This window comes from Mus musculus, chromosome 2 (assembly GCF_000001635.26).
Source record: "Mus musculus strain C57BL/6J chromosome 2, GRCm38.p6 C57BL/6J".
NCBI lineage: Eukaryota > Metazoa > Chordata > Mammalia > Rodentia > Muridae > Mus > Mus musculus.
Window position 1 is genome coordinate 19,366,638 of NC_000068.7, and position 71,461 is coordinate 19,438,098.

General features: G+C 45.0%; 1 protein-coding gene and 2 long non-coding RNA genes across 5 annotated transcripts; 2 read left to right on the forward strand and 1 right to left on the reverse strand.

Moving 5' to 3' along the window:
* The first annotated feature begins 4,798 nt into the window (after nt 1-4,798).
* On the forward strand, nt 4,799-28,339 carry Msrb2 (methionine sulfoxide reductase B2). Of its 3 annotated transcripts, none has more exons than NM_029619.2 (5): nt 4,999-5,142; nt 11,525-11,625; nt 16,604-16,680; nt 26,571-26,718; nt 27,614-28,333. In NM_029619.2, exons 1-5 carry the CDS (start codon nt 5,046-5,048, stop codon nt 27,716-27,718), a joined length of 528 nt encoding a protein of 175 aa, NP_083895.1. In that variant the 5' UTR covers nt 4,999-5,045; the 3' UTR covers nt 27,719-28,333. The 3 variants fall into 3 exon arrangements, with proteins under 3 accessions (XP_017174809.1, NP_083895.1, XP_006497626.1); XM_006497563.2 differs by lacking the exon at nt 4,999-5,142 and adding an exon at nt 5,158-5,672 and having other exon boundaries at nt 27,614-28,339; XM_017319320.2 differs by lacking the exons at nt 16,604-16,680; nt 26,571-26,718; nt 27,614-28,333 and adding an exon at nt 13,082-14,177 and having other exon boundaries at nt 4,799-5,142.
* A 19,184-nt stretch (nt 28,340-47,523) lies between these two features.
* Nucleotides 47,524-63,648, forward strand: Gm33940. The gene is made up of 3 exons (XR_374043.4): nt 47,524-49,084; nt 56,868-56,971; nt 61,723-63,648. It is a non-coding gene; the product is annotated as a predicted gene, 33940 (long non-coding RNA).
* Gm13344 lies at nt 62,467-65,781 on the reverse strand. The gene is made up of 3 exons (XR_003953767.1): nt 65,614-65,781; nt 65,100-65,253; nt 62,467-63,776 (listed from the first exon to the last, which is right to left on the reverse strand). It is a non-coding gene; the product is annotated as a predicted gene 13344 (long non-coding RNA).
* Between the last annotated feature and the right edge of the window lie 5,680 nt (nt 65,782-71,461).

A 71,461-nucleotide genomic window follows, 5' to 3' on the forward strand; every position in this document is an offset into this window, starting at 1 on the left:
TGTTTGGACTCTCCCTCTCCCCCTCCCCTCCTCCTCTCCCTCTACCCTCTCCTCTCCCCTCTTCTCCTGTCCTTTCCCCTCCCACTCCCCTCCCTCTTCTCTCCCTCTCCCCTCTCCTCCCTCTTCTCTCCCTCTCCCTCTCCCCTCCCCCTCCCTCCTCTCTTTTCCCTCTCCCCTTTCCTCTCCCTCTCCCTATCTATCCCCCCCCTCCCTCCCTCTTTGATCCCCCCATGTATCCCCAGTGGCTTCTTCTTTTCTCTCCTTTCTCTTGTTTTGTCCCTCTCTGTCCCCTTTCTTTCCCACACCCTTTTCTTACCTTCTTTCTCATGCCTCTAAATACACTTCATTTTATACTAGACCCGTTGTATGGCTGGTACCTCAGGGTGGGGATGCCTCAGCACAGCCATGCTGCCGAACCAGGCCACCACATTACAAAACATACCACTAAAGCCTTGGAAAGCCAAAATCCACACTAGGTGCAGATAACCACAACTTAGTCCCCTCTCCTCCCATCTGTGCATGCACTAATGTCCACAGTGCTGAAACGGAGAAGCCCACCTGAAGGGGTGAGAAAATGGCGCATGCCTCAGACAAGGCTGACTCAGTAGAGGACTGAAATCGGATTCCTAAAGCCATGTTAAGGTCTTGAGTGCTGCTTGAGCAGCTCACTTCAATTCCAGGCATGGAAGGTGGAGTCAGGGATCCGGGAGCAAACCGCCTAGTGAGCCTTGTGTAGGTGGACCTCTGAGTTTGATTGAGAGAGTCTGCCTCAAAAAGCGGTAAACAACTGAGAAAGATTCTCTATATAAGCCAAGAGTCTTTACGTGCATGCGCGCGCGGACACACACACACACACCACATGAAAATAAAAATAAAAATATGTTAATAATCTTTTTTTCAAGAATATTTTATGCATGCCTCTGTTTCATAATTTATCTATAACAAATCTGAAGCCTGAGAAATCATTTAATAAAATTGTCCTCTCTCATCAAACAGTACTAGCATCTTGCATGCGTTTATTCCTGAGCAGGTAACTCTCATTACGCATGTTTTCTATGTTGTCATGGAACTATTTTCTGTCCTGTTTGCTTCCTTTTGACATCATTTTCCATAAACCCAAGTCATCTTCACTTTTGGCATTTTAGGAGCTATATACTTTTTCACTAAATTATCATGTCAAGATTTGCTTAGTCATTGTCTGCTGATGAGTTTTAAAAATTAATTGGCCATTATGAAAAGCATAACTGTAAATCCTTCTGTAAAAATAATGTTCCCCTTCATATCACGGCTTCCCCGAGGATCTGTGCCTTTAAACTAATGTTGCAAAATGAGGAATATAATGAGTTCTATAGTCTACATATGTTTCTTTTCAGAAAGAAAGGTGCCACTCTTTTTACAGGAAATGTATGAATACAACTCAGACCCCAAGCTTTGCTAGCAATGGGTTCTTTAAAAAAAAATCTATCATTATTTGATACATGTGAGGAAATACATGGAGATATTTTAATTAAAAATTCTGTAATGATTATGGAAGTTAAACATTTTTCCAAGGATTTGTTCACTATTTATATTTTCTCTGGTGCAAACCATCTGCTCACATCTTTGAAGCCATCTGTCCAGTGTGGCCTGACTGTGGCCCACCCAGATATTATCTTGTCTTATATGCATAATACTAAATGTTTATCTGTCATGTGTACTGTAGGGCTCTTATTAGCCTATTGATTTTTCCAATTTGGGATGAGTACTTTTTTGTGCTTTAATGGATGTGTGGCTGATGTATGTATATGTAGAAAACCTTAACATGACTTTAACTGTCAGTATTTCAGGTCTTTGTTCACCAGAAGAGCATATTTTTATGTTTGTTACCAAAAACTGTATAAGAATAGACATAAAAGAACTTGAACGGTGTGTGACATCTACTTCCTCTCTTCACTGGTATATTTTCAGTTGTCTGATCCAAGCCCAAAGGCTGACTTGTCCAAATATCTGTACCATCCATGGCAAGTAGCTGAAAACAGAAGCTAGCACCTGTGCCGGGCTACCCCTTTTCTACTAAGCCATTCGTTCATACCCTTCACAGATATGAGAGTTGGCCCAGAAGGAGAGTTTCCAGGAAATCTCTAGATTTCAGAGGGAACAGTCTGATCATCAATATTGGACTCTCAATAGATGAAAAGAGATTACGCGTCCTGGAGGAAGAGAATGGCTCAGAGGTGACCTTGCTCATTCCTTCTTTCCAAATAGTTTTAAGTAGCAAAAAGTCTATTGACTTTTGCCCTGGTATCCACTTTAGTGGTCAGTCCCTCTTATTCCTCTGTAGATTCAATGATCATTTTGGTAGATCCTCCATCTTTTTCTTTTAGGGACTTATTTAGCATTACTTTCTCCCCCCTCCTCCCCTTGTGTGTATAGCTTGCAGAGAACTGTGGGAGATACACAGAGATGATGCTGTAGAGCTTAGCCTTTATTGAAGTTTCTCACAACCAATAGAGGACCAGCTGAGTATTGTATCATCCTCACAAAAACACAACCACAGTTTAAACAACACATGAATGTGTTTGTCTCTCTTACCATAGGGGTACAACTCAGGGCTTGACTATTGCCTTGCATCCCTGACACCCAGGCTCCATGCATCTCCTGCTCAGCACCAGGGTGCAAATCTTATCTTCATGCATACCAGAAAACTGCCAGTGCTTCAGCCATCACAACTTATTCCCAAGTGGAAAGGAAAGGCAAAAACAGCTGGTGCAGAGTCTCTGACTGGTTTTCCTAGCAGTCTTCCAGTGGTGTTTGCTTTTGTCGTTTTCCAGAGAGACGTCATGTGATCACCAAGAGCAAGAGAGTGAGCACACTGTGACTCTCCAAAAAACTGAGAGATCTCTATAAGTAAACCAGGAACTGAAAGACCTCTTTTAAATAGACCAGGAAGAGTGTGGTTGGTCGGGCATTTCAGAGACTAAACCATGGAGTATATAAAATCAAGAGTAAACTGTTAAGTGGGTTTTATCAGGTTAAAGCCTTATGGCCAGGAATTCGAAGATTGGCCCATGATATCTCTCTCTCTCTCTCTCTCTCTCTATTTATTATTATATGTAAGTACACCACCCGGCTCAAGAATATTTCTTTGCGTTTTTGTGTTCTTTTAAAAAACCTATTTATATTATGTATATGAGAACATTGTAGCTGTCTTCAGACACACCACAAGAGGGTGTCAGATCTCATTACAGATGGTCGTGAAGCACCATGTGGTTGCTGGGATTTGAACTCAGGACCTTTGGAAGAGCATTCAGTACTCTTGACTGATGAGCCATCTCTCCATCCCATCCCATGATCTTTCTTGATAGGTGGGCATGGGAGTGGGGGCAGAAAGCCCTGTGCCAGGATGAGATGAAAGTTCTCAAAGCAGTGGATAGAGGAAACAGGGAGAGGGAAGGATCCAGGAAGGCTTCCCTCTGTTTTCTGGGAGTGTGAAGATCTGCAGAGATCTGCAAATACTAGCTGACTCCACCTCCAGGGATGCAGATGTTACAGTACTCTGTATACTCACTGACATGTTGATTAATCGGAAAGAACAGAAAGTCCAGAAACAGATCCCTGTATTGATAAAAACAAACAAACGAACCAACCAACCAACCAACCAACCTGGGGTTTCTCCCCAGTGGGTGTGTGCGACCCTGAGGCCGTGAATGCTAGCCATTGCTCTACTACAGAGCTGCATTCTCAGCCATACACTGATTTTGACAAGAACTCAAATGCAGGCAGTAGAGAACAAAAAAAAAAAAATTACCTTATTTTAAAAAATGAATAAATAAATAAAAATTAACTCAGATAGATAATAGACCTAAATGTAAAACTTAAAACTATAAAATTAGCAGAAGAAAACACATAAAATATTTTGTAATATTGGACTAGCTCCATTTGTTAAATATGTTACCCCTAAGCCGCCACAAACTATAAAAAACAAAAACAAACCATCAAACCGATAAAATGAAGTTTAACAAAATGTAAAACTTCCCATCCCAAGACACAATTAGGAAACAGAAAAACACAGCCCACAGTCTCGGGAAGGGAAATTTGTGAGGAAACGATTTGATAATGGCTTTGTGCCCAGAGAATATATGGAAGAACCTTGAAAAAAATCCACAACAAGTAAATCTAATAATAAATGGGCAAAACCATGTATGATTTAGCAATGGCTAATTGTCAGTTACTGAAAGATAACACAAGAGAAGCCTATTACTGTAAGAAGTTTAAGTCTAACTTTGTAGTGATGCATGTCTATAAACTCAGTCCCGAGGCAGGAAGATTCCAAGTTTGAGGACGCTTGGACAACATAGAGAGATTAGATCTCAAAAACCGAAGCAAAACAAACGAACGAACAAAAAACCCAACCAACCAACCAACAACAAAAAAACAGGCCTGAGTAATCAAGTGTAGGAAGGGGATGATGACAGGAGCTTTCATACATTGCTAGTGAAGCAGCCGTTGCCCTTGAGACCTGGCTATTCCTCTTCCAGGTATCCAAAAAAAAGGCATGTACAGGAACGCTCCTGGCAGCTTTGTTTTTGATGTGCAAAAATTAGAACAGCCTAAACTAATGAGTAACAGTTTAGTATAATGGAATATTATTCAGAACAACAACAACAACAAAAAAAAGATTTGTGCATAATGTAACGCAAAAAACCAAGCAGCAATGTCCAGATAATTATGTTGAGTAAGGGAAGCCAGAAATAACCAACTGCAATTAGTATGACTTCTGGAAAACCTAAACAAACTGAAACACAGCAAGTTTTAGACTAGTCATGATTCCAATCGGAGTAAGGTACTGCGGGAGGAGGAGGCAGTGGAGTCCCGGGATATTCCACACACTCCGCGAAGATCAAGGTCAAGAGGAGCAAGAGGATAAGTTAAGTGGTGGGGGTAGGGTGGAGCACCAGAAGAAAAGGAGAGCCTGGAGGAGGGGAAGAGACCTGGGCAGAGGGGAGGGATCCGGCGGAGGGTGGGGGTTGGGTAGGCTTGGGAGGAAACCCGTTGGTGGCAGCGTCATGGCGCGACTGCTGCGAGCGCTGCGGGGTCTGCCTTTGCTGCAGGCGCCTGGACGGCTGGCTCGGGGTTGCGCGGGATCGGGAAGCAAGGACACAGGTAGGTCCTCAATCGCTGCCGTCTCTCGTGGCTTTCGGTTTCACAGTCCTGGCTGACCCTGGGCGGCCTCCTGTGAGGTCCTGAGAGACTGGTCCCAGCGGCCCGCTGCCTGAGTTGCGGAGCAGAGCAACGCGTTTGGTAAACTTGGTGTGCTGGGGGAGCACTGATGCCGGAGAGGATCGAATCTTCTCCTATGCTTGCATACAGTTCGTTTATATGTTACATTTTGGTGTACAAAGTCGTGTTAGGAGCCATGGTGTTGTCAGGGACCCAGTGGCGGTCAACAGCCGTACCTTGTGCGCCCTCTCCTGGGCGGGAGTTAATCCTTGCCCTCCCCCCCCCCCCCCCCACTTCCTTCGGGAGGACTGCTAGTTGCCTCCTGTCCTGTGAGACTGGCCCACTGCACCATCACGGGTGCTGCTGCAACACTATCTTGGTTTTGTGTGACTCTAGGTTTTGAGATGTGTGGGTGAATTATTCTCGTGTTCCAACAGGTTGTTAGTGGCTAAGAGACAGGATGGGGTGGAATGGTAAGTGCTTTTTGCCCTCATTTGTGAATCCGGACACTTTTGCATCTTCCCTGGGAGGAGTAGGAGTCTTTGAGGAGTCCCAGGTGTAATTCTCTGTAATTTCGTGGCCCTGTGGTTTAGCACTGGGCAGCTGCTCTCCTGACCTCCTTTCCAACCCAGTTTTATATCTTATGCTGCTTAGGAAAAGTCTTGGAAAGATCAGGAATTCAAGGCCCATACCTAAACATGATAAAAGCAATCTACAGCAAACCAGTAGTCAACATCAAAGTAAATGGTGAGAAACTGGAAGCATTCCCACTAAAATCAGGGACTAGACAAGGCTGCCCACTTTCTCCCTACCTATTCAACATTGTACTTGAAGTCCTAGCCACAGCAATTAGACAACAAAAGGAGATAAGGGGGATACAAATTGGAAAGGAAGAAGTCAAAATATCACTTTTTTGCAGATGATATGATAGTATATATAAGTGACCCTAAAAATTCCACCAGAGAACTCCTAAACCTGATAAACAGCTTCAATGAAGTAGCTGGATATAAAATTAACTCAAACAAGTCAATGGCCTTTCTCTACACAAAGGATAAACAGGCTGAGAAAGAAATTAGGGAAACAACACCCTTCACAATAGTCACAAATCATATAAAATACCTTGGCGTGACTCTAACTAAGGAAGTGAAAGATCTGTATAAAAAGAACTTCAAGTCTCTGAAGAAAGAAATTAAAGAAGATCTCAGAAGATGGAAAGATCTCCCATGCTCATGGATCGGCAGGGTCAATATAGTAAAAATGGCTATCTTGCCAAAAGCAATCTACAGATTCAATGCAATCCCCATCAAAATTCCAACTCAATTCTTCAACGAATTAGAAAGGGCAATCTGCAAATTCATCTGGAATAACAAAAAACCTATGGTAGCAAAAACTCTTCACATGGCAGCTTATAACTCACTCTAGTTCCAGGGGATCCATGGCACCAGGCATGCACATGGTGCACAGGTATATACGTGATGCAGGTAAAATACCCATACAAGTAAAGTAAGTCTTACAAGGAGAATAAGAACAGAAGCAGGGGATGGTTCTGTGGTTAAGATCTCGATTGTCAGTGGGCATGAGTTCGGATCCTAGCTCCCCCACAGAACTTTACTGGCATGTGTGAGCATGAGCATCCATAACAAATGCTAAGCAGTGGGCATAAACGGCATGTGTTTCTCACCATGTGAGAGGCTGATAGATCAAATATCAAGCAGATAGCTTTGGTTCCAATGGAGACCCACCATCTGGGTCCCCTGTCCTGTGTGTGTTCACATGGGCTTTCTGCAGTGCAAGTGCAGTGGAGACAGAAGCTCACAGTTCCTCTCCACTGTCTCTCCTGACCCTGCCTCTGGTATGAAGATAAAGCCTAGAAGCTGGCATACACAGGGCGATCACACTCTACTGAATTACACCTTCTGCTTTTCCAATATCTTTACTAAGACGCTAATTGAGGGAGCTGACGTGGCTGTTCAGCAGTTAAGTGCAAGTTTTGCTTTTGCAGAGGACCTGAGTTCAGGTGTAGACACGCGCATCAGGGGGCTCACATCCATTTGAAACTCCAGTTGCAGGGGAGCTACTGCCCTCTTCTGGCCTTCCCTGGCAACCACACACATGACATACATTCCCAAAGACGTGTGCACAGCAACATAAATAATAAATGAATAAAAATAAATACATTTAAAATTAACATAATAAGATCCTTGCTTCTCATGACCTAATCTACTTTGAAGATAAGGACACGCATAATGTAAAGTAACTGGGAGGAGAATGATAAGTCATGTTGGTGTTTAACAAAAAAGAGAGAGAGAGAAACAGCACTTGCTGATGTCTGCCTGTAATCCCTGGGTCTCAAGGCCAACTTGGGCTCTATAGTGAGTTCCGGGCCCACTGTGACTGTATAGGGAGGCTTCCCAAAACAAAACACAAAGGCAGAATCAGCTCTGTTAATTTAAGATAAAGCAGACATCAGAGTAGAGCTGTCAGGGATAAAAAGAGAATTGTAGTACTTCACAGTGATAAAGAAATCCGTTCTTCAAGAAGATATGACCGTCTTTAATGTGTATGAACTTAACAGCATAGTGTCAAATTGTGACCTGAGAGCAAATGCTGGGAGATTTAACATCCTCTGTTAGAAGTGGAGATATCAGCAGGCAGGCAGACAGACAGCGATGGCAAGAGCTGAATTCAACAGCATCACCAACCCACCAGGTATAATTGGCATCTATGAATGGTTCCATCCAGGGAGACGGGGAGTTAGAACGGAAAAGAAAAGGCGGAAGGAGATTGCCAATGTCAGGGCAGGACAAACAGGGACATGTTTTTTGGGAACTCCAAGGTTGTGGCTCAGAGTTACTGGAACATCACAGAATGTACTACTTCCAAGTGGCGCCTGTGACCAAGGCACAGATGGCTTCAGAAGTCATGTTTGGGAACCATTCTGAGGGTATCATGTCACACTGAACTGTTTGGAGCCGTGACAGAGTCAAATCAGAAGTGGCCCAATAAGAGAAAGGCTCGTGAGGAAGCTGCAATCCTCTGTGCTGGAGGTGGCCGGAAGACGATGGCAACTTGATCTTAGGCGGTAATGGAAATGAATTGAGATTTGCAGGCTGCAGAGGATGCCGAACCACAGAACTTGGTTAGGGACAAAAAGGAAAGGTTCTGGTTTGTGTGGCTGCTGAGCACACAAGTCCAGATGTGGGTTGAGATGGGGGGGGGGGGGAATGTGTGTAGTTCAGATGGACATGAGTACAGACTTCCAGATTGTGATTATAAATGGAGGTGGACAGCCCATCTGTCTATAATGGAGGAAAACCAAGGTTTGGGGGTCTGTATTAGGGGCTGGGATTTGGAGATATTAAAGTGATCAAATCTCCCAAGGCTGCAGTATGAAGACAAAAGGAAGCCTAGGACAGACATACCTTCCCCTCCCTGAGGCCTGTTTAATAAGCATTTGAGCCTGTCTTTGTTTATTGGTAGGTTGAAGAGCTGAACAATTATAAACTCCTTTCACTGTTGAACAATAAAACATTTATTATCTGTATTAGGCTTTTGTTCTGGTTGGGTTTTACTTGTTTGTTTGCTATTATTGTTGTTAACTAGACACAAGCTGGAGTTATTTGAGAAGAGGAGTCTTAATTGAAAAACTACCACTATCCAGTAGGCAAATCCGGCAGAGCATTTTGTTGATTGACAATTGCTGTGGGAGGACCCAGCCCCACTCTAGGCCTTGGCTTCCCTGGGTAAGGTGGTCCTGGCTGAAAGAAAGCACACTGAGGGTGCAAGTCTTGAGGAGCAAGCCTGTAAGCAGCCGTTCTCCATCATGTCTGCTACAGTACTGCCTCCAGATTTTGTACCTCCTGAGTTCCTGTCCTGGCTTCCCTCAGTGATGGAGTCTGAGCTCAGTGAGAGCTATGAGATGGAATTAACCTCTTTACTCCCAAGCTGTTGGCCATGCTGTTTTATTACTGCAATAGAAGCCCTAAGTAAGACAGCTTTCTGCCCACCTTAACTAAATAGAACCTTCTCCTAGATGCTTTGGGTACATGTGTCTATATAAAAATAAGGCAGGCCAGATGGGAGAAGCACATGCCTTTGATCCCAGCACTCTGGAGGCAGAGGCAGGAGGATTTCTGTGAGTTCAAGGCCAGCCTGGTCTACAGAGCAAGTTCCAGGACAGCCAGGGTTACATAAAGAAACCCTGTCTCCAAAAAGAAAAAGAAAGGAAAAAAAGTAATAATAATACAGAAGTCATGAGGAACAGAAGGAAGGGGAACAAAATATGTTTTTGTTTGTTTGTTTCAAGAAATTGTGAAGCACAGTAATATTTCAGCCAGGACTGTGAGGAGGTCAAGGCTGACCAGGCCACATTAGTGATGAGGCAGGCTGAACTTTTCAAGACCTTATCTCGAACCAAACAGACAAGCAAACAAATAACAGATTAGGTTAGACCACAGAGTCACTTTCAGGCTATATACAATACAATCTCTGTGCGAGAGAATATTTAGTAGAGAGCGTTTAATAGCTCCTTCCTCAAAGACCATCTCTGTCCAATCCTCTCCTTACTCCCGGCTGGCCCTGATGGAAACTACTTTTCAGAACTAGCATGTAGCCCATCTGCAGCACTCCTGGTTACATACCTAAGGGATTCTAAGTCCTACCTCAGGGATACCTGCACATTCAAGTTTATTGCTGCACTACTCACAACAGCTAGAAGTGGGACCTGGCGAGATATACTGTCAGTGAATGGATAAGGAGACCAGGCGAGATATACTGTCAGTGAATGGATAAGGAGACCATAGCACTGTTGTGGAGTTCAAGACCACCAGAAAAAGACTTAATTCAGATAATAATTAACCGACTTTATTAAAACAGATAGCAGGGCCACAGTCTCTAACCCACATCAGAGACACACAGTAGGGGAAGGAAACCTTTGGCTTTTAAACCACAAGAATTCCTTGAATATCTACAAAAGCAAGGTAGAGAAGCTGATGAGCTGCTCTGCTCTGCTAAGATTAGACTGTCATGGTGACCTCTAAGTAGTTCTTGAACACCTGCACAAGCAAGTACCAAAAGCCAAAGCCAGGAGTCAGTCATGTCACAACAAGCAGACAGTCACTGTGCACAGTTTTGAGGGGTAGGGGGTCAAGGAATTGGGGTTGTCAGGAATTTATCTTTTTAGGAACTTGAATCAGAGACAAATGGCTGTTAGGTACCAAAATGAATGCCCATCACAAAATGGAATTTGTTAGCCGTCACAGTTCACACACACACACACAGGATGGATTTTATTCAACACTAAGAACATGAAATCATGGTATTTGCAGGAAATCAACAGGACGTGGAGTCATTATTATGACCAGAAAGACAAATACCTCATATTTTCTCTCGTGTGCAGAGCCTCTATTTTAAATTATATTTTTAATATATTTATATGTGGGGATCAGGATACAGTCCATAAACATAGAAGAAAGACATGGAGCTGGGGGGAGGTCTTAGAGGAAAGGTGTGTGTGTGTGTGGTGGGGGATAACAGAATATGCACACCAGCAAAAGGAGGGGAGCAGAGGGAGGGCAGAGGAATGGGAGAGGAGAAAGAGAGAAGAGCAGTAAAAGAAATATGGGTATAGAAATACCATCATGGAACCAGTTACTCTGCATGCTGGTTCTTAAGGTAACTTTTTAAATTGCAAAAAAAGAAACTGAAGGCCAAAAATCTTTTCTGAAGTCATGTAACTGATCAGCAGGTCCCAGACACAAAAGGGGTCAAAGCTATGGCTGATGTGCCCTGCTGCGGAAGGGCTAGTACACGCTCTATGACAACAGTTAAACCAGGAAGAACTTTACAGTTTTTAAAGCAGAAATTCAGGGGATGGGGGGGGGCGGAATCTATTTTCAGGTGGGCAGTGATGGTATACACCTTTAATCCCAGTACTAAGGAGGCCCAGGCAGGAGAATATGTGAGTTTGAGACCAGCCTGGTTTACAGGGGGAGTTGAGAAACTCTGTCTCCAAAACAACAACAATCCATTTTCACTGTGCAGTGAAAGTTTGTTTGGTAGTATTTCCTATTGGAGCCACTTCTTGGAGGTTTGTCCCGCACGAAGACCAGAGAGAGCACACTGGCTCTCTACTTATTACTGATTTCTTGCTAATGAAACGGGTGCGGCGCATTGCCAACGAGCCTCCCGCTCCCCGTGAAGAGTGAAGTCATGGGAGAGAGAAGGGTCTGGGATTACTTCTCCAGGTGATAGGGCAAAGCAAAATTTGGGAATTCTTTTTTTTTTTTTTTTTTTAATAAAAAACATTTCCTACTTAACAACGCAGGGTCTCTTACAAAGTCCAAGCGCTCTCTAAGCGAAGCAGACTGGCAGAAGAAACTGACCCCGGAACAGTTCTATGTCACCAGAGAGAAAGGAACTGAAGCGGTAAGCAGTGTTCCCAGCTTAGTGTTCTCAGAAGATGCTGCTGAGAAGGGGAGGTAGAGTACAGATGCCTACGACGCTCACACGTGCACTGTGAGTGTCTGGCGGGCCACCAGCAGTCTCTGTACTGGGCCATTGGTTTCCATCCACCTGTAGAAACCAGAGTCCTGCTCCATCCTTCAGAGAGCCACACATGCTCTCCAAGCTCCACTATCTATCCGAGCCACTATCCACTCCCATCCCTGCTGACAAGGCCAATACTTTCAATCCACCTCTATCCACTCCTCTCATCTCCCCACTTTCTCTCTCCCTTCCCAAAAGGAGCCTTAGGAGAACACAGTGGACCAGGCTACTTCCCAGATCAGGATCACTCAGAAGTTTACCATTGCTCCTCAAATGCATAGCATTTAAACATTAACCCGGTCCTCTCTGCAGTGGGCCCTACCTGCACTCCATCCTCAGATGCAGCCCTGTCTCTTCTGGCTTCCTACCCAACGGCCACACTGTCCTCTCACAAGCCATGGCTCTGGTTTCTTCCCTGTAGGCCCCTGTATCTCGGGTTCCTTTCCCTCATCCATTTGCTCTAATAATTAATTCAGACCACTCTTTTTACTTGTAAGATTTACTATTATGTATGTATGTATGTATGTATGTATGTATGTATAATGTATATATAACATGTATATACATATGTGTATATATGTATATACGTGTGTGTGTGTGTGTGTGTGTCACATGTATATGTGCCCTCAGAGTCCTGGAATCCCTTGGAGATGGAGTTACAGACTATTGTAAACTACCACTAATGTGGGTTCTGGGAACCAAACTTGAGTCCTCTGAAAGAGCAAGCAAATACTTTTAACAGTTGCAGTGTGTTTCCAGCCCCGCCAGACCATACTTCTAACTCAACCCAAATCACTTTCCCCAGGAACCCTTCTCTCAACCCTAGCTTAGGTTGCACCTTCCTGTGTTTTCCCCCACACCAATGCCCACTCCCTGCAACTAGAGTTCTGTTTGCTGGGACTTCCTGTAGTGCCTGACTATGGTAGATGTTCAGCGTAGAAGTCTTGCTGGAAGTTTGCATGCCAGAAGTGGAAACAGTGTGCCGGACAGCCTGAACTTTTGATCGTTCCCTTAGGCGATGGCACTGCTGGATTCCAGGCATAAACACAGCCACTGCAGTGTTACTACTGGGCTGTTCCTGTGAGGTGCTTTCTCTTTTGAACTAGATCCCTGGACAGGTCCCAGTGTAATGGTCCTTCCATCTTGTGTGACCAATGTATTTGCCTGTTGGTACCCATGCAAAGTGCTCCACGGTCACAGGCTTAGTTTCTATGATGCCACAACCATAAGACAGGCTGGCAGGTCCCTGCAGAGTCTTGTGAAAGTTTTTTGAAGTTATGGTTTTCTCCATCTTCTTGTGGGCAGGGGAATGATACTTTCTCATTGTTGTCAACAGCACACGGGGACCACAGAGAAAGCTCTGAGCAGTTGGATGTGTTTAATGTCATGATGTTCTAAGACGAGCCTAATTCTCAACTAACTAGCCAGGCCGGATTTGGTGTGTACAGGAGATGGTATGCCAGATGTTTAGGAGAATAAATCTGAGGGACTTCCGAAGCAGATGGCTGTGCCGTATCCTTTGTGCTTGGCCCTTTTACAAGATGAGCACCATCCATTATTTTAACTGATGTTGTAAATCCCTTCTAGTTGCTCCATTTCCATGTTTAACTCTTTAGAACTGTGCAGAAGTGTAAGCATCAGCCTGCTTCATTAGTCTAAGGGAAAGACACTTCCAAAGCCTCCTGATTGGTGACTCTTAATTAAAATTCAGTTACATTTGTTTTTTCTGTTGTTCTAAATCAGGAAGTAGTGCTATGTTGTCTGTACATATAGCCAGTGAAAGAATTTTCACCCTGACTGAGTAATAGCCAAGAGTCAGGTGTCAACAGAAGGGGACTCTCGCAGCTCCCTCTCCGAATCTGGTCTCCCTGCTTTGAGTTCCAGGAGGAGGGCCAGATTTCTTGCCCTGTGGCTTCTCATTGAGGCTACAGAAGACACCAAGAGCCCAGAAAGCAGGATAGAGACATCAGTCAGGACCCAGCATCCTCTGTGTGAGACAGCCCACGTGTGCCTTCCTGGCAGCCACAGCCTCACCACGGTCTGGTGATCTTCTCTTCCCCTTTCCCACAAGCCTCACTCAGTCCAGTGGCTCCTCACCTCCCTTTGTTGACTTCCATCTGTCCCAACCCTTCCTCTAGAAATGGTCTTGTGTGAGATTACTTGCCATCCTCTTCCAAGCATGTCCTCTGCCTCCAGTGTGTGAGAACCAACAGGATCAAAGAAGTGGGAACTGCTGCTGGTCCAGACAGACCTGAAATCTCAGGGTGACCTTGAAATCTCAGGGTGACCTTGAAGTTCATTCTGCCTCTGACCCCTGGTCCCCTCTCCCCTGTGCAGGCAATCATTTCACTTGTGCCTTCTGAGTCATCTTCCGATCCCTTCAATCTCTTCCTTCCTTCTTCTCTTCTTCCTTCCTCCTTTCTTTCCTCCCTTCCTCCTCCCATGTCCCTCTCTCCTCCCTCCCACCTCTCACCCTTCTCCATCCCTCCTCCCTCTTTTCTTTTGTACTTTCCAGCTGGAGCAGCAGCAGCAGCTGGGCCTGAATCAATGATTGACTTCCCCACGACCTCCCCTTCTCTTTTGCCAATGATATCTCTTTGCCCTTCCAGTCATCTTTTAATTTTATCGTGTATGGTTTTGCTTCTCCTTCCTCCTCCTCCTCTCTTCCCTCTTTCTCCCCCCTCTCCCCCACCAAGCCCCACCCTCGGGCCCCCTCCTAGGGCTGGGAGTAAGCACAACCACTGTGATTGAACATGAGCACAGTCCCTGCAGAGCAGGAGCTGGCCTCTCCTGCCTTCCCATTGTCATTATTATTAGAATGTCCTCCCTGTCTGAAACACATTGTTTCTCCCTCAGCTGGGTTCTTACCCATTCTTCCAAACTCAGTAGTGATTGGTATTTTCCTACAATCATCATTTATCAGCTCTGCATATTAATAATGAAAGGTTTGAAGAATAAGGACACCTCCCTCCTCCCACACTGACTGCTCACAAAGTCTTCATGGCCGCTGCTTCCAAGGGAGGGTCCTGTGTTCATCTTTCACGTCTGTCATCATGACTATGACTGTCTTCTCAGTGTCTTGTCACCAGGGCAGAACAACAACTTTGGCTTTAATTTGAGGAAGGTAACTAACTTTTGAGTATTTTCCCTTCTGCAATATTAGTACGCGCAGCTCAGCTCTGATTATATACTAGATTATCAGTAAACACCAGAACAGACTGGTGAAAAATGGAAGCTGAGTCTGTTCCTAATGAAAGGGCTTTGCTACATCAGCGAGTGGATGAGGAGACATTGGGTGTCAGGCCGGCGGCGGCAGGTAATTGTCATGGCATAAGTTAGGTAATTGTCCTGTTCATTTGGATTATGTATTTTCTCTCCTGTTATAGCGACTCCCCGACTCTTAGGATAATGAAGTTGTATTTGGCATTTTGTAGGCTCTCTGGTTTCTGTGGACAGGGGCTTTCTAATCAGCCTCCAAGACAGGGATGTCCACACTGTTCATGAGGCACTGTGAAAGAGTGGCTCACTAGACATAGGCAGACATTTGTGGATAAATGTGCTATCAATTTATTTATTTATTTATTTATTTATTTATTTATTTGCTTGCTTGCTTGCTTTTTAGACAGAGTCTGGATATGTAGTTCAAGCTGGTTTTGAACTCATGATCCTCCTGCCTCAGCCGTACCCAGTGCTATGATTGCAGCCATGTGCTACCAGGTCAGACTTTTAAGTTTTGAAGAGAAAAGGCATCCAAGTGGGATGCCTTCAAGTCTCCATCTGGGAGACGTAGCAAGTGGATTTAAACATTGTCCCCAGGAAGCTTTTAAATGCAGTTATCACTGTGAGGAGTTTTGAGTGGTTAAATTGGAGAGACAGGAAAGTCTACTCCCTGGCAGATTGTGTGTGTGTGTGTGTGTGTGTGTGTGTGTGTGTGTGCATGGACTTATGTGCACCATGTGTGCAGGTACCTGAGGAGACCAGAAGGGGGTGTCAGAGATGGCCTGTACTCACTTCTCCTCCTACTCCTCTCAGCAGTTGAAAACCCACAGTCCTTAAGCTCCTCTGTGTGTAGTGATGTCATCTACATGATGACCTAGCACTGGGGCCCTGGGCTCATCATTCCAAGCTGATTGACTCTACACAGTGTTGACATGGCATGATGTGTTAAAGGCACAACCCCAAAGTTATTGAACGATGCTTTTGATGTGTTTGTGCTTTCTCTCCCCTTCCCTTTCTCTCCCTTACCCTCTTCCCCACCCCCACCCCATGAGGGATCAATCTCAGGGCCTATGCATGCAAGGGAAGTACTCTACCACTGAGCTGTACTCCAGCCCTTTACATCCCATCTTTAATTAGAGAGTTCAAAGTATCTTTGACAAGTGTTTAGACTCCTGTTGTTTTAGCTCTTTTGAAATGAGAGAGTGAAGTCTTCCAGGACAGCAGAGGATGGGACCTGGTGCTCATGCTTTCTTGTGGACTTTGATGTTTTTGGATGAAAGGTGGTCCATAAACACAGCGCATTATTAATGTCACAATTTGAATATTTGGCATGATAAAGGCCAGGCTATCAAGAAGCTTGCAGGCTGCTTCCTTAGCTGACTGCAGTTTTTTCCTGTTGATACTTGCACTTGGTCAAATTAATATAATTCCTCGATTGGGTCTTCATTGTTTGTTTTTGGTTGATTACTTATTTATTTGTCATGGTGGGGATTGAACCTACAGCCTTACGCATGCTAAAACGCTAGGCAAACACTAGCACTGAGCCAACCACACCCTCTGCCTCACAGTTGGGGTTAGACTTGCTCTATCAACCCTCTCACCCCCTGTGTGATGATGTTTCTTCCTTGTTTACTTCCAGCCTTTCAGTGGAATGTATTTGAACAACAAGGAGACAGGGATGTACCATTGTGTGTGCTGTGATAGCCCACTCTTCAGGTAAGATGAAGAATACAAAGAGATCTTAGATAAATAACTACTATTGAAGTTTCTTATTCTCAGTGCTGACGATTGAACCCAAGGACCTCCTGTCTGCTACCACTAACTCCCCCAGCCCTCAGGGGACCATTAATTGCCTTTGTCCTCTGTTATTACTGCTGGAGGGAGAGCTGTTCATGGAGGATATTTATCTATCTTGCTTTTTCTCTGACATTGAATGCAGCTGACAAGATTTCTCAGCTTATGTTTTTGCTTTATGTATCTCTAGGAGAGAGCAAACGATTTCTGATGGGGACTTCATGATAAAGCCATTAGAATTTTTTAGAGGAAAAAGTATTTAAAAAAAATCAAAACCCTAATAGTATTTACTTGGCCATATGATTAAAACTATCCCTCTCCCAGGGAAAATGGGTTTATAATTTAATTTAGCAAAGCAGACTTTTATGAGGCTTGATGCCCACAGTGCTTGACAGAAGCGAATACCGTGCCCTCGTCTATGTAGCTAAAAGTAAATTTAATTGTCCCTTGATTTCAAAGCCTCTTTTAAGTCAATCAGCATCTAAAATCTTTCAACAAAGGCTTTTTTTGTTTAGATATGCAGGAAATAGTCTTTAAAAAGTAGATTCGAGAAAGAAGAAAGGAAAACATCTTTTGAAGTCTTGTTTTTCAGAACTTCAAAGATGTTTTCCTTTCTTTTGCATCAACCTTAAATTGGTTTAGAATAAAATATAAATCAAGCCAGCTCTGCGAATCTTCCATTAGGCAGAGCCTCCGCTGTCCTTTGGGCTTTCAGCAGCCTGGCTTTTTGGCCAGCTGGCTGCTAATGTGGGCTGCGTTAGGAAACCAGACCTTCCTTAGAGGACAGGTGTGAGTAAGCTCAATTTCCCTTCATGCTCAGGAGGCCAGGCTGTGGCCCAGGTACATCCAAGATGGTAAGAAACTAGCTGGAAGAGCCCACTGCCAGCCACCAACCCAGGAGTGCCAAGGAAAACCAGAATGAAGTCAGTTCTTACACAGCAATGGTAGAAGAACACACGATTTCCCCTGCCTCATCATAGCGGTGGATGCAAACTTCTGTAATCTCAAGAGCGTGGTGTATGTGCTTGTACATGCATATGTGTGTGCATTTGTGAGTCTCTGTGAGTACAGGAGCCCAAAAAAACCAGAAATGCCCCTGAAGCTGAAGTTACAGGCTATTGTGAGCTGTCTGACATGGTTGCTGCCAACCAAACCTGTGCCCTCTACAAGAGCATCATGTGCTCTTAACCACCAAGCCATCTCTGTATCTCTGAAATCAGGAGATGTGAAGCCTTTTGTCCACCAGCAAGAAGTCAGTTCTCCAGCAGATGGAGGCTGGGGGCATCCTCCATTTTAGTTCAGTACTGACCTTGTCTACTTGGTGACAGAGGCAGATCCCACAGGTGGACAGCTCAGTCCCCATGTCCTATGCTCTACTTCTGATGCAAGCACACTCTCCTGGTTGTGACCCGTGCTTCTGACCAATTAGCTCTTAAACTGGGCTTCCTACACTCTCCTGTGTCCCCTGTTGCTCTTTGAGTAATACACGGAGCTCAGGGAAGCACATTTGCTGGTTTTCTGGAAGGTATCACTATTATTGAAAGATATAGTTGAAGAGAAAAATAGAACAGGTTCAAGGGAAGAATATAGGGTTCCATGCCGTCTCTGGGAAAATTCTAGAAACTCCAGCAGTTCAGTTTCTCAGAAACTCACTAGCTCTGCCCTTTTGGGTCTTATGGAGGCTTCATTCCAAAATCATGAGCTTTCAGCTCCCTTCCCTGAATGTTGGGGCTGGGGCTGGGGCTGGGGCTGGGGCTGGGGCTGGGGCTGGGGCTGGAAGTCCCAACATTCTAATTACACTTTGGTTACAAGGTCCCTTCCTGCATCTAACCAGAGGGCTGCCACCCATCAGTTAAGATATACTACAAATAGATACTGTCCTTTCTAAGATTATAAGAATTTTAGGAGTTGTATGTGACAGAAAATAGCAGAAAGAACCAAACATGCGGTTCACAGAATCGCAGCAGTAAAATGTGAGACTTGGGTTTTAGAACAATTAGCTATTTCTTCACCATCATTTCTGTCACAATGTTAGGAAGACAAGCTTACTTTTGACAGAAGGATGTTGTAATTGTGTAAGACTGCATTCTTACTATGTGGCCCCTGGGCAGGTGTCTTGTTTCTCAAAGTGGAAGATGAGAAGTTGTCCTTGTAAGAAAGCACTCCTAATCTAATCTAATCTAATCTAATCTAATCTAATCTAATCTAATCTAATCTCCAAGGTTCTGTTGACTCAGGATTAGTGTCCTGCTTTCTGTGCATTTCCAGAAGAGGTCTTTCTACTGCCCAGTGGCTCCTCTCCCCTCACCATACAGGCTTACTACTCATAGCATCAAAACTTAGGGGGCCAGAGAGAGCAGTGTGAAGGGGTCTGGATAGCACGGGACTTGCTGTGGTGAAGGACACACTCTTCCTCTACAGATCTCCATAGAAGCTCCAGGTAATAGGCATCCGGAGTACAGTCAGTGTGGCTGAGAAGCTGGACCTGTTATGATTACAGTTTTGGCAAATTGAAGCTCAAGGGGCCACGTGTAGCCAGTGGCTTCTGCATTAACACATGTTAGTTCAAATTAGGAAAGTTATGTGACCAAACCTGAGTCATAGTGAAAGAGCCCAGATCCACAGGCAATCCGAGCAACATCCTGAAAGCGGGTAGTTCACCAAACTGGTAGTTAGTTCAGGAGCCTCCATTATTGCTTCTCTGCTCTTTTAGTTTTCAATATAAGGTTCTCTCTCTCTCTCTCTCTCTCTCTCTCTCTCTCTCTCTCTCTCTCTCTCCTGCCTTTTTAAGAACTTTCGAGTTTTTGCTCCATTTTCTTGCTGATGAAGAAAATAAAAATGTCTCTACCTTCTTGTCTCTACCTACTATAATATGAATATATCCATTTAGATTCCTGTTACTATAATAAGCACAGGAACTAGTTAATTGATAAATAAGTTATTTGACTTACAGCTTTGAAGGTCTCATTTTTTATCGTGGTAAAGCAAAGCCCCAACCGCATGGCGAGGAGCAAAGGAGAGGAAGGGGAAAGAGGCAGACTCCACGGTCTCCGTCAGGCCCACTGACTTATGACTGTGCACTAGGCTCCATGTTTTAATAGTTCCTCTCTTGCCAGTAACACCGAGCCTTTAACACACAGGCTTTAGGGGGCAGTTAACACCAAGTCAAACAAACCACAATAATCATTTCCTTTCTAGAACACACTCTCCTTAAAGAACATTCATTTATAAGAGTGTAGTAAAGGCTGTCTAGGTGTCTGTATGTGTTCCATTGTTGGGTAACTTTGGGTAAGTTTCTTAACACCTCTCTGGCTTGATTTCCTCATTTACCTGTAAAATGAGAATACGATGCACCCAGTTTATAGGGCTGATGGGAGGATTAATTGAGTTATGACTTAATAAATATTAATACGACAGAACGAGGTGTAAAACCTACTAAATACTTAGGACATACTAACAGTGGTATATTTTTAGAGATAACCCCTTACCATTTAAGAGGATAGTGTTAGGAGTATATTCTTGTTTTCTCACCCATATTACCTCTTCATTTCTAGACCTGAGCTGCTTTTGTAGGAAGCAGGGGTGCACAAATGCCATCCCTGCAAACATTTGCATAGCGTCAGGATGAAGTGTTAGAGAAAGCTACCTGTGGACTGGTGGTCATGTTGTTCATGCGCTGGGAGGTGCTCACCCCTACTGTGTGCTGACTTAAGTTCCTTAGGCCTGGATTTCTCCATGAAGCCTCCTTGAGAACATGGACTGCATTTGGCTTTGTTTTCTCTTATAAGTTACTGTGTCAGCACAGAGTTTAGCACGTGGGTGCTTCCTATTGGCCCAAACATTTTATTCAGAGAAGGAGATAAAGCTGATAGGCTGTTTGAGTCCCTTAGCCAATTTTATCTACATACTTCCTGGGATGAATCTGGTTAGTTTTTTTACTGTTGATTTGACATAACCAAGAGCCACCTGGGAAGGAGTTTTAATCACCAGGATCAGATTGACCTGTGGGCATAGTTGTGGAAACTGTCTTGGCTGATGATTGATGTGGGAGGGCCCAGCCCTCTGTTGTCTGTGGGCAGCAGCAGCCTTGGGCAGGTGGTCCTGGGTCGGGTAAGAATAGAGTGTGAGCACAGACAGAACAAGCCATGATCGTTAGTTATCCTTACTCCATAGCGCTGGTTCCAACTTCCTTCAGTGATGGATTGTGACGTGGGAGCTGTAAGATGAAATGAACCTTTTTACTCCCTCTGGTGCTTTTGGTCAGAGACTTTTATCACAGCAACAGAAAAGCCAGATAGAGCGCTATCTCTGAGGAGGACATGTTGAGGCCTTCACGTGCAGAAGCTGTGTCCTGAGGTAGAGGTAGGGTCACTACAGAAAGAATTTGTTAACAGTTGGGTCACAAGGAAATTGAATGTTCCTTTAATCCAATACAACTGGTGTTCTAATAGGAGGAAGGCAAACAAGGCCAAAGAGGAGACCGCCACATGAAACAGACACAAAGGCTGGAGCAATGTCGAGGTTTGCCAGCCATTTCCAGAAGCTAGGCAGAGGAACAGAGCACTTCCTAGGGTCTTCTAGGGGACATGGCGCTGCTGAGATCTTGATTTTGGACTTCAGCCTTCAGAACCATAGAAGCATCCCACCACTTTGTTTTAATGTGTTAGCACCACCCTAGAAAGCTAATGTGATGTGCTCAAAACGTGCTTCTTGACTCGTTAATCCAGAGCATCTTCCCTGCCCTGAGCAGCTCTAGACATGAAGTGAATATCCATGCAGACATCCGTGCAGCCCCGTGGATATGTATAGAATTTAGGATTTTTAGAACTCATCTTTTCTAGAAAAGATTTTCTAATTTTATATTTTAAAATTACTTGTTTATGTATTTGTGTGAGCACGTGAGTACAGAGACCAGAAGAGTGTGTCAAACACCCTGGAGTTCCAGCAGGTTATGAGTGTCTCAGTGAAGGTGCTCTGAGAGACAAGTATGTGTATTAAATCTTGCCCTATGCCCCAGGTTCAGTCCAGCAGAAGCTGTCACCTGCGATGAGGAGCTAAATGTGTCTGTGTGGGAGATGTGGAAACTGACGTTTAGAGTCTGTAAGAAAGTTGCTCAACCTCCTTATGTCAATTTTCTTCCTGTTGCTGAGACAGAACACCAGATATTTTGGGCCAGGCCTCAGGAGGCTGAGAAGTCCGAGGAGATGGTGCCACAACCTCTTGTGTTGGAATGAGGGCTTGGTGCTATTCAAAACAGTGAGAAGGCCAAAGGGTGAGCAAGCACAGTGGAAATAAAACACAAGACCAAAGAGCTTATTTAACAACCAGCTCACTTGTTAGGTAACTCAGCCCTGTGAGAAAGAACTTGAGTATTTCTGCTTAGGACCCGGTCACCTCTCAGCACTGCCTTGTGGCAGTGAACTTTCAACCTGAACTGAAACTACGTTCAGACCCCAAGAGTCACCCTTCTAGTAAGTGCCAGCGCTGAGCGCCAGTGGCAACAGGAAGCAGAAATGCATCTGCACTAAGGCACTGCCTGCCAGACAAGGTTTGCTGTGCGCCCCTCACTTCCGCAGGCCTCTCGGGCTGTCCGTAGTGATATCATTTCCTGGGAGGTACTGAGGCGCAGCAAGGTTAGATGATTTACCCAGGCTCTCACTGCTACCAGCCTTACACTAAGTCACACTTTACTCTCCAGGTCTCTGTACGCCACGCAGACATTGCTTTTTTTTTTTATTTTTTTGTTTTTGTTTTTCTTAAGGCATTTTTTATTAGATATTTTCTTCATTTACATTTCAAATGCTATCCCCAAAGCCCCCTATACCCTCCTCCGCCCTGCTCCCCAACCCACCCACTCCCGCTTCCTGGCCCTGGCATTCCCCTGTACTGGGGCATATGATCTTCGAAAGACCAAGGGCCTCTCCTCCCAATGATGGCTGACTAGGCCATCCTCTAATATATATGCAACTAGAGACACAAGCTCTGGGGGGTACTGGTTAGTTCATATTGTTGTTCCTCCTATAGGGTTGCCGACCCCTTTAGCTTTACCTTAGTGTCTTCACTGTCTGGTGCCAGCGTTCCAAATCCCAGCCCTAGGCAGACACTATCAGACTCCAGGTTCCTCCACAAGCTCCCTTTACAGAGCCTGGTCCCCAGCCATGTCTGAGAGAACTCCCCTTGCCCCCTCATGGTTCTTCTTTGGTGCAGTGAGTGGTACCTGCCTCTTCGCGGAGTGCTCCCCCAGTAGGCTGAGAACTTGAGTGAGGGTTACCAAGTCAACACCACTTTCCAGCTTGCCTGTGCTTTCCTACAAATCCAGACCTAGGATTTTGTTAACCTGAGACTCTGGTGGCACTGGTCTGCCTCCTGCAGTTTCTACTTTTCTTTTTCCCTCCCTCAAGCTGTTTCTGGAAGGGTTTATTAAATTGTGTCGATGCTGGGGTGATGGGGCATATCTACAATCCCAGTGACTGGTATGCTGAGGCAGGAGGATTGAGTTGCCAGACTGGGCCTTACATAAAGAAAAACTATTTCAAGATTATGTATTTTATGGTCATAAGTCTTCTTAAAATAGTAGCATTTGGGAACCCGATATTAGTTTTTTTTTTCTATATTGTGCCCTGATGCCCTGCATGTTCCAAGAAACAAGGTAATGTTCTTTAAAACCTCGTGCATCCTTGTTCGGAAATGAATGCTTCTACAGTTCCATTTAGAATTATCAGTGATTACCCACTGCTTCTGCTGTGGGGGTTGTGGGATTTCCAGAAGTGAGGGAGAAATAAACATGGGAGAACCCCCCCCCCCAAAAAAAAGAACAAAGCTCAGAGTGTATGATGCAGTGTGTCTTCAGTTTGGAAGGAGTGAGCCGTGTAACCTGCTATTCAACTAAATATGTATCTAGTTTGCTTCCATATGTACACCGTTGGTCTTAGATAATGTATCTTAGGCTTTCTATTACTCAGTAAAATCTCCAAGTTTCTGCCAATTCCATCAGTAAAGGTTTATTGTTTCCCATAAAGCCCTTAATGACTTTTTATTAGCTTTAGATTCATTTGTTGGTTTGGAAAAAAAAAAAGCTTTATTGTGTTCATAATTCTCTATCAAAATTCCTTTAATGGTTAGTAGTGCATATAATGCTGGGGGTGGGTGGGAAGAAGATAAGAGGTGCTTAGAATACTGAAGTAGTCAGGTGAATTGGCCTCCCACCCCACCCCCAATGCTAGGGATCTCTGCCTCGTGCATACCAGGCAGGCATCCCAGTGATAAGCTGCAACAGTAATCTCAGGTGAAACCAATTCAAACCTTCAGCTGCCTCAAGCTGGACTCAAGGTTGTTGAAATTCCACTTACGCCTTTTATTGGCAATGTTAACAAAAGATAAAATGACTGACAGCATCTACCCTGATCAGGCATTATTCTAAACATTCGGAGTACCAAAACACCCCAGGGATTCTGCCTAGCAAGCTTGTGAGGCCATCGTGCCTCTGTTGCCGCCCCATCTGCCACGAGCTGCTGGCATCAGAGGATCAAAGAACACCATAAGGGTACAGATGTAATGGGGTCTAGCTTCTATTGAGACCAAGCTATCACTGCAGAGATTTCTCAAAAGGAAGCCCTGACGCTTCCTGGAATATTTCTAGGGGAACAAGGAAGTGCTAAAGCTTGAAGCCCAGACCTTCTGCTTGCTAAGTAGATAGAGCCCCTACCTCCCTACTCCAACCCCCTCTTCCTTCTACAGTCTAGGTAGAACAGTCTGGAGACAGAGTGAATGGAGACATAGATCAGGGTTTGTGTCAATATTTTTGAAACAGACAATTAAAATATTTGGGCTTTGCAACCCCATAGGAGGAACAACAATATCAACCAACCAGAACCCCCAGAGCTCCCAGGGACTAAACCACCAGCCAAAGAGTACACATGGAGGGACCCATGGCTCCAGCTGCATATGTAGCAGAGGATGGCCTAGTCAGACATCAGTGGGAGGAGAAGCCCTTGGTCCTGTGAAGTCTTGATGCCCCAGCATAGGGGAATGCTAGGGCAGTTAGGTAGGAGTGGGTGGGTGGGGGGAGCATCCTCACAGAAGCGGGGGGTGGGGGTGGGATGGGGGTTTGTGGAGGGGAAACCAGGAAGGGGGATAACATTTGAAATGTAAATAAATAAAATAACCAATAAAAAGTTAAAAAAAAGAAAACTATGAAATAATGCAATTCTTATAAAACCTGGTTCAATTAAGAAAATATAACAGTCACAAAATGTCTGTTAACATAAAAATAATTTATTACTTTTGTTTTGTTTGTTTGTTTGTTTGTTTGTTTTTGAGACAAGGTTTCTCTGTGTAGCCTTGGCTATCCTGGGAATTACTTTGAAGGCCAGGGTAGCCTGGAACTCAAAGAGATACTCCTCTTTCTGCCTCCTGAGTGTTGGGATTAATGGTGTGTACAACCACTACTCACCAAGAATTTACTACTTTTTAAAACCCATAAAAGTCAAGCGTGGTGATATGAGTTTATAGTCCTAGCGCTTGAACAAGCCGGGCAGCAAGATTATGAGCTCAAGGCCATCTTGGGTTACACAATGAAACTGACTCAAAAAAAAAGTACTATAATAGTTACATATTCTAAAGTTCCAAGTCATATTTCTAATCTTGCTAAATATTAGTATTTAAAACCCATACTAAAGCATTTGGGGACCCTTAATAGTTTGGGGGCACAGAAGAGTCCTGTGTGTTCAGCTGAGTTTACCACTCATGTCTTGTCGGCTTAGTTTAAGGCAGAATTTAATTTCAAATCATTTCTTTCTTAGGTAGAGAGAATCATCTCTATGCTGTTTGAAAGTTTCTTTATTTTTCCATTGTTGTTTACAGACACTTTCCTATGTGAGTTCTAAGATTATTAAGTCTTTCTTTTGGGATGATGCTGGAAATCAAACCCAGGACCTTGCATGTGCCAGGCTCTGCCACTAAGCTGCAACCTGCTCCTGAGGGTGAGGCATTCTGAGAGCAGATCTCCAGTAGTCCTCTTGCCTCCTCTCCTCAGCTACTTGGCCCACTCCAGCCATTAGCATCCTTTGTCCCTGGGAGACCATCCTAAGCATCAGGCTTTTTCCAGTAATTAATCAGAGTGCTAAGCTAATTGACTAATGACAGTAACCCATAATGAGTGCTCGTGAGCACCTGCCTCACCTCACCTGGCTTCATGGAGGCTTCCTGACTCCTCAAAGGATCTCTGCAAGACAGGTGCTGTGTCCCCAGGAGACTGAGCGGTTTCTCTACCTTCGCATCTCTAAGTGGCTTGTGGGGTTCTCATTCTCCAGGACAGCCTGAGTTCCCATAATAGAAATCTCCACTGCTACCAACTGCTGCTTCACCAGATCTTATGCGGATGCGCCTCTGCCATGTAGACCACACTCCAAAAGCTGTTGTTTTTCCTTTTCCATCTCTTCCTTTTCTGCCTTTAGCGTTTGAGGATTTGATCTGTGGTCCTCATATGCAAATGAGTTCACATAGCCTTAGTCTTTCTAGTTCTTTTAGGTCAGACCCAGAGAAAGAAGCCATTAGCATTTAAAGAACAATACTTCATTTCACTATGGCCAGATAATGTCTTGAACACAAAGGGACAGAAGGAATTATTCCCTGGAACTGACTATTCATGAAGCCCAGCTTGGAATCTGGCAGAAGGAGTGGGGGCTGAGTCTTGCTCAGAACAAAGGGATGGGACCTAAGAAACTGCTATTCTGCCAACACCCATGTGTAATGGCTGTGGGTCTGCACTGTCTTCCAATTCTAACGCTGTGGGTCTGTACTGACTCCTGCAGTTCTGAGAAGAAGTACTGTTCTGGCACCGGCTGGCCTTCATTTTCTGAGGCTTACGGCTCAAAAGGCTCAGATGAAAGTCACACAGGGATCCTGAGACGACTGGACACTTCCTTAGGATGTCCTCGCATGGAGGTGGTCTGCAAGCAGGTGATGTGTTTTTCTTTTCTTCATTTTCTCTGAAAGGAAAGGAGCTGTTTTTCTCTTGGTGCCTCTCTTGTTCTTCCATGATATACCTTGCCATTAAAATTCACTCTACTTAGTGATCCCTCTCTCCCATCCCGTTCCTGCTTGACCATATGACACCAAAAGGCAGAGACATTAGCATCTTACTTCTTCTGGGAACCTAGGGAGGGGAGCTCAGATCCAGACAAAACTTGGTTTTGTATTTTATTGTTGTTGTAGTTATTGTTGTCATTATTATTATTACTATTATCATTATCATTATTATTATACACGAGTGTGCACACATGCACAGGCACCACTGTACACATAGGGAGGTTTTCTCCTCTACCATGGCTTCTGGGGATTAACTCAGATGGTCAGCACTGTGGGGATTAACTCAGATGGTCAGAACTGTGGCTCAACTGCTTTTTATCTGTTTCACCAATCTTCCCAGCTCAAGGAAACTCATTTTTATGTCATTGGCACTCACATTTCCTGGCGTGTTGTATAAACTGGCAGAGGTTGGCAAATGGAAAGGGCCAAGTTTTGTCTGAAGGAAAGAAAAGTGGTTGTTGGGTGCTCCCCCAGTTTATATGAATCCTTCCCCTCCTTGTGTTCATTCATCTTCATGATGGCTCCTTATTATTGTCACCATTTGACAGATTAGCAAGTCAAGGCCTCGGTGTAATCATTTGCCCACATGCTCCCTGGAGAAGTAGGACTGCTCACTACCACAGCTCTCTGTATATCCGGTTGTCCATTTTTGAACCAAATTCTAATGCAAATGGTCATGCTTCCCAGATGCTAGGCTCTGGGGTGTGGTGGGCCATGTGGGGCTGTTTTCCTGGAGAGTGACAAAGATGTTGTCTCTCCCTTGCAGTGTGAAGCTCACCTTGGCCATGTGTTTCCTGATGGACCCAAGCCCACTGGCCAAAGGTTTTGCATCAACAGTGTGGCCCTGAAGTTCAAACCCAGCAAGCCCTGACTGTTTGCAGGAGGCCTGTGTTTTGCCCTTCCTTGTGGAGCCTTGGTTCTGTAACTCGGATGGATGCCTTGCTTTATGTACTGAAGGCTTAGGTGAAGGTTGTTACTGGCCACAGGGGAATCACAGCTTCTTAGTCACCTGAAAGCAACTCAACCTGACTTCCGCTTGGGCCATGGGATTTCAATTGGCTGCCAAGGCTTCGGGTGAGACCACAGGGTGGGACCTAGGCAGGATTTCCACAGGTTCGTGGACTGACGAGGGTCCCTAAAGCCTCTGAAGGGAACCTGAGTTGCCCATCTCCATTCATTTCTTCATGGATGTACACAGATGAGGGCTCAGGGGGAAGAGAAAAGAGATGGGCTGGAACAGATGAGAGATGAGAGATCCCAGTGTTGAAGAGGAGGACAAAGTAGCCGAGCATGGGACACACATACCCATGATGATATAATGGATGAAACTTGTGGCTTCTTATCCAAAACTCCACTGACTCAGCCTTACAACACACAGCTGGGATCCATGTGAATTGAGTGAATTTTAGCGACTACGACAATGCTCTCCTTCTTTTCTTTGTTACAGCACTAAACTTCAAATATTAAAATAAAATATTGAGATCAATATTTACTTTTTTTGTCTCAGTCTGTTAATTTGCTCTTTAGGAACATGACTGTAAATCAAAATGACCAAAAAATTAATAAATAAAAATTAAAAAAAAAATCCACAGTTGGACACACTGGATCAGATGTTTTACAAATTGGGAATCTTGAATTATTTGTTAGTAAAAAGTATTTAAATAGTTCTTTTTGTGTTGTTGAAAACTTAGTTACCCCATTTTCTTCTTGCAGCTCTATTATACATTATTTGACATTTCATGTATTATCTAACCTAATGCGAATTATGGCTTCTTTTGGCTTCTAAAAAATGCTAATTTAGGCTGGAAAGATGGCTCAGCGGTTAAGAGTACTGCATGTTCTTCCAGAAGTCCTGAATTCAATTCCCAGCAACCACATGGTGGCTCACAACCATCTGTAATGGGATCTGATGCCCTCTTCTGGTGTGTCTGAAGACAGCTACAGTGTATTCATATTCATTTAAAAAGAATGATAACTTAGATCACGGATTCTAAAAGAATACTAACCCAGAACACTAATGCCATCATTTTTGTGTTATCATTGCCTTAATTATATATACATGTTGTGAAAGACTAACCTCAGAGCCAAATAACTACCATCTTGGAGCATTCAGTTGTGGCCACTTGGATCATCCCGGAGGAGTGGGGCGGGTCAGGAGCATCCCTCCTTCCTGCTGCTGTACATCCAAACTGCACATGGCCATGGCCCAGGAGAGGGCTTAGAGTTTGTAGGCCACAGAAGGGGAGACAGTGCTCCATCCACAGTGCTAGGTGAGCCTTGATTCCTGCTGGGTAGTACCTTTCTGGTGAAACTTTTGTGGGGGCAATACACACACCCCTGTTTGTAACCTCTCACTTGTACTCTGTAAGGAAGCCCAATACGCTCACTGCTTCCCCAGAACAAATTTCGGTGGAATTATGCCTCAGTGTGTCAAAATGTTGTTTCTGTGTCCCTCTGGAAAGGAATTTTAGTAACAATAAATTTTTTAAAATTACAGTTATTTAGTATTCAGTAAGGGTGTGGACACTCACATGCATTGGTGCACGTGGAGATCTGAAGACAACTTGATGTCGTTGGTTCTTTCCATCTATCATGTGGTTCTGGGGATCAAAATTGGGTCATCAGGCCTTGGCAGCACGTGGATTTCCCCACCGAGCCATCTTGCTAGCCCTAACTCATCATATGTCTTAGTCAATGTCCTATTGCTGTGAAGAGACGTCATCACCAAAGCAGTCGTTCTAAAATAAAGCATTTAATTGGGGCTGGCTTACAGTTTCAGAGCTTTAGTCTATTTTCCTCATGGTGGGGAGCATGGTGGCACACAGGGAGACATGGTGCTGGAGAGGGAGCGGAGAGTTCTCCTTCCCGAGCGGAAGGCAGCAGGACGAGAGAGCCATTGGGCGTAGCTTGAACATTTGAAGCTCCAGAGCCCACTCCCCCTTTAGTTTTCAGCTTTGGATCTGCAGTTGTATCTTTTGTCCGACCTTAGAACTAGTAGTGTTTCTTCACACATTTCTCCTCAGCTCCCGCTCTTTCTGGTATTTTAGACACAGCACACGCCTGAGCGACTGCTGCCTAGCAGCTTGCCACTCCCCACCTCTTCTGCCCAGCTCTTCTCAGCCTTTTCCATCAACTTTTTTCTTCACCTTGGGGAAGTTGCATTAATCTGCCCTCAGCTATCTTATTCTTCCTTCCACTGCAGCTATTTAATTTGGGGAATACTAAGTAAGTTTTATTTTAGATTTTATATATATATAATCTAAACTATATATATATATATATAGTTTCAACTTACATTTCTGGTTTTTATCTTTTTCTTTGTTGAGCCACACCCCCCACCCCTACCCTGGCTAGGCTGCTGATATTCTAAATTATTGAAAGAATTTGTTTTGTGTTATTTCACTGAGGAAGTTGGAACAGCCAACTCAAAATCCTCATCTGTTAGGCCCAGTGCCTGGTTCATCTTGGTCGAACTTGTTTTTCTGTTGAGTATGCTTCTCGGTTGTTGTTTTGTGTTAGTCTTTTCCCTTTATGCACCATGTGATTTTATGTAGTTAGTTCTCTTCTTCCATATTTTCATAGGTTCGGGGGATCAAACTCAAGTTGTCAGAGTATGGCAAGTGCCTTTACCCACTCAGCCATCTCTCCAGCCCAGCCATGGTTAAGGTCTGACTAGGTAAAGTCTGACTAGCGCTTCTCATCACCCATCCTGCGTGAGAGAGCAAGCTCCTCTCCATCACCACTTGCTCCTCTCCGTTGCCCCAGTGCTGTGGCAGATGGTTTTGTCTTGTGCTGTTCTGCAAAAGCATAGTCATCTAGAAAGGCCTCAACTGCTAATCTCAAGTGCAAATGTAGGACTTTGATTCTGCACTGTGGCATTCCTTCACTTACTACAGGTTGTGTGACTCAACCCTTCATACATTGAAAATGCACTTAAAAGACCTAACTGAATAGCTCAGTGTGGTGGCGCACACCTTTAATCACAGCACTGGGAGGCAGAGGCAGGTGGAGTTCAAGGCCAGCCTGGTCTACACGAGTTTCAAAGCAGCCAGAGCTATACAGGAAAACCCTCTCTTGGAAAAATAAAACTGGTTAATTAATTAATCAATCAATCAATCAATCAATTAATTAGTTAGCTACCTAACTGAAGAAACATCACAGCTTATTCAGGTATTGACAGATTATGGAAGACACTATGAATTAGAAAAACATAGTATAATAATAACAACAAAGACTGTGATCTCAGAAAAAAACAATAAAACCACATAATGGTTTTAATAAAAAAGATTTATATAATTTAGTATAAGAATATAAATTGTGTTTGGGTTTTGTCTTATGACAAAATATCTGACATAAATGAATTAAGAGCAGGAAGGAAACATTTTGGCTCATGGTTTCAGAGGATTTGATCCATGGTGACAGCAGAAATATGTGGTAGGGGCCATTGGCCTCCCGACACACAGTATGTAGATGGAGCAATAAAGGAAGTAGCCACAGCCAATACAGACTCAGGCACACATTCTCAGTGTGTCCCCCGAGTCACCGGTGTCACACCTCAGTGTGGCACTCCCTCCAACTACATTCCATCTCTTGACGTTTCTGCCACCTCCAAAGTAGATGTCACTAGTTAGGGACCTAGGCTTCAGAACATGATTCTGTGGGAAGCACTTTTTATTTGAAGCATGACATAATAGGAAATTTAAATTAGCATATGTCCCATAGAGCTCATTGGACATGGTTGGAATATATCATTTTTGCAGAAAGTGTTAAAGTTCCTGAAAAAAATTGTTGGACTATAACTGAGTGCTAGAGAAGATGCTAAGCAAAGAGAGCATTCTTGAAGCCCTGGATTCAACCCCAGTAACACTAAAATAACAGCTGAATAGACTAGAGGCCCTTGAGGTCACCTCCACCAACTGACTCCATGCTGGGGAAGTTTAGAAATAGGTTATTTCAAGTTTTTATAACCTCTGGGTGTTCTCTCTGTTTCTGTCTGTCTCTCCGTGATTTTCTCTGTGTGTGTATATATGTATGTATGTATGTATGTATGTAAATGAATGTGTGTATGTGTTTTTGTGAGTGTGTGTATATGTGAATGTGTATGAGTGTGTGTGTCTGTGTGTGAGTATGTGTGTATGTATGTTTGTGTGTGTCTGTGTGAATGTGTGTTTGGGGGAGTGTGTAAGTGTGAGAGTATGTGTGTGTGTGTGTGTGTGTGTGTGTGTGTGTGTGTGTGTGTGTGTGTGATGTTGGCTGAAGTGGAGAGTGAAAGAGGATGAAACCAGGGTATCTTTCCTTTTGTTTCTTTTTCTTTTTTTTTGTTTGAGACAGGATCTCACTATATAGCACAGGCTGGCCTTAAATATTTGATCCTCTTGTTTCAGTCTTTTGGTCCAAGAGTGGGTGTTTACTATACAAAAGTAAAGGGATCACATCCGAATTCCTCTACTAGAAGAGCTCCTGAAGGGATCTATGGGCCATACACACACCCAGAGGCTTATCTGGTCTCCATAATACTCAGGGCCAGGCTTTCCTCTCAGCTGACTCCAGGTTATATCAAGACAGTTAAAGCTAACAAGGGCATATGTTACTCCTCACTGAGAAGGTGTCACTCAGCTTCTCTGGGCGATAGAGTTAAGGACTCTTGTGATAGGAAAGGTTAACTGGGAATTTCTAAAGCTGTGTCTTAGCCAAGAAAATGAATGAGAAGCAGTGTTGGAACCATTTCAAGGAGAATGGCAGAGATGAGTTAAATCTGGGGATTCTTTATACCTTAAGAATGTGGAACAGTGAGGCTCAGGATGTACCCAAGTTTGAGCAGTGAGTGCTCCCATGATAAGGATGATGGAGCCTCAGTCTGCAGACTGGACAGTGGCTCCCCAGGGGCTTCTCCCTTTAGGTCCTGGGCATGTTGGAAGCCACCATCCACTTGATCAAGATTTCTTAAATCTTAAGAAAGTCTATCTTTAAGATGATCCCAATGGCTTTGCAGATGGCTGTGGCCTGACTGAGCTCTGTTGTAGGCCTCAGACAGTGTTAACATCTCCCACTATGACCAGTAACCTCAAGATCCTTAGTATGTTCCAAGGTGACATCCCAAAGTGTCCCGTGAGACACCACAGGGGCACCAGGGCTCTAGGGATTTTTAGTAGCCTGTGTTATTTGTTCTAAGTAACAGGTTGCATGTTGATGGTTTAACACATGGTATATATGAAGTATATACTCATACACAGACACACACACACAAGGTATATAGCATACCTTGGTCATGTGTCCCTTATTTTACCCTCTCTTATCTCTTTTCTCTTCCAGTCCCCTCCTGAGTCCCTAATAATCCTCTTAGTGACCATGTTCTAAGAGTCCAGATGTGAGGAAATCTACAAAGGATGAGTGGTAATAAGCTTCCTTTTGTGTCTTTCTCTTCTGTCTCTTCAGACTGCTCACATCAAAGTTCACCCTGCGTTCTCCAGCCCTGTTCTAAGGAGCAGGAAGAATGTGGCCTGGCAAAGGTGTTGGTCTTGGCAGCCTCCTTGCTTTCTGGCCCTTGTTCTCCTCATTTTCTGAAGCATCCCACCTCTTCCTGGGGCTGTGCAGTGATGGGTCTATGTCTGTAAAGTCATCCTAGACATGGTCCTGGTGTCTCAGAGTCCTGGATGCCCTTCATCCTCTCCCATCTGAGTCATGAACAAAAGAATAATTCATGTTGCATTTCAATGCTGATTATGGGGTGTAGGGGTTGGTAAGAAGAGAGGAGAGGAGAGGAGAGGAGAGGAGAGGAGAGGAGAGGAGAGGAGAGGAGAGGAGAGGAGGTGAGAGGAGAGGAGAGGAGAGGAGAGGAGAGGAGAGGAGAGGAGAGGAGAGGGGAGGAGAGGGGAGGAGGTGAGAGGAGAGGAGAGGAGAGGAGAGGAGAGGAGAGGAGAGGAGAGGAGAGGAGAGGAGAGGAGAGGAGAGGAGAGGAGGTGAGAGGAGGTATTTCCAGTAATGGGAGTATTTGGTTGATTGGTAACTGTTTACAGACGTGTCTTTTTATGGTATACCCCTTGAAATCATTTTCTTTGTAAATGTTAAAAGCCACAAGAAAAAACCCAACAACCCTGATCACTCCTCTTTGTACTTCAATCAGTAGCGTGTGAGCGGCTGAATGGACTGTAATTCCTTCACTGTGCCTGTCAAGGAGAACATTTAAGCCACATTTTGAAAGATATCTTGGTAGGGGTCTCGAGAACAATTAGCAATTAAAATAATCTATTTTCTACATTTTGCAATATAAACAGGACTATGTGACTGATTTCACAGTCACCGTGCTGCTCTGTGCAGAGCACCCTGCTCCGCCCTCGTCAGCTGCTCATTAGTGTATCCTTAGCTTTGGATACAACTTGATGCCTTCTCCAGAGAATGTGCTTCTACACATAGCCACTGCATTCTCCAGAGCTCCATTCATTGTTCAGGACTGGTGTCTCAGTAAGACATGGCTGGAGACCATGACAGCTGAAGAGCTGTGACAGATACCTAGGACTAGCAATTTAAAAAGAGGAAAGATTTGCTTAGGCCCTTAGTTTCAAAGGTCACTGTCCATGGTAGGCAGATTCTGAGCCTGTGTTGAGACAGATGATGGAACAAAGGCATAGTGGACAGAGATGCTCCCCTCATAACTGGTAGAAAACAAACAGGAAGTGGATAGCTTGAATAGAGTCTTCAAAAGCATGGCGCCAGTATCCTCCTTTCTCCCAGCGGGCCTTCCCGCCCTCCCTCCCTACAGCATGGTTGGCTTCAGCTCCTCAGTGGGGCATCCCACTGATGATGCTAGTACCTGTGCTATCTATCTCACTGCAGGCACATTTCATGCATCCATCATAACGCTGGGCTCTCTCAGGCCCCCAGTGACAGCACATGATGTGTTTTGCCTAATGGTGCTATCACATTTAGGCTATAGGAACAAACCCCGAAACCATAGTGTGACACGGACAGCAGAGAAGGAAAAGTCAGCATGCTCAAATTCTGAACTTCAAAGATAAGGAGACTGAATGCTGGAGAGCTCAGTTAAACGGTAACGGCCACACTCCCAGGGCTGCAGAATCCTCACATGAGCCTCTGCTTGCACTGTTTTATGGTTAGAAATTGGGTTAGGCAGTTCTGTCTGGGGGAAAGCAGGAGGTTGTATTTGCATTTCATAAGTGGCTCAGATTTTATAGAAGAATGGGCTTGACAGGAAGAGTGGTCTTCTGGAGGCCACGGTCAGATCCAAGATGCTCCGAGAACTTCAGAAATTGTGATGATGCTCTGTAGGCTACTCTCCTGCCTCACTTGCTTCAACATCTGCCTCTTTGAAGGTCATAAGCCTGGGTAACAGGGCTGGAGCCTTGTACCAGGGTCAGGATTTGGATGAGGCAGAAAGGCATCTTCCCCTAAGAAGATCCTTCTAGTTGATATCCTAGACAGCTTACTGTCTCCTTCCTTTCTCTGCAGGGCATCCAACACACACAAGGGCAGGGAAGTTAAAGTAGTGAGGCTGAGGTGGTGTTGGCCTGAGAGCATTACCAAGATAAAGTGAGAAGGAGAAGAAACCATCCCTGGCAGGAACTCAGCCACATAGACCTAAGGCATTTGCCAGTCCTGGTTCTCATGTTAAACGGTCATCCTGGACACGGATAAAGGGCAGCATCTCTCCCTGGTTTCTCTGTCTTTGAAGTAAGGGGACCTCAAGAAACCCTAGCAATTGAAAACACCCCAAAGGTCTCTTGTTGCTAAGTTGAGGTTATAAAAAATGGTCTGGAAAGATCCAGAATGAAACTACACTCAGCATCACAGAACACCTGAGATCACATGACATGACTTTGCCGTGGGTCACATGACTTTGCCATGGGTCACGAGCTTCCAGGAATCTCCACAAGTAGTTTGTACTTAACACGTGGTTCTGGGCTGAGGAGATGGGTAAAGCTTTTGTTACACCAATGTAAAGATTGAGTTTGGATTGGCAGCCCCCATGTAAAGCTAAGTGTGGTGGCCCACATCTGTAGTCTCAGAGCTCCTTCTGTTAGTTGGGAGGCAGAGACAGGAAAGTTCCCAGCAGCAAACAGAAGCAAACAACAGACCCTACCCAGGTAAGACTGAAGACAAGGACTCACACCCAGGGTTGTCATCTGACTGTCAGGCACGTGCTCCCCAGGGTGAATTAGAAAACACCAAATCAACCAAACAAACAAACAAACAAACAAACAACCAACCAAGCAAACAACAGAAGAAAAAGTAGTTTAGATTTACTTTACTTAAGAGTAAATCAGTAGATGGCTCAGGACACAAGAGAACCACATGTTGAAAAGACTGTAAAAATTACTTTCCAGAAACTTGTATGCCGGAGTCTTTGAGCAACACTTCTAACCCACCATGTTTTTTTTTTAAATATTGGGGGGGAAATGTTAATATTTTTATGTTATAGGACTGTTTTCTAGACAGGTATTTCTTAGAAATTTTCTAGGCAAACCTTTCCAAAATTAGTTAAAATCATCCTTTTTAATTTTTTTGCTTTAACAACATTTTCCATAATTTTATTTTTCCATATAGTTCATGAATAAATTTTTGATAGAAAATTCATCAAAATGAATCTTTCAAGAGATTGGAGAGACATTTTGGCTGGGTAAAAAATTTTTTGCCACATAAAATGCAAACCCTGTTTCCAATTTCCAGCATCCAGGGTCTGTTTAGTACAAAGGAGAGCTGGCAAAACCAAACCAACCAACCAAACAAACAAACAAAACAAAACAGACCCCCTGTCATCTAAAGTAGACCATTCAAAAGGGAAAAAAGTCCAGCTGATGAGGATGAGAGTGGTCCGAGTCAAGAGGCAACAGGCCTCCTAACTGACCGTGGAAGCTTCCTATTAGGTACGCAGCCAGGCAGCTGACCATTCTGCATTCAGTCAGTAAGCTGATGCCTACTGACCACTCACTCTAGGCAGGGCGTTTGCATATCTCGGAAAACAGCGCTGACCACAGAGAGTGACCTGTTGGTGACCATCACTGAGCTACGACCTCTGCTCTGAGGATCAACACGGGATTCACAGAGCCTTAGATGTTAATTTTTTCTCCTCTATCCTATGTGATTTTCAAAAAGAAAAATCATAACCTGTTCATGCCAAATATATCTCACTTTGAGCCTCTTACACAGCACTGAAGATTTTCTGATGTTTTTGTTTTGTTTTGTTTTGTTTTGTTTTAAAAAGCAGTCTCCATTTACATTTTCTCCTGGGGCAGGGAAGGACATGGCAGCCAGGAATACAGCTGGTTGAGTTCCTCCCTGAGTCAATGACAGAGGAAAGTCCTTTAACTGGGAAGGAGCAGAATTCTGCTGGGTACCTCTTGCTGGGTCCTCGAGGCTGGCAGCTGCAGTCAATCAATGGTCACATAGCACAGTTTTATGAGTTTGTAGTTTTGATATCTCCGACCCCCTCTTGCTGTTCCTGGGTCAGGGTTGGAAATCCTGTAAGGTGGGGATGGGGATATTGGAGGATCAGGCTGAGGGCAGCAGCCTGATGGGGCCCAGCTTGTGAAAGAGTTCAGTGGGACAGAGGCACACCCGGAGCTGATGCAAACAAGCCTGAGTCAGGCATGAAGGTAGAGGCTTGCAATATCAGCACTCAACACGCTGAAGCATGACTCGTGACATGCATGCATCCACACATGAAACACACACAAATCATACATATGCATACATGGAGCATGCATACACACATGTAACATATACATATGAATCATACATGGACACATGGATGCACAAAAGCAATAAGGGCACATAGGTAATGGCTTAAATAAGTTTGACACGGAGCTGTGTAGCAGAAACTAGCTTGTACCAGTTATCAATAGAATTAATAAAGAAGGTACTACTACACAATGTGTGTGTGTGTGTGTGTGTGTGTGTGTGTGTGTAAATTAAATACTGCTCCTTTATTCCTCTCTGATGTTCTACTCCCCTTCCCTTTTCCCCATAAGCAACCAGCACAGAATGGTGTGTGCCTTTTTATTATTTTCATAAACAGTAATCACTGTGCACATTGGTGTGGAAGTTCCCACACCCACTCTGCACTTTGCAGATCTCTGTATGCTACTGACATATGTGTTGTTGCGCTGGGGAGATGTTCAGCCATTAAGAGCTGTCTTAGTCAGGGTTTCTATTCCTGCACAAACATCATGACCAAGAAGCAGTTTGGGGAGGAAAGGGTTTATTCGGCTTACACTTCCATACTGCTGTTTATCACCAAAGAAGTCAGGACTGGAACTCAAGCAGGTCAGGAAGCAGGAGCTGATGCAGAGGCCATGGAGGGATGTTCTTTACTGGCTTGCTTCCCTTGGCTTGCTCAGCCTGCTCTCTTATAGAACCCAAGACTACCAGCCCAGAGATGGCACCACCCACAAGGGGCCGAAATTTCCCCCTTGATCACTAATTGAGAAAATGCCTTACAGTTGGATCTCATGGAGGCATTTCTTCAACTGAAGCTCCTTTCTCTGTGATAACTCCAGCTGTGTCAAGTTGACACAAAACTAGCCAGTACAAGAGCACTGGCTGTTCTTCCAGAGGACCTGAGTTCAATCTCCAGCACCCACATGGTGGCTCTCAACCATCTATAACTCTACTTCAGGGCTCTCCTGGCCTCTGGGGGCACTGCACACATGTGATGCACAGGCATGCATACAGCAAAATGTAGTAAGCCAATGTTTTGAAGGTGTGTGTGGCATTGACAGATTTGTCTGACTGGCTGTGTGTTGTCTTTTCAGTCAGTGTGTCACATTTTATTTATTCCTCCATTGTCAAAATTTAGGTTGTCTCTATTGTTTTATCGTTACAGTAACTGTGGCACAGAGACTCCTTTTTTGAGTTTCTGTGTGTGCGTCTTTCTGATCCTGGGGAATAAATCCAGGGCCCCCTGCATACTAAGAGTATGCTCTGCCAACAAGGCATCGTTTCTTCATCAGGGTTGCTTAAGATCAAGTGTATTTATTGTACTGAGTTTGGGCACACCCATTTCATTTCCTCTGTACACTCCCTCCAACAGCAGATACAGCCCAACCGAGCACGCTGCTATCAGGGTTGGAATTATCAGAATACACTCTTGTTGATCAGCCTCAAAGGCTAGACATGCTGTTTCACTCTTCTGTCTCATTATCTGTCTCCATAGCGAGGGAAGAGTGTGGGCATGTTCACTGTTTGAAAAGGCTTTCCATAATCACTGAATCTTGGATGCCTTCCACATGATCATTGTACCTCCAGCCCTCTAGGCACACCAAACACTCTGGACTGCTGTACGGTCCATGTCTGGCTAACCAATGTTTCTCTGTTGGACACACCCACTTTGCTTCCAAGGGTCTGCCATTATGAACTGCATGTGACACTATCCCAGTACAGGGTAAGAAGATAGATTTTAGCGGCAAGCCCTGGCTTTCTCTTAGAGCCCTGCTTCCCTCTCTGCTGTGCAACCTCAGACAAGTCTCTCAGAGAAAAACATGACTCTTATTACCACTCCAGGGTCTCATAGTTCTGTAGTGTGGCTGAAAATCGAACCTCTGAAGCCTGCTACCGTGTGAATCCTGCTTCCTCCACGAAATAGTTGTGTGGTATCAGGAAGTTTGTAAAAATGCCCCGTGCCTTGGCTTCCTTGTGTGTAAAATCAGGGATGATTAGAAAACCAAGACAGGGCTGGTGAGATGGCTCAGTGGGTAAGAGCACCCGACTGCTCTTCCGAAGGTCCGGAGTTCAGATCCCAGCAACCACATGGTGGCTCACAGCCATCCGTAAGGAGATCTGACTCTCTCTTCTGGAGTGTCTGAAGGCAGCTACAGTGTACTTGCATATAATGAATAAATAAATCTTGAAAAGAAAAAAGAAAAAAAGAAAAAAAAGAAAACCAAGCATACTTTAGTTCGTTGTTGACTGTACAATTCTCACACAGTGAACAGTATTCTCACACAGTGCCTAATATAGAAGAATAAATAGGATTGGTTATATGCAAGTGGCATGCTATTCAAGTGTACTTGAAATAAAATTGAATTTAGGTACCAAACAGGAACTTTATAATTAATTCCAACTGGTCCAGATGAAGAAGCAAAGCAAAACAGTGGGGTTTGGCCTGTGGTTCCCACAGCTGTTTTCTGTCAGTTTAAGGAGTAGAAATGAACCAAAGACAGCTGGGTCAGAATGACCAGTATGTGAGCCAGAAGGACCAAATAGGCAAGAATGCATACCCGGAAGTTCCATCCATCCCTCAGGCCTCCCCTCACACTCCCACTGTGTTCCTGGCGGTGCCTGACAGCATCCTTCAGCCCACAGATACTAAGCCAGATTTGCTTAGAGTACAAGGTGGAGGCTACTCCCAGGTGCTCAGACCCTGCAGGCAAGCCTGGGCGACTGCACTGAGGTGTACCATGTTATACTTTTACTCCAGGTAGAAAACTGCATTCTGCTACCAGGACAGTCTGTATTCACTTCCCTCTGGAGGAGTGACCTGTGGCTATTGCCACTAATAAATCAACAGCTCTAATTGTTTGTCAACGACTTCTTGGGGGAGAGTAGAGGGCTGACACTACTCAGACTTGCACGCTACTCAAAAGCAGGCAACCTTTCCTGACACAGACATGCCTGTACCTGCTCCTGGATATGCCCTCTCATCTAGATAGAGCAAGTCTGGGCATACCTAACCTCTAAGCCTTGGCCAGGTAGCAGTCAGAGGGCTCTCCCTCTCTTTCTCTCCCTCTGTCTCCATCTGTCTCCCTTTGTCTCCATCTCTCTCCCTCTTCCCCACCTCCACCTCTCTCTCAGGGCCCATCATGAACACAGGGAACTTTCTCCTACACCGAATAGACTCACTAATCTATTTTGAACTAAATCCACAAGGTCTTTTCCAAAACATGATGAAGCAGTTTTGAGGGACAAATCACTTTTGTTTCCAGAAAAAACATCCATGTTTAGTGTGTTGTATGCCAACTTGACACAAGCTAGAGTCCTCTAAAAGGAGAGACCCTCAAATGAGAAAATGCCTCTAAAGATCAGGTGGCACACTTATAGAGCATTTTCTTAATTAGTGGTTGATGGGGGAGGGCCCAGCCCACTGTGGGTGGTGCCATCCCTAGGCTACTGGTCTTGGGTTGCATAAGAAAGCAGACTGAACAAGCCATGGTGAACAAGACAGTAAGAAGGCAACACTCCATGGCCTCTGCATCAGCTCCTGCCTTCATGTTTCTGCTCTGTTTGAGTATCTGTCCTGTCTTCCTTCAATGATGAACAATGATATGGAGGTGTAAGCCAAATAAACCCTTTCCTTCCCAACTTGCTTTTGGCCATAGTGTTTTGTCACAGCAATAGTAACCCTAACTAAGGCATTTAAGAATAGTGGTCAGTGATTGAGATCAAAAGAGTGTCTCCCAACTCCACACAGCTACAATAGGAGAGACTTCTTAAAAGCTATTGTCACCAGACACATAAACCTGCCAGCACCATCCTTTAATCCATAATAGTATTAAGTATTAGAGCCATAATTTCATACACTAAAAATCCCTCAGGCTGCAGATAGTTCAGCAGATAAAGTATCTGAACTGACCCAGAGGTACAAGGTAGAAAGACAGAACTGGCTCTCTTGTGATACCCAACTCACTCTTTCTCTCTATCTCTTTCCCGTCTCTGTGGGTGTCTCCCTATCTCTCAATCTTTCTCTTGCTTACAAACATACATACTCCTATCTCATATAACAACAACAACAACAACAATAATTTTAAGTCTCCTTTCTGACATTTTTGGTTATATATATATATATTTTAATTTTTCACCTCCTTTTTGAAATCCATTTCCCAATTCAAAGTCAATCACTAAAAAATATATTAAAAGAGCAAAATGCTTAATGCGTCTAATTTCTTAGTAATTTTAAAACAGCATTAATGTAAATAAGACTTGTATCTGTAGTGCTGGAATGGTTGCTCAGTGGTTAGAGTATTCACTACTCTTCCAGAGAGCTGGAGTTTGGTTCCCAGCATCTACTTCCCGAAGCTCACAACTTCCTGTGACTCCAGGTCCAGGATAGATAATGCCTTCTCCAGTCCCCTATGGGTGCCTGCACATGCATGGTATGCATACACACACACACACACACACACACACACACACACACCTCTTTGAATGAGCTGCATTTGAGAAAGGAGGAGAGATGGTGACTGAGGGAAGATGTGGCATATCTCTGGCTCTGTACATAGGAGGCCAGAGAATGAGGAGGGAACTAACCTGGGGCAGGGGGCAGGGGGCAGGGGATGGGAGGATGGGAGAGGTGATTTCCCTGAATGGGGAGGGAGGAGGCTGAGCAGGGTGGCTTGTCACAGTATTTTACTCTGGAGAGACCAGGACAGACTTGTGAGGAACGGGGGACTGTGAGGGACGAGGAATTGGGTTTTCAGCTGCCTGGTAAGCAGTTCAGAAAGGGAAAAGGAGCTCCTCTGAGCATGCTCTGCCCATCAGTACTCCAATCTGGAGCAATAACCTTACCACACAGTCTCATGGTCTGGGACTTGGAGGTGGCTACATAAGACTTGGTGGTAAATTACAGTGACCACAATTCCATTCAGAACTGGAGGTCTCAGATTTCCTGGGAATCTCTGATTCTTAGAATTAGATTCTTAGAATCTAAGACAGCTCAAGGGACCTATATAACTAGCAGAAGATGGCAGAAGCCAGACTCTATGGCTTATGATGTTGCTGTCAGTCTGTTCTCAGGTAGCAGGCTAGCATGTAAGACACCAACTACTCTGAGATGGCCATGCTGGACTGGTCACACAAGGGCAACATGCACAGTCCCAGATGAGTCCAGCCTTCCACTATCTTGCTGAGGCACCAGACATGTGAGTGATGCTCTCTGGAATCCTCCCCACCACACACCAGTTAAACACTTAGGTGACTGTAGTCTCATCCTATCTGGGGTTGTGTTCCCGCAATCCCCGTCTCCACAAGGTAAAAGAAAGAGGTGAAGGACAACTCAGAAAGGGACCAAGATCCTGTCACAATACAAAGAAGCAAAGAAACAAAGAAACAAACAAAATGCCAACAACCAAAAGATAGTAGTCTTGGGGAAATGGCTGAATAAATGGCTCAATTAAGAGCACTGCTTCACTCAAGATAATATTTTCCAGTTCCATCCACTTGCCTGTGAATTTCATGAAGTCGTTGTTTTTAATAGCTGAGTAGTACTCCATTGTGTAAATGTACCACATTTTCTTTATCCATTCCTCTGTTGAGGGACATCTGGGCTCTTTCCAGCTTCTGGCTATTATAAATAGGGCTGCTATGAACATAGTAGAGCATGTGTCCTTATTACATGTTGGAGCACCTTCTGGGTATATTCCCAGGAGTGGTATAGCTGGGTACTCAGGTAATACTATGTCCAATTTTCTAAGGAACCACCAGATGGATTCCCAGAGTGGTTGTAAAAGCTTGCAATCCCACCAGCAATGGAGGAGTGTTCCTCTTTCTCCACATCCTCACCAGCATCTGCTGGTCAACTGAGTTTTTGATCTTATCAACAAATGGATATTAGCCAAAAAGCTCAGAATACCCACGATACATCTCACAGACCATATGAAGCTCAAAAAGAAGGAAGACCAAAGTGATGAATCAGAGAAAGATTTGACAGAATGAGTCAGAAGGGGGAACAAAACAATCACGGGAGGTAGAGGGCAGAAGGGTCCTGAGAGGGAGAGGGGAGGGGGATTGAGGAAGGGGGCTGAATCAGGTGTGGGAGGAGATGGGAGAAAAGTACAGAGGGCCAGAAAATTGAACAGAAGTGTGTAGCAGTGTGGGGGTGGGGAACTGGAGGTAGCCACTAGAAAGTTCCAGGTGCCAGGAAAGCAAGAGGCTCCTAGGACCCAACAGGGAAGACATTAGCTGAAATACCCATCAAAGGGAAGGGAGAACCTATAGAGACCATATCCAGAAGGTAGGCATGGTCCCAGGTTGAGGGATGAGGCCACCCACCCATCTCAAAAATATCAACCCAGAATTGCTCATGTTTAAAGGAAATGCAGGGACAAAAAATGGAGCAGAGACTGAAGGAAAGGCCATCCAGAGATTGCCCCACCTGCACATCCATCCCATCTCCAGCAAAACCAGACATTATTGTTGATGCCAAGAAGCTCTTGCTGACAGGAGCCTGGTATAGCTGTCCTGTTAGAGGCTCTGCCAGAGCCTGACAAATACAGAGGTGTATGCTTGTGGGCAACCATCGGACTGAGCGATGCCAATGGAGAAGTTAGGGAAAGGACTGAAAGGGTTTGCAACCCCATAGGAAGAACAACAATATCAACCAACCAGACTCCCCAGAGCTCCCAGGGACTAAACCACAAACCTAAGAGTACACATGAAAGGACCCATGGTTCCAGCCGCATATGTAGCAGAGGATGGCCTTGTAGGGCATCAGTGGGAGGAGAGGCCCTTGGTCCTGTGGAGGCTTGATACCACAATGTAGAGGAATGCCAGGACGGTGAGCAGGAGTTGGGGTGGGGGTGGGGGAGCACCCTCGTAGAAGCAGGAGGAGGGAGGATGGGATAGGGGGTTTGTGGAGCAGAAACTAGAAACGGGGATAGCATTTGAAGTGTAAATATAGAAAATAACCAATAAAAGGTAAGATAAAAATAAAATAAAAATTAAAAAGAAGAGTACTGCCTAGTTTTTCAGAGGACCCAGGCTCAATTTCCAGAACCTATATGACAACTAACAACCATCAATAATTCCAGTTCCAGAGGATCTGATGCCCTCTTGGGTACTGGATGTGCATGGGGCATAGACATGAACCAGGTAAGACATTTATACACATAAAATCAAAGTAAATAAAATCTCAAAAAAAAAAAAAAAAAGCAGCAATCTTATCTCACATGGAGAGAACACCTCAGGGGAGTTTTCATGAATTGAGACCAACAAAATAGAAGTAACAAAAAGGTTGCTTTAAGCCTAATTTTGGGATAATTTTTTTAAGTAGCACCCTATTACTAGACCATGTAACAACCCTAGAGCTGAATGCTCTAGGCTCCATCACTGCTATGCTGAAGAAATGTCTTGCAAATGTTGCTTTTATTTCCTCAGAATGATGGGATGAGAGGAGAGCCTCACCCAAGCTGTGCGAACACGCGGCTTGTGGAGCCCAGAGTGCTTCCTTCACTGCTCTAAGGATCCTCAGGCCTAGGCTGGAAGCTCTAGCCTCCACACAATCTAGTCTTCCAAGGTGACTGATTAAATCTCGCTTCTCCTGGCTTCTGACTTAATTGCTCTGCCTGGGATCATATTACACCTTTCTGCCCCCGTCTCTCTTTGATCTTAAGTAGCCTCTCTTTCCTGTCTGAGAGTTGGGAGTATCCTACCTCTGACTCATCCTGTCAAATCTTTCTCTGATTCATCACTTTGTCTCCCCTTCAATTAGATGCCATGTTCCTTTTTTTAAAAAAGATTTATTTATTTTTTTATTTATATGAGTACACTGTAGCTGTCTTCAGACACACAGTAGACGAGTGCATCAGATCCCATTACAGATGGTTGTGAGCCACCACATCGTTGCTAGGAATTGAACTCAGGGCCTCTGGCAAAATAGTCAGTGCTCTTAACCGCTGAACCATCTCTCCAACCCTAGATGTCACTTTCAAATATGGCTGCTTCATTCTACAAAGCACCCTTACTTTCATTGTTAGGGATTAAAGGTATATACTTAGGGTGTATCTATATCCCAGACAGATCATGCTGTATCCAGGACATGTCTGCATTCTGGCTAGATCTTGAAGGTCTTGGATATGATCTCTCACCTTAGAAGGTCTTGGATATGATCTCTCTTGGTCTCATACTTAGAAGGTCTTGGATATGATCTCTCACCTGAGCAGCCTTGTTGCTGGATTAAAATTCCTCTATCATAGCTCATAAAAAGCTATCTCTGTGTGAATCATAAGACACTTTCAGATAAGGTCAGAGCAATGCTCCTTTGATAACAAACCCCATAAGAAACAACCCCAAAGGGCCATGATGAAGACTCCCTGCCTGCTAGACTGGGATGGGTAGACTCAGAAAGAAACAGAGGAATGATGGCATACATGCTCCCACTGCCTGTTTATGATCCAATCAGGAGAGTGACTGACTAGATTGCTATGCGTGAGGATGTCACACACTGTCACAGACTAATGTCCACTGGAAAGAGGAGGCATCCACTGCCTACCCACCCTCCTTCCACTTCACTGGCGGGTGGGAGTCAGCCTAGCTCCTCACCTCAGTCATGCATATTTTTAAAACTATAATAGTCCTGCACCATGCAGGCACCGTGTTAAATAAAAGAGAAGGGAGAAAACAGGCAGAAGGAAAAAGAATAAGAAGAGACACAGATCAAGAGGGGGTGTGCTGGTTAATTTTTGTCAACTTGATACAAGCTAGGCAGAGGAACCGTAACTGAGAAAATGCCTCCATCAGATCGGCCTGCTGGCAAATCTGTTAGGCATTTGCTTGGTACCTTGAGTGCTGCCACCCCTGGGCTTGGTGATATTGGGTTGTGTAAGAAAGCAGACTGAGCAATCCAGGAAGAGTAAGACACCAAGCGGCACTCCTCCATGTCTCTGCTTCAGTCCCTGCCTCCAGGTTCCTGCCTTGGCTTGTCTCAGTGATGGACTGAGGTCTAGAAGATGGAACAAAACCTCCCCACTCCAAGTCGTTTTCACTCATTGTGGTGGTTTAAGTGAGGACTCACATGTTTGAATGCTTGTTCTCCAGTTAGTGTAACTGATTGGGAAGGGTTAGGAGGTGTGGCCTTGTTGGTTGGAGATGTGTTGCTGGGTATGGACTTGGAGGTTTCAGAAGCTTGTGCCAGGCCCAGACTGACTCTTTGATTGCAGCCTGCCTGGATCCGATGTGAGCCCTGAGCTGCTATCCCAGCACTATGCCTGCAGGTTGAAATACTCCCCGCCATGATGTTCGTGGACTCACCCTGTAAGCATGGAACCCTGTCAAATGCTTTCTTCTGTAAGTTGTCATAGTCATATGTCTCTTCACAGCAGCAAAACAGTGACTAAGACACACATGATATTTATCACAGCAATAGAAAGCTAAGTCGGACAGGAGGGGACCTGGGCAACAGAGAAGAGAAACAAGTAACTGTCATGGCCCCTGGTAAGTCCTGGCTCCAGGTTTGCACACTGCTTCTGTGCAAGTCACACAGCTTGCCTTTTTATCTGGCTGCCTGCCTTCTCTACTGCATGGGAAAGAACTCCTTGTCGACAAGTCTTCACAATCCAGTTGAAGGTGCATGGTACATAAGGATTTCAGCAAAACGGTGATTTTTTTTTTTAATGCACTATGAGCAAAGGTTTCCTTTAAACAACATAGGTAAGGAATATAGAAACGAGGTCTGTGGAGCGTGGACCTGATTTTCCCATAAGTCTTTATTTTCTTTTCAAGACTTTTTAAAAGAACAGGGTGTTGAATTAAGCCAAAGAGAAAACCCCTCACATAGGTGAGTTTCTGAGGCCACTCTTTTTTTTTCCATTTTTTATTAGGTATTTAACTCATTTACATTTCCAATGCTATACCAAAAGTCCCCCATACCCACCCACCCCACTGAGGCCACTCTTGAGGTGGTGGAGCACATGCGCATCTCCCAACTGCCTGCAATCAGGTTGGAATGGGCCTCATGCAGGTGATGTATTGAGAGCATGCAAGAAACCATCTGAAAAGCTGGGTACAGTGGTACAGGACCTTACACCATCGCTGTGTAGTCCCAGTTCTCAGGAGGCGGGTTTGAGGTCAGCAGCCTGGTCTAAGAAAGAAGGGGTGGAGGGTGGAGAAGAAGAGAAGAGAGAAAGAGAAGAGCGGGAAGGAGGGAGTAGCTTCTCTGTGAAGCGCCAACCCCACCCCAGCCTCCCACCTCCACAACCAGAAGCAGAAGTCTGAGGCAGCAAGATGCATTCCCAGACTAATGTCACTTCTCCTGCGATGTGTGACTGCCATCACAACGAGGAATGAACTCAGGGAACCATATAGTTTCATCTTATTAATGGTGCAGAATTGTAAAGAGCAAAGAGGGTGTTGAAGCACAGTGGCTAGGAAAGAGTCAGCTGACACAGGTGAAGGGAAAGACTCCCGCGTAGGAAATCCTGCAGTGCCGGCTCTGACCTCCAGGCGGCGGGCTCCTTGGATCCACATGCGAAGGGAGAAGGGGTTAAAATGTTCGTCATCCTAATTGTTGCTATTAACAAACTGTTGTGAATTTGTAACTAATATCTTGTCGAGGGTGGAAGAGTTCCCAACAGTAAAATGTGGAAAAACATCCTCTGTGTAGACATGCATTCTGTTTGGGGCTTCTAAACAAAGAGAAGGCTCACCGGAGGGACAGTATCTAAACCGATAGAGGGCGTATTTCACCGTCACAACTCTTCAGTGTGGGATTGGGGTTACTGAGAATTTTACTAAGTGCGGGTTTTTATAGAATGCTAAGGCATGGGGATGGTAGGGTAGAAAGAGCTAGTTTTCAAAGCTAGCAGGGTTATTGCCAAAATGTCACATCCTTTTTAGCAGAGAGCTTAGTCATTTTGTCACTTAAATTCGGTCTAACGAGTTTAGCTAAAGTCCTTAGCCAAGTCCTCCATCCTTGTCATACAGCCGAGGGTTCGGGGTAATTTAAGAGTACTTCTCTATTTACCAAACAAGGCAGACCTTTCCTTGTCACCGAGTTTAATGCCAGGCAAGTAATTCTGTACTATTCCACTAGAGGGAGCCAAAAGACTGCTTTAGAATGTTTCACTGGCTTTCCTTCCTAAGACTATTAATGATATCCTGCTATGTTTGCAGACAGGAGCCTAGTATAACTGTCTCCTGAGAGGCTTCATCCAGCAGCTGATGGAAAGATCCAGAGAGCCACAGCCAAACACTAGACCGAGCTTGGGGAATCTTGTGGAAGAGTTGGGGATGGGACTGAGGAAGCCAGAGAGGACACCACAAGAAGACCTACAGAGTCAACTAACTTGAGCCCATTGGGGCTCACAGAAACTGAACCTCCAACCAAAGAGCATGAAGGAGCTGGACCTAGGCCCCATACACTTTTGTAACGGATATGCAGCTTGGTTTTCATGTGGGCCCCTAACAGTTGGAGCTGGCTGCCTTTGGATTCCTTTTCCCTAACTGGATGGCCTTGTTGGATTTCAGTGGAAGAGGTTTCTGCTTGGTTCAGCTTTGACTTGATCCGTCCGGGTTGGTAGGTACCCATGGGGGACATCCCCATCTCTGAGGAGAAGGAGGGAAATGGGGGAGGGGCTTGTGAACATAGGACTGGGAGGAGAGGAGGGAGGGTTTGAAATCGGGATGGGGAGAGAGAGACAGAGAGACAGAGACACAGACAGAGATACAGAGAAAGAAGGGAGGGATGGAGGGAGGGAAGGAGGGATGGGAAGGGAAAGGAAGGGAGAGAGAGAGAGAAAAGAAATCATCCACCGAGCTGCCCTTCTCCTTGCCCCATCACCCCCTCCCACCTCAGACATTTGAAAACTCAGAAAGAACAGCACTGGCTACGTGAATTCTGTGTTTTCTTACTTTGACCGCAGACCTTAGCAAACAGTACTGCAGTGGTTAAGTACTTAAGCATGGGTACTGTCTCCTTGGTGGGAAATGATGAAAGAGCTCTCGCCTTAGGAAAGAAGTGAAATTGTACAGAAGTCTCGAGGACCAAATCCAGTGAAGACATCATCTGAGGGTCACTCCTCAAGGTTTTCCACAAACAGCATCCTAAATGCCAATTTAACTTAGGGGCCGCTTGACAGTGAGTTTCTCTTCGTGGCCAGGACCTGCTCTGCCTGCAAAGCTGCCCCAATACACCTTCCCCGTTCCCAAATTACCTCAAGTATACAAGGCTGGCTGGCTGGTTGTCCTATGTGCCTGGCTCTTGCTGGGACTGGGCATTCTACATCCAGGATCCGTTGGGAAAGTGGAGTGTAAATGCAGCTAAGTTCCTCAAATATCCCCCTTGCTCTTGATTTCCACCCTTGTCTTTCTATCCACTGGCTGGGGCAGCAGACCTTTCTCGAAGATCACACACACAAGCTACTGTAGTTCCAGCCTCACTACATGACTTCTCTTAACTCTGCCTTCTTCTAAGAATTCTCCATGTCTGAGGAAAGAATTTTGTCTTTAAAGAAAGTGCACTCAAAGACTAAGTGATCCATTTAGTGAGACTGATGAGCCACTTCACAGAGGAGCACGGTAAGTACAGAAAGAATGTTCACTGGTTTGAATCATCAGAGAAAACTGAATAAAGACCACACTGGGACTCTATCACACCCCGGGCAGACGGGCTCTCCCTGGACAAACAACAACCAAGTCTGGTGAGAATGTGGGGAAATGAGACCAGAGTGTGGGGATCAAGCTGGTGTGGTCATCCCCAAAATTGGTAAGAACTGCCATGTGCCCCAGCTAGACCATGAGCCCCAACTAGACTATGTGCCCCAGCTAGACCATGTGCCCCAGCTAGACCGTGAGCCCCAGCTAGACCATGAGCCCCAGCTAGACCATGAGCCCTGGCTAGACCATGAGCCCCAGCTAGACCATGAGCCCCAGCTAGACCATGTGCCCCAGCTAGACCATGAGCCCCCAGCTAGACCATGTGCCCTGGCTAGACCATGAGCCCCAGCTAGACCATGCTGGCAGGACCCTGAGTCATCTAAGTCAGCACTCCATATCTTCTTATTTTATTTTATTTTATTTTATTTTATTTTATTTTATTTTATTTTACTTTTTACATTCCCATCGTTGCTCCCCTCCCTGTCTCTCCTTCCACAGTTCCTCATCCCATTCCTCCTTCCCCTTGCCTGCTAGAGGGTGTTCCAAACCACCAGACCTTCCCTGGGCCTCAAGTCTCTTGAGGACTAAGCGCATCTTCTCCCACTGAGGCCAGACCAGACAGCCCTCTGCTGTGTTTGTGCCAGAGGCCTTAAACCAGCCCATGAATGCTCCTGGTTGGTGGCTCCATCTCCAGGAGCTCCCAGGAGTCCGGATTAGTTGAGACTGCTGGTCTTCCTATGGGGTCTCTCTCTCCTTCAGCTTTTTCAATCCTTTCCTAATTCAACCATATGGGTTCCCAACTTTAGTTCAATGGTTGGGTGTAAGTATTTGCATCTGTCTCTGTCAGCTGCCAGTGGGGTCTCTCAGGGGACAGTCATGCCAGGCTCCTGTCTGTAAGCACATCATAGCGTAAGTAATAGTGTCAGGCCTGGTGCCTGCCCCATGAGATGGACCCCAAGTTGGGCCAATCATTGGACTGCCTTTCCTCCCGTCTCTTCTCCATTTTTGTTTCTATAGTTCTTTTAGGCAGGAACACTTCTAGGCCAGAAATTTTGACTGTGGGTTAGTAACCCTCTCCCTCCACTTGATGTTCTATCATCTACTGAAGGTGGACTCTTTGAGTTCCCTCTCTCCAATGCTGGGCATTTTGTCCAAGGTCACTCCCATTGAGTTCTTAGAGTGTCTCACCTCCTGGGTCTCTGGTACTTTCTAGAGAGTCTCCACATCTTCCACCGCCCCCAATGCTGCTTATTTCCATTCATTCTCCTGGCCTTCTGGGCTTCTCTCCTGCCCTTCCCCCCATACCTGATCCTGTTCCCCTTTTCCCACCCTTCTCCCTTCTCCCACCCAGATCCCTCCTTCCCTCTGCCTCCTGTGATTGTTTTCTTCTCCCTTCTAAGTGGGATTGAAGCATCCTTACTTGGGCTTTTCTGCTGTTATACTTCTTATGGTCTGTAGATTATATTCTAGGTATTCTGTACTTTTTGGCTAATATCCACTTATCAGTGAGTACATACCATGCATGTCCTTTGGGTCTGAGTTACCTCACTCAGGATGGTATTTTCTAGTTCTGTCCATTTGCCTGCAAAAGTCATGATGCCTCATTTTAAATAGCTGAATAGTATTCCATTGTGTAAATGAACCACATTTTCTGTATCCATTCTTCAGTTGAGGGACATCTGGGTTGTTTACAGCTTCTGGCTATCACAAATAAGGCTGCTATGAACATGGTAGAGCATGTGTACTTTTGGTTTGATGGAGAGTCTTTTGGATATATGCCTAAGAGTGGTATAGCTGGGTCTTCAGGTAGAACTATTTCCAATTTTCTGAGGAAGCACCAGATTGATTTCCAGAGTGGTTGTACTAGCTTGCAATCCCACCAGCAATGGAGGAGTGTTCCTCTTTCTCCACATCCTCTCCAGCTTGTGGTACTCCATGTTGTCAAGGTTAAATGTTTCTTTACATTTACTTGTTTGCTTGCCTGCTTCTCTCTCCCTTTCCCTCTCCCTCTCCCTCTCCCTCTCCCTCTCCCTCTCCCTCTCCCTCTCCCTCTCCCTCTCCCTCTCCCTCTCTCTCCCCCTCTCTCCCGCTCTCTCTCCCTCTCTCCCTCTCTTTCCCCCCTTTCTCTCTCTCTCTCCTTCTCCCCCCTCTCTCTCTGGGGGGGGGCACTGCATAGATGCCAAAAGGTCAACTTTTGAGACTTAGTTCTCTCCTTCCACCATGCCTGCCACAGGGATGGAGCTAAGTTCTCAGACTGGCAGCCTCCCCCCCCACCCCCACCCCCGAGCCATTTTGCCATCTGTGTCTTACAGCATCTTCCGCAATAGCCAAACAATAGATGAATCAATAAAGAGAATGCAGTGCATAGGCACATATTGGTGTATTATTTATCCATAAAGGAGAATGAAATTATATCAATTTCAAGATAGTAGATGGAACTAGGAATCATCATGGTAAACCAAATACACGAGATTCAAAAGGGGAAGTATTCTCATATGTCGAATCTAGATTATTTTGTTGCTGTTGTTATAAAAATAGGAAGGAGATGCTATTAGAGAACATGGCAGGGGCCATCGAGAGTGGAGGGGGGACAAGAAAGGGTAATGAAGGATGAAATACATCCAAAGTGGGAAGGTCACAAGGAAGCTCATATTCTGCATATTAACATACAGTCATACAGATGAAAACCGGATAATGCCTGTGGTGGCTTAAATAAAGCGTATGTTCTAGAAAGAAGTAAAAGAGCTTTGTCATAGTTTTCTCTGTAGCTCCAGAACAAACCAGAGTGATGGGTCAGTTGGTTTTTTGAACTAAGTAAAAAACACTAAGAACGAAGAAAGATAAGAGCAAGCAGGCGCTTACTGTGTGCCAGTCTCATTTGACCCTTTGAAGACCTCTTTAAGCTTCCGAGTGAGGGTTCCTGGTATCTCCAACTAACATCTATGGAAACTGAGGTGTTGGGTAAGGGGGCTAGTGACTTGTTATTTCTATGGAAACTGAGGTGTTGGGTAAAGGGGCTAGTGACTTGTTGTTTCTATGGAAACTGAGGTCTTGGGTAAAGGGGCTAGTGACTTGTTGTTTCTATGGAAACTGAGGTGTTGGGTAAAGGGGTGACTTGTTGGCCTGTGAACTGAGAGCAGGCTTGACCTTCAAAGGCAGATGGCAGAGTCTGTATATTCTGTCTGATTAGCTCATGATACTAAAACCTGGAGGACAGCAACATGCTCCTTTTGTGGAAATCAGGGTAAAGGCAAAGCTCCTGGCACAAGAGACTTCTAGAAACAGTGTTTTGTGTTGCATGTTACAGCCACAGTGTTGCCTAGGTAACAGCATGGGCTGACTGCTCCAGGTCACTGGCAGCTCTCCTTCATGCTATTATCCAGAAACCCAGGCTTGTCCATCCTGTAATCCCTAAGGGCCATCCTTTGTGTGCCTAAGACTGGATCACACTGGGTTCAGGCTGCCTCTAGAAGGAAGGCACCATGTTCACTGTGCTAAGCACCCACCTGCACATTCACTGTGCTAAGCACCCACCTGAACATTCACTGTGCTACGCACCCACCTGAACATTTACTATGCTAAACACCCATCTCCTGGGAGAACTTGGTCACCTAGCCAGATTTAATATCAAGGAAATGAAGTCTTTCTGGGCAGCCCTGAACATAGTCACAAATTCATTTTAATGCCTGCAAGGGAGAACAAGCAGAAAGGGTTGGTGATAGAGCTCAGTGGGAGGGAGCTGACCCTAGTGTACAAAAGACCCTGGGTTCCATCATCAGCAAAGACTAAAACAAAATCATAAAATACAGTAAAGCAAGTGAGGACTTCTGATGGAAGTCAGCCATCTCTACCCTCTACCGTGCTAGGCTACCATGCTAGGCTACCATGCTAGGCAGGGTTTTACTCAGTGTTTTGGTGGGACATGTGTCGTTTGCCCGTTAATTCAGAGAAAGATACACTGGAGAGTAAATGTTGAAATAGCTCAGATCATCAAGGACACTATAAAATAAATTCCTAACTTGTAACTCCAGGCCATGGTTTCTCAGATCGGGCACCAAACATAAGCAACAAGAGAAAACTCAGGCAAAACTCAATCCCATTTAAACTGAGTTCCCAAGGGTATCATCAGAAAAGCCAAAAAGGGGGCTGGAGAGATAGCTCAGCGGTTAAGAGCACTGACTGCTCTTCTGAAGGTCCTGAGTTCAATTCCGGGCAACCACATGGTGGCTCACAACCATCTGTAATGGGATCTGATGCCCTCTTCTGGTGTGTCTGAAGACAGCTACAGTGTACTTACATATAATAAATAAATAAATCTTAAAAAAGGAAGAAGAAAGAGAAAGAGAGAGAGAGAGAGAGAGAGAAAGAGAGAGAGAGAAAGAGAGAGAGAGAGAGAAAGAGAGAGAGAGAAAGAGAGAGAGAGAGGAAGAGAGAGAGAGAGAAAGAGAGAGAGAGAACACTTGAGAGGACCTACCTTTCTCCTTTCTCCGTTTTTATTTTTTCAGAGAATCCATCTTTTATGGTGGTTCTGCCTACACCCAAGGCAGGTTTTATCCACTTGGTTCAGCTGGAAAAGCCCTTAAAAACATACCCAAATAGGTGTGTCACCAGCCTAGGTGTTTCTTGATCCAATCAGGATAGCTATCTAAATTAACCCCTACACTGCCTGAATAGATCTGTAACATTCATATACAAGTGAACAATCAATACAGAAGACACAATGGCATCACCAGCCATGTGGAAATGCAGATGAGTCATTATGAGTCAGCTCTTCACACCGTTGGGAGTGGGGCCTATTGAGAAAAGATTTAAGGATACTGGGCTGGAGAAACTCAGAGGGAAAAACACTTGTGCAAAAGCATTGCGATAGACGATAGACATCAGTAACCCCAGCACCAGTAGAGGCTGGACTCTATCGGCCAACTAGTCTAAAAGTCAGAGAAGTCTTCCAGCATTCCTCAGTCCCTACCTGGCACATCCTGCCCCCAACCCTGAACTTTCCAACCCAGGGGCTGGGCTGTCCTTCCCCCAAAGTTTCTTCCCTACATAATACAGACGCTTTGGTCTCCTATTCCTCCCTCCTCCCTCCCCTCTCCCCCTCCCTCTCTCTCCACAAGCTCTTTCTCTTTAGGTGGCTGGCTATAGTATGCAATGAATGTACTAAATGCCCTTGGCTTGCACATTTTCGATGGGGCACTTGTCTGGTCTGCCTCAGTCATGTGACCTGGATGCCGGGTATCACACCTGGCTGATTTAAGATTTATTTATTTTATGTATGTGAGAACACTGTCACTATATTCAGACACCCAGAAGAGAGCATCAGATCTCATTACAGATGGTTGTGAGCCACCATTTGGTTGCTGGGAATTGAACTCAGGACCTTTGGAAAAGCAGTCATTGCTCTTAACCATGGAGCCATCTCTCCAGCCCATGGCTGATTCTTATTCCTGGGAGACCCCATAGCAGTCACTGAAGCCAAGTAGAGAGCTGTTGGCTGAGAAGGGACTCTGCATTAGCAGTAACAAAAGAGGGAGCAAGGTGGAGGCAGCCAGGCAGAAAGTAGGTTTGAAACAAGATGAGCAGAACAAGGAAGAAATGGCTCTGAGAAGCCACCCAGCCAGCCATTGTGCTTCTGTGTCAGCCAGACCTGCAACACCTGTGAATCCCTCTTTCCCTTCCCTTGTTGCTTTTTGCCTTTCCCTAAATAACCCCAGGGCATCCTGGAAAATCAGAGCCTGGTGAGGGACTGCCTGACTGTGCCCTTTCTTCTCCAGAGAAAGACAACAGAATTGGTTTAAGCAAGCATTTCATTATTCTTTGTTTCACTACAATTAACTTAAACAAACAAACAAATAAAAACCAGTTCTTGTTCAGAAAGACATGAAGGATCAACTCACAAAACTGCTGAAGAATTGCCTGATGTGAAGTTTTGTTTTAATGACAAAAAATCTGGGAAGAAGTGGGTTGACAGCAAAGTAACAAAGCTTTTGGCATGTGTTTATGAACACCCGCTCTGCGGTGTTCTGACCTTTCGGCATTTCCTACCAGAAGCCCAAATCCATTGGAAGTCAGTTTCAATGACCTCATTTCATTCAGCTCAGTGGCAACAACAGCAAAGCAACAACTGTGCATCTTCGTGCGGGTCTCAGCGGGACAGCATCTGAGGCAAGGGAGCTGGGTATCCGTATTCTGGAAACTAGTTAGGAAGCAACACATAAAAACAACCCAACCGTGAAAGGCAAGTGTTCCTGTCAGCGTGGAAGGTACTCGGACCTCCATCTTACCTTCACTGCATGAGAATCCCAGAACAGAGCTGCAGTTGGAAACACAAAAGTGAACATCCAGAGACCCTTCTCAAGACTTCTGGCCAGCCTGCTCCATAAAGAGGGTACAGAGCACACACCCTCCAAGCAAGGCTGGTGCGGTGCCAACGAGGCCAGGGGCAGAAGCAGCCAGGACACTGGCCTCATTACAGGACAGACATCCCCCCACAACAGATGCAGCCCCACCCAAACAAGAGAGTTTGTGGACAAAGGAGGGCTAAATCCCTTGGCCACTCCCAGCCCCCCTATCCTTTCCCAGCATGGCTGGGGCCTCAAAGGGACCAGGTGGCATCGAGGACAGTGATGCCATCGGCCCCTGGGAACAGGCATCTCCAATCTGCTCAATCGGGACTGTAACGATTTCTTGTTGCCTTTTGGCAGGGAGAAGGTGCAGACAGTGCATAGGCTCTGTGCAGCTGAACACAGCTGAAATTGAAATGGCAACCTGCTTTAGAAGGATGATCCTGGACTGAGAGATCTCTAAGGTGCCAGCTCTTCTTCCTGCCTCCCTTCCTTGGGTCACAACAGCAGATCTATCCATGTATCCTTTTCTTCCTACTCTAAATGGGCTTAATGATAAAAAAGTGTTGACTTTGGCAGAGTGAGCCAATATATGCCCAGTGCTAATTCTTAGTATCTGACAATAAGGAAGGAGTTCAAAGTGACAATTACCTTGCTGATGTTAGTATTTTAACCCCTCTACCCGGAATTTTCACTCTTCCACTCCTCAAAACAACATTTAGGTATTTCTTACTACTGTTTGAACCTTAGATATCCAACTAAGGCCTGTGTGATAAAGGCTTGGTCCCCAGGGAGATGCCAATGGTGGAAATGGTAGAGCCACTAAGAGAAGGGGTCTAGTGTCATTGGGGAGCACTAGAACACAGCTCCTATAGTCACAGACAGGTGACTATCTATCTATCTATCTATCTATCTATCTATCTATCTATCTATCTGACTATCTATCTATCTATCTATCTATCTATCTATCTATCTATCTATCTACTATGTATAGATAGATAAGCCACTAAGCCACCACCTGCCCAATGCAATGAGGTCAAGCAACTATCAGCGGAGGCTCCTGAAATCATGAACCTATATGAACCTTCCCTCTTTTTAAGTTGTTCACAATGTCATTAAGCTGACTATCGAATCCTGCCAGGGATGTAAAGTGAGACAGGCTCATCAGATACACATGTGAAAAACCACTCCAAACACCATTGTCTTGGCAACAATTCAAACTGTCGCCTCTCAAAATCCAAAGACTTTTGTCAATAAAGGGGGTCGACTTTTGGGGCCAAAGTGTATACTCATGTCACTTACACTCTGCCAGGAGATGCAGGAGGCTGAAGGGAGCAATTTGTATCAGCAGGAAGCTCAGCTTCCTGTTCCCACTAGCAACCAGAGTCTCCACTACTATAGCCCACAGCTGAGCAGTCACCTATTCGCAGCAAGAGGTATGGTGAGAATAATCCCCCCATATATGCATACCCTAATCAACTCTTACGTTACTGGACTAGGCAGGAGGAATTAAGGTACATAGAGAATATAGGTTGCTAATCAGCTCAACTTAATATGGAGACATTCCTGGGTGTTCCTGTTAGCACTGTGCAGGGTTGCTAGGACAGTATAGGGACACAGAAGGAGATGTAACTGGTAAAAGGTAGTCAGAGGGATATGCTGTCAGTAGCTTTGGTGACAGGAAAGGTGGGGGTAACATCACATTCCTATCTTGAAGTTCTGGAGGTTGGAGGCACCAGCAGACCGGGTATGGCTCACTGGGTTTCTGACATGATGATTTCCTCTTGGTTCTTCACAAAGTACAAGAGAAGTTCAAATGTTGTCTTTATGATCTCTGTTTTAAAAAGAACTTACTCCACTTAAAATCATGTCTCAGAAGAATTCCACCCCTACACTTCCTAGGATGACTTTGCAGTGATACCAACATTCAGATCAGATCATATGTGAGCAGCAAACAAAAGGATGCAGGCATCCTCCAGGAACTGGAAAGAGCAAGAAAACCATGTCTCCCCCCAAAGCCTCCAGGAGAAGTGCTCCTCTGCCAACCCTGTGCTACACTTATAGCCATTTAGTCTGAAGGAGTGGAAGACTGTCCACTTGTGTTGCTTTAAGTCACTGACTTCTGGTAATTAGGTATGGCAACCACAGAGAACTAACACCAGCCTTTCCTTTCATCATTGGATGATGGGCATCTATTTCTGCCTCTCGAGAGGTGACGTTATGCCATCTCCTTGATCTAGGATTTCCCACCTTCAGAACTTGTGGGAAACATGTTTTTTTTAGCTTATGAATTACTCGGTTTGAAGCATTATGTTGCAGCAGCAAGAAAAGATTGAAATAGACCCTCTTCTCCTGTCACCAAAGCTAGTGATAGCATATTCCTCTGACCACTTTCTTCTCAATCATATTTCCTTCTGCCTCCCTATTCTGTTCTAAGAACCCTGCACCGTACTACCAGGAACACCCTTTTCATTTCCTTCGCTGTATCTGACTATTCCAAGGCTAGTCAGCCCCTCTACCATCCATGGAGATGAAATCGTACAGATGAACCACACCAGGAGCCTGCCCTAGGGGTCAGAGCATGGCTTAGAGTGGGTATGGGAGCAGGTGGCGGTAGGCATGATCATAGGTTGCTATGGGCAGTCACTGCCTACCTGACTAGAGTTTCCATTTTCAATGATGCTGGGCCTTCCACAATTGCCACAAGACCACAGAGACCAAGGCTGAAGAGATTGCTCATGTGCCGATTTTCTAGCTCGTTTTTGAGATTTTATTGGAGCTACATGAGACTTAGCATCAATTATCACAAAGTAGCTAGGACTCTCATCATAAGTACATAGAACTCAAGATAATTAAAATATTAATCAATCCAGGAAACTTTAGGAAAACCCAGTTCTAACACCAGAAAATCGTTTATTTACCTAAGATTTTAATGTTTAACTTACAAGCTGGGTGTTCCTGGTTTAAAGTTGTTAGAACTCTGAGCATCTCAGATTCCAGCTTTTAAAAATTCTGGATATGCAATGAGATATTTTGGTATGGTACCCATTTCTAAACACAAATTTTATGTGTTTAATCCCAGTATATGGGAAGTTTAGGCAAGGAGATCATGAGTTCTTTCTGGACTGTGTGGTGACACGCTTTATTCAAAGGAGTCACTGTTTTACACTGTGCACCAAGCATGCAGGTGGTGGTCTGGGTGTGGCATTGTGCCAGTGTTAAGATGTTTGTATTTGGAGGAGAGGGGAGTTCAGATTTTTAGGTCAGACATGCTCAAACTCTTCTCCACATAGCTCCTTCACCACCCATGTGGCAACCTAAGGGTCAGGACTGAGATATACTGAAAGCTGCGTGTGTGACCCGCTGTCATTACATCTAGACTTTCGGTGTCTGTCAGTTCTGTGAACGTTGGGTGTTTTCATCCTATTGGGAGAGTCACTTCCAGTTCAGTTTAGGTTCTGACCTAGGAAGTGACAACAAGGTTCTCTGTGAGCTTTAGCAATCCTAGACTTCAGCACAGAGGTCTCCCTTGGTCTGTCTCATCGAAGGAAGTGACTAAACACAATTAGTCCTAGATGTTTTCTTAGGGACCATGTGCTTCTACTCCAAAGACACCCCATGGTTGCTGCTCAGGGGAGCGATAAATGGTGAGGACTGCTGTGGAAACACACTGCCATCATAACTGCTGCTGTTACGATTATGCATATGTTGTGACCCAGAATTCACACTTCTAGGTCCACAATGAGAAAAATCTCTGCACATGTGCACACATCAGCCTAGGCAACAATACTCACACTTACCACATCTCTAACAGTCGGAACTAGAAACGTTTCCAAGACAATGCTAACAAAATGGCTATTATCTCACACTTGCAGTGCCGAATGGAAGAAAGCAGAATGCAGAGGGGTGCTTTGTGCTACCATCTACATAAAGGCCGAAAAGGAGATGAAACCTTAGAATTTACCGATTCAGATTTGAGTGGTGTTCTGAAGAAAAGGCAGGAGATAGTTACCATGAATGTTTGATAGTCATAACGTCTAGGGTGACAAACTGACGGGCTATGAAGGCTCCCAGGTGCAGACAGTATTCTGTTTCTTGGCCTTGGTGGCACTTATTTTAAGACTTTTGAATTAGATATTTTTATAACTTTGGTCTTTTGTTGTATTTCAAAATGTTAAAGAGAAAGTCTCATACTTGCAGTAAAACCTATGCCCTTTAAACCAGATTTCCTTGTATTTTAAATTCATTTTATGAACTTCTATCTTTAGAATTACTCATGAGAGCAAGAGACCATTTGAAGCAATGAGGGAAATTACCTTCAAGCCTTTCTTTTAGAGAAAAGTGTTACTAATATTTTGGTAAATGTTTGGTAAATTCTTGACTAGTTTTTTATATCTTTAGTTCTCACTTTATATATGCACATTTACTTAAAAATCTGTATTTGTCTTTCACTTTTAAGCACTTTTCAGAGTCATTGAAAGCCCTCAGCATAATTATTCTAGTTATTAGGTATGTTCTTTATGCCTCACTGATGTGTCATTAAAGGGTGTACCAGCTCAGATTAGCATCTCTCTCTTAATAAGTACATCATGGTAGAACCTTCCACAAGTCAGTCTTCCCTTGGAGAATACAGCACCTCTCTGAGGTTCTTTAAAGCAAGGATGCCCTTTGTCTAGGATCGCTGCCTGGGGCTTAACAGGCTTGTGTTTCAAGAGAATCACTATACAAGTGGACTAAACTATTACACAGAATCTCTCAGAGCAGCGTGGCATTAAGCTAATCACTTTGTCTCTATATTAATATAACAGCTACATAACTTAATTATTAAATAACAATTACATCACCATAGAGTCACCATAGTAACACAGGAATGCTGATGCTGGTTTAGAAGAGATAGGTGTACACACACCTGAGATCACGTGGTAAGTATTCAATATAGGCCTGCTCTATGACAACCATGCTCCACATGAAGAGATTGCCAAATGGCTTAGTGAATAAAATTGCTTGCTGAGATCAATGCTTGGGATCCCCATGGCAGAAAGAGAGAACCAATTTCTTCAAGTTGTCTTCTGACTTCTATATGTACACCATGCATAGCCCTCCTCTCTCTCTCTCTCTCTCTCTCTCTCTCTCTCTCTCTCTCTCTCTCATTTAAAAACAAACAAGTAAGTAAAACTCTAAGTTTTTCTTCCCTTTCCTTTTTCTCCCCCCACAGATGATATTATGAAAAGGGCTGGGAAAAGATAAGCAGGAATCAGGAATCAAGCAACAGCATAGAAATAATGATTTCCCAACACATCTCATGGGAAAAAATGGGATGAAATCAAAGATACATTCACCCCAAATCTTGTCCTCATAAGACCCTGTCATGAAGAAGAAGAAGAAGAAGAAGAAGAAGAAGAAGAAGAAGAAGAAGAAGAAGAAGAAGAAGAAGAAGAAGAAGAAGAAGAAGAAGAAGAAGCAGCACTGGGTATGTTGACTCACACTTGAAATCCCGACACACTGGAGGCTGGGGAATAATTTCCAGGAACATGAGGGCAGCCTGAGCTCCAAAGTGACTTCCAGAAGCCTGGGATACATTGTGAGACCTTGCCTCACAAGACAAACACACCGCTTTCCAAGCTTTCCCACCTGTCTCTTCTAAGACAGCATCATCTCAAGGCCCAAAGGCAATGAAGTCCCTGATTAGCACCAGAGAGTAGACTTGGTGAACAGTTCTTTGATAGATTTTGCTCTTCACCTACACTTCCAACAGTGTTATTTAAATCAGATAATCAAAGAAATCTAAAAATATATATATAATAATAATAAATTCAAGTATCATTAAGATACTGCAAGACTGTCCTTTAGAAGTTTTCCCAACACTGATTCCACACAAGGGGGAGGGGCTGTGGGAGGGGAGACATAGAAAGTAGAGTAAGCAGGAACCCTGGGCAGGAAAAACGAGAAGGCAAAATGCTTTTGCTTTATTTAGATAGACTTTAATGATTTGGATGGACTCCGTTCCAGGCGACTCTACCTTCAGCACCAAGGCCAGCGCACCTGGTCCAGGAGCCTTCCCTTTTCTTCACCCAGCACTCAGGCTCAGCACAATCTACGAAACGCGCTTTCCTAACTTATGAATCAGGCTTATTAATTTTCCGAAAGTGGCCATGGGAACCATCAGGATATTTCTTCTACGAAAAATGAAAATGATCAATTTGTTGGAGAGCTCCCTTGCATGTGTGCACAGAGACACCATCGGGCTGGGTTGGCTGAGTTCTTCTGGAGTTACTCCTCTGGGCCAGCCCCCTCTTTGCACAACGAGGTTAGGAGTAGCTCTTGTTTCTAGTCCTGCTTGGTGGTTTCGGTATAAGGGTGAGAAGAGGAGGAACCCAGGTGTTCTGGGCTCTGATGTTCTGGGATTTCTTTTTCTAAGGGCTTATTCTTCAGGTTAATGTATAATTCCTGATTCTAACAAAGGACTACTCTCTGCCACGAAGATTAATATTCCCGGAGAAGATAACGGAAGTCCCGTGAGGGGACAGCTCGAACATTAGTTTTCTCTTTGTGAATTAAGAAACTGGTCACAAAAGATTACTAATCACCCCTATAACACAGCAAATCACTGACCACCATAAGCTTAACGCCCAGATTTCCAGGGAATATCCACCCATGCCCAAATTGGTCCCTTTTCAGCAAACTACATAGATATACCACTGTCTCCGGGGGTCACAGTTATTCACCCCTTGTTCCAGTGCAGTTGTCTGAAAATAGAGTTAGAAAATTGAAAATGAGACGGATGTCGGGGAGGAGAGGATGCTGGTTGCTGTGGCGTCTTGGCTTCCATGTTTAGAAGCCAAACGGATTCCAAGATTGCTGGGTGATACACCCTAGCCAGCGGCACAGCTCCTGGCCTTCTGCAGGGGTCCGTGCAACCTCGGCGCTAGCAGCTGTCCCCTCTCAAGGATCGTCAGCCACAGAGTTCATGGCCAAACTTGGAAGAACAGGGGTGGTCCCGTGGTGGCACCTGTGCCAGAGACGCCCTGAGCGCACTGCACAGAAAGAGGACACTTCACTGTGGCCGGCTGCGACTGCCAGACCCAGGAAGTGTGGGGAATCAACGAACTCTGGGGCCCGGCTCCAGGTCCAGAGGACTGACAGTACCAGAGAGAAGGACGAGGGGGGGAGGGTCCCCAACGCTCTCCCAAAGTGCGTCCAGTCGTGCGTCCATCTGATGCGAATGTTCCTTCCATCTGGTTAGAATGACAGTAGCTTTCAAGTCACTCACTATGAGAAAATGACATTTTAGTTTTCAAAGAAAAAAAGAGAATCGCACTGTAATTGTGAGTTGTAACAAATGCAGACTTCTGGTGCCTTCCTCTGCCGCGTGTAAGACAGTAAAAAATGTGTCTGGTCTAAGCGGACCCCCCTCTCCAAGCCCATTGTGAGGCCAATCGCTAACAAAGGGGACGTGTGAATATTCAACACCGAGTCTTTCAGTTGTATTTTTCTGGAATTCTTGACTTGGCTTTTTTTTTTTTAATTTAATGGGAGAATACCTGTTTTAAGTTTTTAAAGAACATGGAAATCGCCCGCGAGCGACCATATAATTTGATTTGCCAGGCAATCTGCAGAGCGATCGCACATCATTTATAATGTTCATTGAGCATTTTGCCTAATTGTGTCTGTCTCTGAAAGGGCAGCGCACCCCCTCCCGACCACGAGCGGCACAAGTGGCGACATTCCCATGGAGCGGCCGCGCCGCAGCTTGCCGTATTCAGTACGGGCTGCCCGGACGTGTGCTTCTGGCCCCGGCGACCGGGCGCCTGACACTAATAGCTCGCGGCTCAGGTACGTGCGGGCGCCGCATTCAATTCACAACCGGCCGCGCTTGCAGGTGTCGCCTTTTGAAACAGCCTTTCAGGCAGCCACTGTTCACTTTCTGACCGCGCCACGGGTTTTGTGGCAGCGCAAGAATGGAGCTGATTATTCCCTTGCCCACATGCACCCCCCCCATGTCCCCACCCCCGGCTGACTTCGGCCTTCCCCGAGCCAAAAAGCCATTTAATTAGTTCTGGGACAGCAGAGAGCCCGTGTGGGCGACAAAGCCCGGCTCCCCAGGTAACCCTGGTTCCCCGCGGCCCCAGGAGGGGGCGCACGGTCCTAAAGCACTGTCCTGGGTCGTTCACTACGTTCCTGGTCGCCATGGTGCCTCTGCCCTCTGAACAACTCGCCCCCAGCCTTTGGTAACTTTAGCCTACCCTTGCTAAAAGGTCCCCAAAGCGTCCAGATCTCAGATTCAGTGCCGCCTTCCCACCTGCCTTTTAAACCAGGACAACCTAAAAGAGATGGGCGCTTGGTGTGCCCTCCTACACTTTTGACTCTTCAGGACCACATTTCCGAGAGGCACTGGGACACTTTTTCCTCTACTGCCTCTACGTATCAGCCAGCGCTTCGTGCACTAAGCCCGGGGCAGATGGGTTGCCAAAAGGACAACTCCCAGCCGTCGCTAGTCACTAGTCATGCTCACTTGGCAAATGTGGCTCGAAAGCCAGAGCTGCTCGAATCAACAATAGACCTGACCAGGCGACCTACGTGCGCCATGAGTACCTTGGATACTTGTGCACAGGATCCTGGCTGCCCAGAGCAGGGAATAGCGACCCACCCAGCCGTCCGGTCTTTGGCTATGTTTGGGTCCAGCACATCCAGGAACAAGGGGGACAGCGAAGGTGCGGCACTGTCCAGCCAGGTGTCCCCAATGTACCTTTGAGGAGGAGTAGGCGTTGGCCATCGAGCAAGGGTGAGGGTCTCGCCCCGCCCTGCCTGATTTCCCCGAGCGTCTGAACACCCCATTCGTTCCACTCACAGTACTCTGTGAACCGACGGCGGGAGGCCAGGAGGCCCAGCTCAGGGAGGGCCGGGTGGTCCCCACTCCCCACCCCCGCCCCGCCAGCCTCGCCCCAGCACATGTGTTATGATTCCCACGGACTGGCGTGCTCTGCGGCTGGAGGCCCGGGTGCCCGGGGCCCCGGAGACGTGCAGGACATAGAGGGGTTTGTACACACGGTGACCTCCGCGCTCTGACTCTGAAAGGGCCTGAAAGGAGCTCTTTATGGTACATTACCAGTCAAGGGCTCAGGTACCAGCGCCTTGTGTCGGGGAGCCCGGGCGGCCGCCTGTGCTGCAGGTGTCTGCTGTACAGTACGCCCGCCGAGGGGGAGGGAGGGCCGCCCGCCTCGCGTCCTACTTGCGATTTGGCTTCAGCATCTCTGAGGCCTGGGCTGCAAGCTGAGGCTCTCTGGGCCTAGGGAAGAAAGCACGGAGCGGTGCAGCAGCCAGAAGAAGGCAGTGGGAAAGGCTTCTGCCTAGCTGGGGTGAGAGCAGAGGGAGACCAAAGGCTAGAATCTCAGGCAGGAAGTTAGTACTATGCTTGGGAAAAGACACCTTTGAGCTGGCTTAGATCCCCTGCCTGGACTAGACTTGAACTCTTACTTATCTTTCTGTGTGAGCATGGTCCTCTCTGCCCTACGTGCAGACAGCTGCTCTTAAGTAGATGAGAAGCCCTTTCATTCTCTGCCCAAAAGAAACTAAAGGAAGTGCCTCAACCACAGGAAAGGTTGCAGTGACCCAAGGGTGGGTCGCACCTATGTCTCTCAATGACCTCAGAAGCCATGAACTCATTCCTTACATTTGACTTATTTAAAGCAAACTTCAAAATGCTTTCTTCTCTTAGCAAGGGGGTTACAGATGGTATTTATTTTGTAGCTCACGCGCCCCCGCCCCCCCGCAAGGTGATTCCATACTCAAGAAAAATAGTAGACAAAACAACTGCTATGGCAATACGATATTTTAATAAAAGAATGACGTGTTTAACCACGTTCAGGGCTAGTGTGGAAAAGGAAAAAGGAAGAAGCAGACATACTCTGGATGTCTGAAGAGAAATTCCAAAGATTCTTGAAGGTACCATACTGTGTCTAGTTTTATCTAGAGAAGTCCTTTTCCACGGCCATTCTTTACATGTGTCTAAAACTGTTTCTATTTTGACTGAATAGAACCACTTTCTTTAACACGCTGCAAGTGACCCCTAGAGAAGCTGGTTGTGTATGTAGAAGGGTTGTGGATGGAGTAGAAGCTCTGCAGGCTGAAAGCAAAGGGCTGCTTACCCTGCCTCAGCATTTCCAAACTCTTTGTCTCAGTTCCCTAAAGCAGCCCCAGCACAGACACTGTGGTCCACACTGTCTCATTGCCACTTTGGCTAATCCCTTTCACAGGGATGACTTCTGTGACCCAAAATTCAAGCACAATTCACTAGCTGTATCCTTCCTAAAAATACAGAAACAGGCCTGCTACTCATCTCCACTCAAGGGCAGAGTCCTCATTCTCTGCCTTGGTTCTCTCTCTCTTCTCAACTCTCCCTGCAAGAATATGGCTTCAGCCTGCCTGGGCACACAACTGACCTCAGAAATGGACCAGTTTCTCCTCTGCTTCAGTCTCCTGATTGGCCTCCATGGTGACACCATTTTGCCTCTGCCAGTTCTCCACATTGCAGCCCAGCTATGTTTCCCTAATGGCAAGCTTGATGGCACTGCTGTCCACTCTCATGTTCTCTTTCCCCTGACTATTTTTGTTGTTGTTGTTGTTCTTCTTCTTCTTCTTCTTCCACAACACTGAAGCTGGTACCCAGACCCTCACCCACAGTAGGTAAGCATTCTACCACTAAGTTATACCCTAGCTTTATTCCCCAACGACTTATATGTTATAAACATGTATTCCTTAGTGCTCCTGTGCTAATGAACTACAGACAACATGAGACATGAAAATTTTAAAAGAACTAGACAAAAGTATGGATGATAGATCTCACATTTTTCTTTTATTCCAACTGGGGTTTATCTGTTCTAGAAATGGCTGTCCACTATGATGCTGATTTTCATAACACAGCTCCTAAAGTTTTCTTTGCCATAGTCTGAGGTGTTCCTCCTCTTTCTTTCTTTATCTTTAATAAAGTTCTGTCTGTATTCAGTTGTCATGGTAACCATTGCTTGTCTGTTCTACGTTTACCTCTCCTTCTGATCTCTGTTCCCTCTGGTCTGTAACTTTACTGTTTAAAAAAAAAAAAAAAAAAAAAAAAGCTGCTCCGTTTATTGTTCTGAGTGCTCAGCCCAGAACCGACAACTTAAGTAAGGCCAGTCTTTCTTCTTCAAATGCTGAACATATCTGCTCAGAACCCTTTGGTTTCATAGCCTCCATCTGAACTAAGGGCATTGCTTAATAAATCATATTTTCATTCTGGATGGCCGTGTCCTCAACTGAACTTCTGGGCTTCTATAACTGAAGGAAGGAGAGAGTGGAGACAAGGGGAGAGTGTTGAGTCTCTGCCTGAGTGTTGAGTCTCTGCCTTTTCTTTTCCAAGGCCTCAATAAACTACACTCTGATCCTAATAGATCTGGGTGTCTCACATCATAGTTCCCTTTGAACATGTAAGAACGTCATGACGGTATCCACTAGAAGATTTCAAACTAGCACACGTATGTGCAATGCATTCTACAGTGACAGAGGGCTCAGAATGACATTTCTAACTCACAGGTATGCCAGGCCAAGAGATTCTGTTGTGGCCATCCCCAGATCTCAGTGGCTTAGCACAATCAATTAGCACAATCACAGTTTCCATATGGTCCAGGGTCGCCCTGTTCTGTGAAGTTTGAGGTCTCCATCAAAACTACATCATAGTCATTTGAGGTCCCCAAACTGACAGCTGTATTTCCACAACCATTATAGAAGAGGGACTTAAAGAAGGCCATATGTGTACTGGATCTTGAGACATATTTTCTCACAAAGTGACATGCCATTTCCTTTCATTCCTAAAGTTAGTCTGAGTGAGTCAGATAGCTGTACTTCATCTTGGAGAGGTCAGGGGAGGACATATTCTCCAGTGGAAGGGGTATTTCTGCTGCACTGTCCTCCACAACCATGTGAAAACAGAAGTGTGTTGGGTTAATGTCTAGTCAACTTTTAGTAACTTTGTAAAGCATCTACAGAGCACCTCAAACCTGTTCAGTTCCAGAGAGAAAGTGCTACCTACATCCTGGAGATACCAACAGCCAGTGATGCACCCATCTCTCAAATCTTCTTGGTTTAGGGAGGGAAATCGACAGCAAACAATACATGTAAGTTTGGGCTCCATTTAGAGCATCTCACAACACACTCATGGGTCTTTGTAGGTTTCTTGTTCCTTTGTTGAGTTTCATGGTGTGTTTGTATTCAGATATGGGAGGTGGATGCCAGACTTCTGAGGAAAACATCCCAAGGATTAAGAGCATGTGAGAATACAGAGAGCCCCCATCTTTTTTTTTTTTTGAGACAAGATCTTACAGTGTAGCCCACTCTAGCTTCAAACTCAAGATCTTCCTCTCTGAGTCTCCCAAGAGTTCGGATGACTGGCATATGGCACAGAAATATCTTTTCCTCTGAGGTAATTCTAAGAAAATGGACTTATAAGTCCAATAAAGGATAAATAAGGCTGAGATTCAGGATACACAAGAGATCATCTACCTCACAACCAACCTCCCCCCCACCCCCAACACTTTCAGACAAATTCAGCAAATGTAAAAATGTTATTACTTTAAAATTCTACTTCCTAATTTACAGCGCTACCTTGCATGCTAATACAGGGCTGGGGCCAGGCCACTGGGCTGCTGGGCTGCTGTTACCTTATGGTGCAGCTGTCTCTGTTGCTGCCTCTTGCTGAGATCAATGGCCCCGAAGTAATTGGCCTTTGAAGAGGGCAAAAAGGACAATTTTGAGCACCAGGCATTCTTTGAGGACATGGGTCTTGGTGGGTTATCCATGTGGTCATCACCAGGCCACTGTGCTCTTGGTGTGGGGGAGGTATGGAGGGTACAAAAGGCTTATTGCAAATAATTGAGCTTTGCTTGGAGTGGAGGGCCCACTATCCTTTGAATTTGCTGGCATTTTCCCCTAAACTGGGTGGAGGGAGGATTCAACCACCGGGTTTGACATTAACTTTCACTTTCCTAGTACCACAGGTCTGTCCCTCTCCTCAACCATGCTCGTTTGTGTGTATGTGGGTTGAGGATCGCACTCAGGGCCCACACATGTTACTGAACCACACAACTAGGTCAACACACTCCCTGTGGGCAGCTTCCCATGTTCTCGCTCTTGTACAGACAGGACCCCTATTTCTCACCAATATCCTTTACTGTACTGCACCCCAATTAATTGATCCTTTCCCTTAGCATCTAAGAATGCATCTTAGAGAGAGAAATTGCATCTTCTTCCTGTTTTCTCCTGTTTAACAGTGTCTTGAATAGAGTGGATTCTCAAAATGAGCTTCTTTATATATAACTTAGTAATTCTTAAAACTCTCTCTCTCTCTCTCTCTCTCTCTCTCTCTCTCTCTCTGTGTGTGTGTGTGTGTGTGTGTGTGTGAGTGTGTGTGTGAGTGTGTGTGTGTGTGTGTGTGTGTGTGTGTGTGTGTGTGTGTGTGCCTGCACACACATAAACACATGTGCCTGTGGAAGCAAGAATAAACTTAGAGTTCTAGGAGATGCCCCATCTTGGCTTTTGAGACAGTGTTTTTCAATGGGGTCTACTGGTTAGGCCAGGCTACCTGTCCAGGAGGGTCCAGAGATCTGGCTGACTCTGCCTCCCAGGACTGGGATTACAACCTGTACCACTATGCTGGTTTTTTTTTTCCATAGGTGCTGGGGATCAAATTTGGGTCCTCATCTGTGCCTCAGAAGGCACTTTACCTCCTGAGACATTCCCCAACCCTCAAACACGTATTCTTTAAAACATATGCGCAGAAAAAATATGTTCAGTATATTTTCACATTTTGTAATTTCATATATAATGATGAAGCAAAGTCACATTAGCTTTAAAAAGTGCAGTGATTGGCTTTAAAAAGAATAAATTCCATAGTGAGAAAAATGGTCTGTTAAGATACAGAAAAATGATAGAAAATTTGTCATTTTGTTACTTGTTTTCTTTTTTCTTTTTTTAATTGGGGAACCAGGTGTGGTGTTGCATTTTCTCTAAAGATTTGTTTATTTCATATATGTGAGTACACTGTTGCTGTCTTCAAACACATCAGAAGAGGGCATTGGATCCCATTACAGATGGTCGTGAGCCATCATGTGGTTGCTGGGAATTGAACTCAGGACCTCTGGAAGAGCAGTCAGGGCTCTTAGCTACTGAGACATCGTTCCAGCCCAATTGGTTTTTTTTTTTTTAATTTCCTTTTGTTCACATTTAAAATAAATCCAATGAGGGGCTCAGCAGTTAAGAGGGCTGCGTCCTCAGGTTCGATTCCCAGGAACTACTTGGCAGCTCACAGTCATCTGTAACTCCAGTTCAGGGGCTTCAATGCCCTCCTACGACCTTTGTGGGCACCAGACACACACATGCTGCACAGATATATGTGCAGACAAAACACCCATACACACAAAATAAAGCATGCAAATAAACAAATAAATAAACGAAAGTATACCCAATGAATTAGCAGTTATGTATACACCATTTGGACACATAGATTAACGAGACTAATGTAAATATGTAAACATGGCAATGATAAGGTGTGTCAGGCCCAGCTGATTTTCATCTCTTTTTTTTCTCTTCTTTCTTTCTTTCTTTCTTTCTTTTTTTTTGATAATATTCAGTTTTAACCAGGAATATGGCAATGCAACTTATAACTAAGTTTGCTTCTCTTGCAGGTAGCCTTGTGCTAGCTCTGACACATTACTGCCACTGCTTGTAGACTGAATTCCACTCTGTATGGACTACCTTTAAAGCAGCATAAGCTAATATCACAATGCTATTTTATCCAAAAAATAACAAAATGGGGTAACACAAAAGTTGAGAGGCAACTGAACTATTTTTTAGACATAGCTTCAGTTTCTTAGTCCTCCTGCCTCAGAGTCTCAAGTGCTGAGATTGCAGGCATGCATATCCATGCA

What these genes read in the sequence shown, in the direction of transcription:
- Msrb2 (NM_029619.2), top strand. Translation starts at nt 5,046, where the DNA reads ATGGCGCGACTGCTGCGAGCGCTGCGGGGTCTGCCTTTGCTGCAGGCG. An exon ending in ATCGGGAAGCAAGGACACAG is followed by an intron (nt 5,143 to 11,524) that starts GTAGGTCCTCAA and finishes TTAACAACGCAG; the next exon opens with GGTCTCTTACAAAGTCCAAG. An exon ending in GAGAGAAAGGAACTGAAGCG is followed by an intron (nt 11,626 to 16,603) that starts GTAAGCAGTGTT and finishes GTTTACTTCCAG; the next exon opens with CCTTTCAGTGGAATGTATTT.